Source organism: Phoenix dactylifera, unplaced genomic scaffold (assembly GCF_009389715.1).
Source record: "Phoenix dactylifera cultivar Barhee BC4 unplaced genomic scaffold, palm_55x_up_171113_PBpolish2nd_filt_p 000146F, whole genome shotgun sequence".
NCBI lineage: Eukaryota > Viridiplantae > Streptophyta > Magnoliopsida > Arecales > Arecaceae > Phoenix > Phoenix dactylifera.
Window position 1 is genome coordinate 518,180 of NW_024067700.1, and position 72,089 is coordinate 590,268.

The window sequence follows — 72,089 nt, forward strand, 5'->3', positions numbered from 1 at the left end:
GTCTGGGTCATCTCAAGATTTGGAGATGTCCGGCCCACGTCAAGAGACTACAGGCGGACAAGTTAGAGGCTAGGACCATAAGTGCTCGTTTTATAGGATATCCTAAAGAGTCATTAGGATACAATTTTTACGTCTCAGAGGATCACAATGTGTTTGTGAGCCGTCATGCCATCTTCTTGAAAAATCAGTTTATCCTTGATAGAGGCAGTGGGAGGAAAATTGAGCTTGAAGAGAAAGTCTCTGAAAAGCAACGAGTCATGGATCCTATTGAACCCATTCATACAGAGCCAGTACACGATGTCCCTCGACCACCTCGTAGATCTAGTAGGGTCTCCCATCCTCCCGATAGATACTTAAGTATACTAGAAGAGGATACCGAGGAAATATTCCTAGTGGGAGATAGGGATCACATACAGGATCCCAAAACCTACAACGAGGCGATATCTGATATCGATTCCGAGAAATGGCTGGAAGCTATGAAGTCAGAGTTAGACTCCATGCATTCCAACCAAGTCTGGACCTTAGTAGACCCACCAGAAGGTATTGTACCTATTGGATGCAAATGGATCTACAAAAGGAAGATAGGTCCGGATGGAGAGGTAGAGACCTATAAGGCAAGGCTTGTGGCGAAAGGGTATAGTCAGTGCGAAGGCATTGACTATCAGGAGACCTTTTCACCTGTAGCCATGCTAAAATCCATCCGAACATTGCTTGCCATTGCAGCATTTCATGATTATGAAATCTGGCAGATGGATGTGAAAACTGCTTTCCTGAATGGATATCTTGATGAAGATATCTATATGGAACAGCTTTTGGGTTTCACTTCCAGTGATGGAGATCACAAGGTCTGCAAGCTGCAAAGGTCCATCTATGGACTAAAGCAAGCATCTCGGAGTTTGAACACTCGTTTCGATGACGCAATCAAAACATTTGATTTCATCAAAAATGAAGAGGAACCGTATGTTTACAAAAAGGTTAGTGGGAGTGCTGTCGTTTTTCTCGTACTGTACGTAGATGACATTCTCCTGATTGGGAATGATATTCCCATGCTAACCTCGGTCAAGGTCTGGTTGTCAAAAGAATTCTCCATGAAAGACCTTGGGGAAGCATCCTATATTTTGGAAATAAAGGTCTATAGAGATAGATCTAAAAGAATGCTTGGCCTTTCACAGAAGATGTACATAGAGGAGGTGCTGAAGAGATTCAACACATGAGCAAGATTCCCTATGCATCGACAATGGGAAGCCTCATGTATGCCATGCTGTGTACACAACCTGATATAGCTCTTGCTGTGAGTGTCACAAGCAGATATCAATCGGATCCAGGCAAGAAGCACTGGATAGCTGTAAAAGAACAGTCTTAAGTACTTGAGAAGAACTAAGGACATGTTCTTGGTCTTTGGGAGAAGATCAGAGTTGAAGGTAGAAGGATGCACACATATTGATGATAGAAAGTCTACATCAGAATATGTGCAATTGTGGTTCAGTAAATTGGAAGAGTTCCAATCAACCGATCATTATAAATTCTACCTTAGAAGCTGAATGTTAAGCCGTATCTAAGGGTGCAGTGGAAACCTTCTGATTAAAAGTTAATTGCAGAGTTAGGTGTAATGTCATTAGATGCCATAACACTTTACTGCGATAACATTGGCACCATAGCACAAGCTATGGAGCCATGGTCTCATCAGAAATCCAAGCACATAGAGCGGCGCTTCCATTTCATACGCGACTATGATGTAGAGGTGCAGAGAGTAGACTCCGCGGATAACGTGGCAGACCCGTTCACTAAGCAGCTGAGTCAGCAAAAGACTGAAGCCCACCTTGAGAAGATGGGCCTAAGATATATGACCAATTGGTTTTAGTGCAAGTGGGAGATTGTTAGATGTATGCCCTAGAAGCCAATTTGGCTGACACATTGTTGATTCTAGGGACATAATTTTGTACTTGACTATTTATTATTGAATAAATAAAAGGCATCTTTTCATTCATATTGTTTATGTGTCTATGAATCGTCCAAGAAATTAATAAGATGATGATACATATTCTCAAGAGTTGAGAATTTGAGCCATGTATCATTGGTGATTAATTTCTAAATGCTCCTGATCAATGGATCATCACGAGGACGGTGATCGATCCGATCAGTGCACAGATCACTTTCCTTCTGGATGGACGAGACTTGAGTCCACAGTGTAGGGACACTGAAGTGATAGTGCAGGTGCTTGTTAGAGAACAAGGGTACTGAGCGTGACCAAGACAAGAAGTCACTTGGATGTCTATCCACTCGTCAGTGACTTGCTTGATGTTGCAGTAGTGTGACTGGTCCTTTGACTTGCGGTGTTTCGGCTACTCACAGTGAGGTTATTGTAGTTTGACTGCACACATACATGGTCTCTAGCCATATGGGTCCATGCAGTGTAGATTGGCTGCAGTAGGTTCACTGTAGGAGTAGGGTATGCACCTATAAGGAATCTATCGACCTTGATAGAAGAGGAGTGATCCTATGTGATTTGTTAGACTGAGTTCTAAGACCTTGGCCAGGGCAGTAATATAAAGTGAAAAAGAGTTTTCCACTATCGAACTCAAGTCGAATAAATCTTGACATATGACAGACGATGGGGTTTGACGAGTTGTCCATGACCTCCGTCCTGTAGGGATCCACGATAGTAGGACTGTATCACATGTTAACTGCACCTAGAGGTTCATCATTCCATTCTGCTGGGTAGCCACTACATGCTGCTAGGTGTCACTGGTGGATGGTGGGACTCATAGGGATTATCTTGATGATCGATAAACCCTAATGAGTTGAGTTGGAATCGTTCCAACCCATTGAAAGGAGTTTTCAATGATATAGTGATAGAGATCACAATATATCTCACTACCAGTCAGAATAGAACCTATGGGGTCACACACACTAGAAGTATTGACCGATCCGATGGTTGAAAAGTGATTATGAATCACGAGTAATCAATTTGATTGATAAGAAGTTGAAGAAGGAACAAAGGGAATTAATTAATTGGACTTAAACACAAATCCTACTTCGGGTAGGATTCCTAGAGTCCCAATTGGATTAGGACTGGGAATCCTAGTTGGAGTAGGACTAGAATTCCTACTTGGAATAGGATTCCTACAATCCTAATGAGATTAGGAATTTTGAATTAAAATTGGATTCCTACTTGGAGTAGGATTCCTAAAAATCCTAATTGGATTAGGACTTCGGATTCAAATAGAGTCCTAATTGGATTAGGACTAAAATTAAACAAATCCTAATTGGATTAGGATTCCTTAAGTCTAAATTAATTATTAATCTAATGAATCAACATGACTCCTAATTGGATTAGGATTGAAGAGTTCAATTGAGTCATGGTTCATTCAAGTCCTAATTGGATTAGGACTAGCATAGATTGAACCCAAATTTGGCCAATCCTAATTAGATTAGGATTAAACCATGAAAGAGGGACCTAATCCTCTTTGGAAGAGGATTAGGCTAACCAAGTAAGAGGGGCATCAGCCCCTCTCCACTTGATTAGGTGCGACATGAAGAGAGAGGGGGCCGGCGCCCCCTCTTGGAAAGTTGTCAAGGGCTCCTAACTTGTAGGAGCCCTTCATCCTTATTAAAGGAGGACTAGGGCCGGCGCCCTAGTTGAGTCTTCTCCTCCTCTTCAAGCCGTGGAAGCCCCCTCTCCTCCTCTTTAGTTGCAGCCGCAAGCAAGGGAGAAGAAACTCCAAGTGTTGGCGGCCTCCTTCCCTTCCCTTCCTTCATCCAACGCAAGGAACCAGAGAAGGCTGCGTAGGGGATAATCTTCTTCCTATTCTTCATCCTTCTTCTTCCTCCTTCTAAGCACAATCAAGAGTTGATTGAGAGGAAGGACATCAGCCATCAAAGCTATCTCTGCAAGGGAGCTAGCACCCCGGTGAGATAGAGAGCTTGGATCGAATCCTGCTTCGTGTGGATACCCGTAGAGGCCGGACGTTTGAACGGCTTCAAGCGAACCCTCTTCCAAAACCACGAATTCAGATTTGCGGTGATCATCTACCCGCGCAAGGTGAAGATTTGATCTTCCTAATAGTTTTAAAGTTTTAATTCTTACCTAATTACGAAAGGTCTCGAAACAACGTTCATGCGATGAACGTCGATCCCGCACATGCCTCTTCCGCTGCCATCTGATTTAATTTTTGAAATATCAGCGGCATGGGCGGGTTCCCAACAGTAACAACCCAGGACCTCACCTAAAATGGCTAGCCAGAAGATTATTATTTGGGTTCCTTGATCCTGTATAAGTACCCAAGATCTATCCAGCGAATAACCGATGTGGGACTAAACACATGCCCGCACGGGTCCTCACATACTCCCTCCGTTTAAGCCCTGACGTCCTCGTCAGGCTAAGGGTTCAAATCTATTCAAATTTAATCACAAACACCACGATTGACCCATGGTCAGCCCCAATAGATCCATGCTGCATTGTCCCCTAGTCCACATAGGTTATGGGCCGGGTCCGCTCTGATACCATTTGTAACAACCCAGGATCTCATCCAAAATGGCTAGCCGGAAGTTACTATTTGGGTTCCTTGATCCTGTATAAATACCCAAGATCTACCCAGCGAATAACCGATGTGGGACTAAACACACGCCCGTACGGATCCTCACATACTTTCTCCGTTCAAGCCCTGACGTCCTCGTCAGACTAAGGGTTCAAATCTAATCACAAACACCATGATTGGCCCATGGTCAGCCCCAATGGATCCGTGTTGCAGTGTCCCCTAGTCCACATAGGTTATGGGCTGGATCCGCTCTGATACCATTTGTAACAACCCAGGACCTCACCCAAAATGGCTAGCTGGAAGTTATTATTTGGGTTCCTTGATTCTGTATAAGTACCCAAGATCTACCCAGCGAATAACCGATGTGGGACTAAACACACGCCCGCACGGGTCCTCACATACTCCCCCGTTCAAGCCCTGACGTCCTCGTCAGGCTAAGGGTTCATATCTATTCAAATCTAATCACAAACACCACGATTGGCCCGTGGTCAGCCCCAATAGATCGTGCTGCAGTGTCCCCTAGTCCACATAGGTTATGGGCCGGGTCCGCTCTGATACCATTTGTAACAACCCAGGACCTCACCCAAAATGGCTAGCCGGAAGTTATTATTTGGGTTCCTTGATCCTGTATAAGTACCCAAGATCTACCCAGCGAATAACCGATGTGGGACTAAACACACGCCCGCACGGATCCTCACAGATATCAACATATGTCTATGAATCATTGTTGAAAATGAAAAGGCAATTTTTGGTACTGTGCTAAACATCAGTCAAACAATACTGGCATCGTAACAAAGATTTGAAAAATTAATCTAGGAGGATTTTCAAACTCGATGGGGACCATTTTGCCACTATAAGTAGAGCAGAAGAAGATCCAAGACAAGATCTGCCGCATCAAAAAGTCAAGTCATAAGTCAAACTTTCGAAATTCATAACTTAGTCATTCGGTGCTCGTTGAGGTGATCATTTTTTTTAAAAAATGAATAAACTGTAGAGATCTACGACGTGACACCTCACTCTTTAGGAAGTAACACCTTCGGGTAAAACTTTGACCGGGTGAGCTCTCCATTCGAGAAAATCAAGCAGAACAATAGAACACAGAATTGATGTAAAAATCAAGATCTATCTTCTGGATAATTATAACTTTTTCGAGTTTTTTTGGGAGATTCGAGTTGAACAAGTTGAGATTTTTTTTTCATCCTGATTGGAACAGCTGCAAATGTTTGAATATTTATAATGAGTATGCTGCAAATGGGTTGGGTTGACCCGTGACCCGACACGACCCGATTAGACCCGACCCGACTCGAATTGGAGGGCCCGCGGGGCCAGGTCGGATCCTAAAATTGGACCTATTTTATTTTTCGGGTCGGATTTGGGTTTACTGAATCTCGACTTGATCCGGATAGGACCCAACCCGACCCGTTGTCTTTTGATTACCCAACAACCCGATCCGACCTAACCCGAGCCCATATTACCTGTTTGGGCCCGCAGGCCCATTGGCCGTAACCACAGTAGAGGAGGAGTTTTTTAACCAAACAAAAAATGGAGTTCATAGTGCTTGGAGATTTGTGCGGACTAAGATCTAACGGTCCATATCGCAAAATGAGATCAATCATTCTTTCGGGGGCTCCAGACCCGAACCGGGCCCAACCTAAACCTGAACCGAAACCGACCTGGACTCGAATCGGACCCGAATTTTTTGGATCGAATCCGGATTATACATGGACCCGACCTGAATGATCCGTTGGATCAAAAATTATACCCATGGATCCGATTCGACTCGACCTAATCTTTAATCGGATCGGATCTAGATCCAAAATTAGAATCCGAAGAAGAAATCGCTCGAGACCCAGCCAGACCCCACCCTACCCATTTGCGCCCCTTCCTTCCGTGTCCCCTGATCTTTACAAACCCAATCACCTCTCCCCTCCTCCCCCTCCCCCAACAATGGCTTCTGTTCCTTCATCCACTTGGGCTTTCTCTCCCAATTGCATCAACTCCTCCCCCTCTTTCCCCAAATCCCTCCTCTTCCCAGCGAGAAGACGCGAATTCTTGAGACCCATCCACTCTTCTCCCAGCGAGGAGGCTCCCGAAGGACAGTCTTCCGAACCCCCCGACCCGATGAAGCTCGCCTTTGCCAAGGCCGAGGCCTACAAGAAGGAGAAGAAGAAATCGACCCCAATCCCGGAGCAAAACCCTGTCCCGAAGTCCACTTGTGGTGCTAGTGGGAGTGGCGATCCGGACTCGGAGGTCCCAGAAGCCGTTAAGCTCGCTTTTGAGAAGGTCAAGGAGTATAGGAAGAAGAAAGGAGCTGTGGGCGGGGACGGGAATGCTGCGGTAGAGAAGCCGAGGGATTCTGGTATGCTTCGAAAACTGCTCGCAGTATTCTAGTCTGAGTTGATATAGGAATGAGAATTCACGGTGGGTCGTTAATTGGAATATAATGAAAGACTGTGATTTCCGACGTTTCGATTCTCGATGACGGTTTTGTGAGTTTTGAAGAAAGTCAAAAATTTGTTTTTGATCAGCATTTATTTTTGTTCCACTGTTCTGTCTAAAGTTTTGTAGCATTAGGAGGTATGATATTTTGTAATGCAGGTTTGTTGTTTTGCGGACTGCTTTCAATATGCTAATCAATATAAATCCTTGAACTTTTTGAACCACAAAATATTGGATAAGAATATTCGAACATGCTTGATCTAGGAGTTAGGATCATTTGCTACCATGCACATATACTTGCATATAGCAGGAGAATATACACTAGCATATTCCCCCTGGGTGTTCTTGATGTTGTGGTTTTTCTTTCATTTTATTAGATGTGTCTAGTCTGCAGAAATTGATGTGGGATTTTGGAGGGCCTAGGGCCATGCATGAGCTAATTGTCAGGGGCGATTCCAATGTTGAGGTTAAAAAAAAAAAAAGCTTCAGCGTATAGCAATATATGATCCATTTATCGAATAATACCTGCATAAAGCTTTTCAAAGACTGCAGGAAACTAGCTATGAATAAGATTACTTAGGACCTTTTGTTAGTCGATGTTTATGTGGGGACGAAGTACTAAGTAGAATCATTGATTATAATTTTCTTGCATAATCATGTAAAAAGATAAAATGCCTCTATATTATTGAAATTTTCAAGAATCTGTTATTTATAAAGATCAACAAATTGATTACCCTCCCATGAGAAAAGGTACAACTATCAAAAAATTTCACCATGCTTAAAGTACAAATCTTCAAAGAAGGATCTGTTCTTATGCTGTATCAGAATCTTACTGGAACTAAGACATAGATATTGGGAGAGGCTTAGGATGTGAATTTTAGGATTCCTGAAAATCTTGGATTCAAGCCCTGAAGAAATTTGCTTGGCAACCTAGAACGTATCGGCGAGGAGTTATACTACATGTTGTTGGAGTTATGTGGATGCCATGGTCATTGATCTGGATGATCATCATGGCAATGACACTTTTTAATTAGTAGCGACAGCGAAAATTTGTCTAGTGTCTAGCTGTGTATGGTGGTAGTCAAGTGCACTTTTGGTATGTTGCTAATGTGGATTGAGCAAGAGTGTTTTTCCCCCGCATTTTGTTGATGATTGTGACTGGCCCATTTTTTAGTTTACATTCTCTTCCTTTGCGTCACAAAGTTTTTGCTCCACATGACAAAAAATAGGGAGATTTATACTGTTTACATGTCCCATCTGCCTGTTTCACAAGTAAAATGAAAAACCAACAAACATGTCAATGGACATCCTAGCATTGCTTTCCTAGTTAGACAAACTGTTCCCTAATCAAAGCAAATAATAAAGCCTGTAAATGTGAACTAGTTTGGACTGGAAGTTCCATGTTTTACTTCATTTAGATGTTGTAAGCATGCTGCATCATCTCCCCTTTGAGCTATGCCTTGTTGTTGATAAGATTGGTGACTGTAACTTGTGGTGGACCTTGATTGATTATTTCATCTTTGAAGAAAAGGGGAGTTAAATTATCTAGTCTCAAAAAAGGTAAAAAAGCTAAAGGACAACAAGCTAGCAGAGGTATCAAAATACTTAGGTAACAATAAAGAGAAGTTCATATTTTCCTAACTTGGAGGTCCTTCTGACAATTTTTGAAGCTCCAATTGCTGGACTTCGATGAAGTCTAGCTAGGGTGCTGCTACAAGTGATTTGTTGATGTAGCGACATTGAATAATGGAGATTATGAACTAAGGAAGATATCATGCATCCAATGTCATGGTTTCTTGATGAGTCTGTAAAAATGACTTCGGAGCTCGAGTTCTATGGAACTGTGAAACAAGTTTGGTTGCTTTTTGTGGCATAAACCATGATGGAGGTAATAGTGTTACCTTTACAATTAGAAAGTTAACCCTTTCATGTAGTATGTGAACATTGATAATTTGATGAGAAGTTGGGTGAATGTTGAGAGGTTAGAATGTATTACTTCTTTTGTTTTTTGGGACTTTTCTAATCTGATAGTTTATACTCCCAATATACCTCTGCTTTAGACTAGAATAGCTAAATACTAACCTGAAAGTGATATTTGTCTAAAAAATTGGCAAAATAATATTAACAGATCCATGTAAAGTTGTTTCTTTGGAAGGTACATCTTAAGCGTAAGATAAAAGGTACTAATGTAAGAGCTAGACTTTTATATTCTATTTCTGATCCTTTTACCAAGATTTTCATTGGGCGTAAGTAAATTCTTTTTCATTTGAAAATTGTGGAAAAAAGACAAGAAATAATATGTTAGTCATATAAAGATCAATTTTTTACCCATTTGTCTGTCTGTTAAGCCATCATGCACAATTGAAAGTTTGATCATTTTGTATATTAGGCCAAGAGATGATGAATTCAAGGAACTTGAAGGAGTTTGAACAGAATAAGGTAAGTAAGAAAGAAGAGATTAAAGTTTCCGGCATTGACTTTTTGGGGCTTGATTTTTCTGAGAAAAAAAGGTACAGAGGAGTGCCACCTGGGTTAGCTCCAGTTGTGGAACCTCTTTTGGAAGGGGATTTGCCTGAAGTGGAAATTATTGTTGGGGATCCCAGCAAGTTTGAAAATACAACACCATCAACATCTGTGGGTTCAACAGAAGCTGATGATAGCACAGGACGATACAAGCCCAAGGTTTCTACATCGAGTGCATCAACTACTATGAATTCAAAAGAAGATGATGATAGTATGGGATTATACAAGCCCAAGGTTTCTACATGGGGTGTCTTCCCAAGGCCCAGCAACATTTCAAAGACGGTATATGCTATATATGTGCTTTTTCAGACAATGTAATGAACATTGTTTTGCTACTTCTAGTTCCTTTTTTGTCTTTATCCTTAAGTTTTTTAATGAATTTATATAATTAGCATTTTACTAGACATTTTGATTAGAACCCTTTGTGGGAGGTGGGGGATTAAAGGCTACATGACCTTTTTGTTATGATTTATATAGTTTTGGCATAGTTGGGATTTTCTTATTGGTTTTGCAGAAGTAATTTCTGGTCACAACTGAAGTTTTTTTGAAATGAACTAGGTTATAGAAAAGTTATCTTTTGTAAACGATGTTTTACTCTAGATAAGAAGAAGGTTTTTCCAAAGGGGGCAAATAACATTATTATTCTTTTGTCTTAGGTGATTCTAATACTTATAACCAAATTGTTAAAAACTTGCCAATAAGTGTTGAAATATGTTTCATAAGTTTAAGGTTTCAATTTATTTTGACATTAATCATTTACAAAAATAATAATTATTTAATCTACCTAGACCTGTTAGTGAGCACCCTAATGCATCACAACCATGCGGAATTGTCTTTTTTGAATCAAGTGTTAACTTATTTACTATTTTTGTTAGACTATGATTATGATGTTGGCGACACATGATAGAAAGATGAATTTGCAATAATGGCATTTCTGCTTAAATATGAGGATTAATATATTAAACAATTGACTAATCCTACTTCAATCCTTATATCATGGAAAGGGGTCATGGAAAAACCCTTATCTTTCCCTCTTTCCCTTGTACTCTCTACGATCCCTCCCTTCCCCATACAATGTAAATTGCCCTCCTCTCTCTCTCAGCTGTCCTTAACTAACAACCTCTCCATCCCTCTCTCTCCCCCTCTCCCTTCCTTAACCCAAACCCTAGGAGGTGTTCTCTTGGTTACATAAAGCGCAAGCTTTGGAAGGGGGGGGGGGGGGGGGGGGGGCGAGAGAGAGAATGTGAAGCTCTTGCAACCCCTCCCCTCCCCGCATGACGGTGGCTACCGCTCTCTCTTGCCATCCCATCTCCCACCCAATGGTGAGTGGCAATGATTTCGCCTCCTTCTCACCTTTCTTTTGTTCTTGGGCTAATGGTAATCAGGTGATGGGTGTTGACTGGCAATGATAGTTGCAGGTCCAACAAGGGTGCACAAGGGGAAAGCCGTTCCTTCAGTCAGTTGCTTTCCCTAGTGAGCTGATCTTAATGGTTGGTTGTGTCAGATTGGTCAGGTTAGGCTTGGGCCCCACAATTTGCTATCTAGTCGAGCTCAGGTTTCAATTTCTAGGGCTGAGGTCGGGCTAGGCTCTAGCTTGCCCTTTTTTGGTGTTGCTATAATACCTAGGTCCAATATGAACCTGACCCAGCTCAATGAATGCCCAGGTCTAGGCTAAATGGTGGATGCCTCTATGGCCTAGGCATGCACCTAGGCACTTAGGTTGCCTCCTATGGAGGAATGGCCTCCAAGCTTTTAGTATGCATGCCTTTAACTATATGTATAAATAAGCATGTGTATGTATTATATACACACTCTTTTTACCATATATGGCATTATAATCTATTTTTCATTGTTATAAGTCCAATGAACATAATCCACAAGGAGAGCAACAACTATGGTTTTAAGTCTTAGAACTGAACGTCATACTGGTAGCTTGCCCATATGATTTTGATTATAAAGATCTCAATGTCTATGACTTGTTTGATGTGTATGTTGCCCTAGAGAACTAGCTTCCCAATTTTAAGCCGAGGCCAAATGCCATGCAGCATGTCACCATCCGGGTCTGGCTTTCTGACTTGCTAGTGCAATATTGGGATTGGCAAAAGATTTTCAGATAGCCTTAAAGTTTGGTACTTTGTTTTATTTGGATAACTGGTTGGGGAGTTTGATTTAGCTTTGCATAGTAAAGGTCTATGTTAAAGTATATATCTCCCAGCCTTTGTGCTCCAGTACCCTGTCCATGCGAAAGGGAGGAAGATTTGGCAGCCATTTTCTTATGACAACTTGGTGGGGGTTTGTTACAATTGTGGCTGAAGTGGACATTTGCAGGAAGGTTGCTTATTTCAGCCAGCCTATGAGGTGATTGGTGTGATGGAGAATGGGGAGCAGGAGAAAGTCTCAAAATCATTGTGTACATGCTGGATTATAGCTACTAGGATTTTGTTGATGGATGATATTTGGGGAAGGCGAGTCCAATCCAAGGCCGGTTCAATCATCTAGTTCATGATACTAGTAATGGTCCAATTGCTAGGATAGGTTCATCTACTCCATTTGTTTAACTTTGATAATGATATGCGGGCACATGTGGACAAATCTCTTGCAAGGAGAGGTTAAAGGAGCACATCCAATTGTCGAGATTCTCCATGGTAACTGGTAGCTCCAAGTATTCGATTCTTTGGGTGTAGGCGAGTGACCAACAAGCTCTGGAATCTACAGGTGGTGATCCGATGGAAATGATTGAAGGGAGCAGCTTGAAGAATAGAGAAGGTTCTGGACTAGGTCAAAAAGAGAAGGATAAGCACTCCCCCTAAGGAATAATACCAGGATATCTAATGGTCAGTGGATTCTATCATAGGGTTCAAAGGTTTTAATTGCTAAGATATATCCAAAACTAAGGTGGCTTGCCCAATCTCGATGGCGTAATGGGTTCGGCCTGGATGAAGGATATGTTGGTGGACCAGCCTATAGCCTTTGCTTTGTTGTCCGTACTACCCATTCTCAGTGCTTCCAAAAGCTTCAATTGGCCATATCCTCCGAAGCGGACTTGGTCCAAGGTGTTGGCTTTGTTATGAAAGGGTTGATTTGATCCTTAGTGAAGGAGCTAGTGTGTGGTGGTGGCTAGGACCTCTAGCCAAGCTGATCTCTCTCCTACCAATTCCGATCTAATGGCGAGTCATGGTGATTGTTCTGTTGGGTACGATGTAGACCCTAATCCTACCTCCCACCTTTCTTAAATAAAATTCTTTGTTGGAATTGCTGAGGGGCTACCAAACCCTCATTTTATAATGTTATTAAATGCATTGTAAGATGCTATAGTCTAGATATTTGTTGTTCTCATGAAACAAGAATATCTGGCGAGTCAATTCCTAGAGCTCATAAAGCCCTAGGGGCTTCTTGGAAAATGTATGTTATCACTGCAGAAGGTCTTTTTGGAGGTATAATAATAATTTGGAGGAATAATTTGTGTGATACTGACTCTTGCTAGGTGAGCAAGAAAGCTATTTTTGGAGTTGTTTCTTTACCCAATTCTCCATCTTGGATCCTAGGGATATCTATGCTAGCACAAAGGAAGTTATTGGAGGATGTTGTGGCAAATGACTTCTAAAGTAATTGATATCGGCATGCCTACTATGCTAATAGGAGATTTCAACTGTATAGTGTTTGCCTCATAAAAGCATGGTGGGGAGGAGCTTGTTGTTGATCATGATGTTAGGGAGTTTCAATCCTTCCCATACGACAATAGACTTGTTGATGCTGGGTTTAGTGAGCCCTCCTTTACTTGGTGTTACAGTCTCCATGGACAAGCTACAATGTGGTTGGCCTTGGATAGAGTAGTGGCAATGGGCAATTGGTTTGATAATTTTTCTCATGTCAAGGTAAGCCACTTGCCTTAGAATTGCCTCTGAACATTGTCCTTTGCTTCTTGATACTTCTAACATTTCAGCAAGATCCTCGTATCCCTTTCACTTCAAAAATTTTGTCTGTCATATAATGGTGTGCATGTGCAGTGCTTGGCGAGGCAAGGCTATCACTCGTCAGCAATCAAGGTGTCCCTTATGCTGACATCGGCTGAAACAGAGCTTGGGCATTGGAACAAAGAGTTTATTGGTAATATCTTTTGCAAGACTGAGGTGCTGGAAGCCGAAATCATTTGTCTTCAATCTTTGGAGGCTAGTAATGAGTGTTTGTCTCTTGTTGATGACCAGAATCTAATGAAGGCTCTTAGAGAGGCTATAATCTAATTCTATGCTAGCAGGAGATTCTTTGAATCACGGTCAAATCATTGAGGGAGGGTGATTCCAATACGGCATACTTTCATCGAGCTAGTGTGCTGCAGAGGCATAGAAATAGAATTAATCAGGTTAAATCTGCAGATTGTTTTAGGTGGATTCAATGGTCAAAATTAAGTCTACATTCTATCAATTTTATTGAGATCAATGGAATTTGGTGTTACCTCATGCTGTATTTGAGCTTCCTTCAATTCCTAGGGGTATGTTATGTTGATTCATCAAATTTCTGATATTGAGATTGAAGATACTTTGAGGAGCATGGCCTTTGATAGGACATTAGGTCTAGGTGTGTTTCTACCATTGTTCTTCAAGTCTTTTCGGCTTAGTCAAGGATAATGTTTATAAGACTGTGAAGGCTGTGTTAATGATTTTGTGCCATACTCTTGGAAGGCTACATTTATTAATCCTAGTCCCCAAAAAAAAATCCCAAGGAGCCAAAGGACTACCACCCTATTAGCTCTTCTAGCACTCTTTATAAGCTAATTCCGAAGCTTTTGGCTGGTAGGTTGAGATTGGTGATCCTGGAGCTTATATTTGAGGAGCAGGGAGCTTTTGCTTTTTATCGAGATATTTCTGATAATATTCTCTTGGCTCAAAGTGATTCATTAGTTGGCAGATGCTCCAAAATCTAGTGTCTCATGGCTATCAAAGGGGATATGGAGAGGGCCTATGATAGAGTAAGACGGGAGTATCTTTGGGCTGCCCTAGCGCACTTTGGATTCCTCACCAATGCATCTCTTGGATTACGTCATAATACAGCACAAGGTGCAGCCAATAGGTACTATGACCAACTAGACCATGCCAAGCATCGAAGGAGCCAGCTGATTCAAGGAGAAAAATTGTAGTATGTAAAAATTCAATTTATTTCCATTCCATGAGCAAGCGTGTAAGCAAACGGGATTCAGAGATTTTTGGCAGATTTTCTTATAAATTGTTTATTAGGGACTGTATCAAATTTTAGTCAAATCTTCATATTTGTAATAGAATAATTCTAGTATATTTTCTTGTAGTCGAGTTCTATTTCAAGTATGATTTTGCATCGGATTTAATGCTCGAATTAGGGTTAGGATATCATGTGCTATAAATATGCATAAAATAAACTGTAAGGGACAACCTTTGAGATATTAATAAAATTCTTTTTGAGAAAATTCTTTGAGATTCTTTGTGTAGACATGCTTTCCTGCTCTCTGTGTGAAGTTGTTACTGTTGGCAATCTAAGAGTCTATCACTACCTTGTAATGGTCTCTAGATCTCTCTTATTTTCTTTGCTGATGATTGCTTCCTTTTTGCTTGAGACGCAAGCATATTGTAGTCCTACTACTCCAATTAGGCATACATGCAATGAAGTCCTAGTACACCATCTAATGTCAAGCAAAAGATTGTAAGGAAACTAGGCATTCAAGTGTAGCTCCTGGTCCTATCTTGATATCTCCCTCTCTCTTTCCAAATTACACATCATTAACTTAAATGAGTTGTTAGATGAGGTCCATTCGAGGTTGGAGGGGTGGAAATGATGGGCATTATCCTTTGTTGGTTGTGCCACTTCAATCTGTTTTGGATTCCCTTCTGGTTTATCTAATGGCAAATTGTCTTGGAGAGATGTCTCAAAGCCTTCCATTGGGGACATTCAACTGAATAGAGGAAAATGCATGGTATTGCCTGGAGCTTTCTTTGTCAGCCTAAAGAATATGACGGTTTTTCAGACTCCTAGAGATAGGAGGTTAGTTCTATTGGGCAAGGCTACTGCTAAGTTAATTTTACATCCCTCTATCTTGTGGAGTAGCAACGTTATCGCCAAATACAAATTCAATGGATCGTGGGTGGATTGCAAGCCAGGTAGGAAATGCTTAGCAATTTGGAAGGCTACAAGTGATGGTGGAAAAAATAGTTTAAGGTGACTTCATATGGCTTATTGGAAATGGCTTGTCTATTAATCTTCTCATCTCGCCAAATACTATTCCTCTACATAATCTTCCTGTTCCTCTAAATTTGGATAATTGTATTGAAGGCATGAAGGTTGTTGATATAATTACCAAGAGTCATTATTAGGATATTTTGAATATGGTTTCTGTGTTTCTTCTAGAATTGGTTAATAGAATCTCTTTAATGGCTGTCCCTAGCGGTAGGTAGCTAGGAGGACAAGCTCTATTGGGAAAGTAGTAATGTTGTGAAGTTTCAACCTAATAGATGTCACATCTATAAGCTGACTCAACTCCTCTTGACTTGTCATTCCCATATGATTTCTCAGGTGTGGAAACTTCCTGTGGCTCCTAGAGTTCCCTACTTCTGGTGGTGACTCCAACTCAATCTCCATCCACTCCAACTTCAACTGGACCCCTAACTCCGATTTTAGAACTGTCTCAAAATTTGTATGAAAGAGGTTGTTGTAGGCGAGAATTTAAATCTCGTGAGATGAGGTTATCCCAGTTTTTCCACGGAATGGGAAGTGCAGTTGTCCCTCCCTGTCCCTACACTTGGGACAGGAGATGTCCAAAACGTGCCGATCGGGAAGCTAGGACGATGGTGGGATAGTCCTATCCCAACACATGGGATGCTATCCCGTCCTTGTGTCCTATGAGACATGATGTTGGGACTTGAATCCTTGGTTCAAGGGGATGCTCTATCTGAGAGGTCTTCTTGGGAAGAATTCTCTGGTTGTGACCTATGCTCTAACATCCCTGAGGATATGGACATGTTTATGCCACTACTCCTTTGCCTGTGTTATCTGGGATCATGCCTTCAACCTGCTGGTTATTTAGGTTGTACTAGACCTCTTGATGATCTACTTTCTTTTATTGCTAATTCCTCTACTAATGAGGATCAACAGAGTAAATTATGTTTTATTGGCTGGTCAATTGGCGCATCCAGTAATGATAGTATATTTCAGGCTGAACATGTTTCTGTTGGTAATGCATCTTAGAAAGTTATTTTCCTAGCCTGAGCTTTGGCTTGCTATTAATGTTGAATCTGGGCTTCATCGGGCCACTAGGGTTGCTAACTTGCTATAGCCTTTCTGGCCATCCTACCTCTCCATTGTTGGTGTCTCGACAATCCCCTCCCCCTGGTGTGGTTCAACTAAATTTTGATGGCTATGCTGGATTTATCCTTTGTGACTTTTAGGTGCTATCATTCTCGTCAGACGTTATAGGCTTCAACTGTGCTCGGAGCCCGAGGCTGAGCTAAGGGCAGCATGAGAGGGATTTAAAGCAGTGTCGGAACAACTAGGTATATCCAATCTATGGGTTGAGGGTGACTCTTTGATGGTGATCAAGTGACTTTCTAGTTCGATGTTTGACAGCATAGTCCTTAACCAACTTCTGTATGACATTTAGGCTGTTTCGAATTCATTCTCTTCCTTTAAAATCTCTCATACATAGAAGGGAACCAAGCAATTGACTGGTTATTGAATGTTGGAATTATGGATAGCTTGACTATTACTGCAGACATTGTTCCCCCTGAACTCTCTTCTCTGCTCACTGCAGGTGCCTATGGATGTTATTTCCTGCAACATTGAGATTTCACTCTTTTCTTGTTTAGCTCTTCTTTAGTTGTACTGGTCCTTGGCCCCCTACCTTACCAAAAAAGGGTGTAGCATCAGAATATTGGTCATACTAATATAGACTTTTAAATGTGGCACAAATACAAAGTTATAAACCATCATATATGAGATATTCTTTTTCTATATTTAACAAAAGTTGAAGGGTTTAGGCATCATGAATGATGAAGAAAAGCAATAGTAAGGTATATAGCATTATATCTTGCAAGTTCTTTAGAATAATTAAGTGGCATGTCATAGAAGTGCTTTGTTATGATATATGGTCTTCATCCAAAACTCCAATAGAGATACTAGAAACATGAATTTTTGAAGATTTTTTTTATAATAATTATCTTTATCCTTAAACAAGCTCCAAAGCAACAAAATCCCATTTCCAAGTCATTATGGTAGGTTAGACTCATTGTTGTTGAGTTTTCCAAGGTTTGTCTTATCGGGTGTACCGTACTGTACCGGGTGTATCTTACCATACCGGTACTAAACCGATACGTAGTCTCATACTGTGCCGACACTCAGTACGCCTCGTCATCTCGTATCGTATCATGTACCGATACTGTAATAGGATGGTACTGGTATGGAGTTCGGTACCAAGATGGTGAACGTTGCTCCAACCAATCTTTAAAATTTGCAGCCGGAGAATTTGAAAAATATCGAAAGTGTCTGACATATAACTGTCTCGCTAATACAACTTGAGTCTGGGTAATACTGCCATAGGAAACTATTATAAGATTCTGCTCCCATCAGATAAATAATGAATATAATCATTTCTGATCTGTTATGCCAACCATTGCCTGGACAAACATCTGACTAAAGAAATTTATGGTGCAACTTCAATGGCTAAATAATTTACAATTTTTCACGAAATACCATATCTATTTGCATGAAAATATATGGATTCTTGGGGTTTTAATTTCATATATAGTTAGTGTGTTATCTCAGCTTTTTAGTGATTGAGTTGCAATCGCTATATTCTTTGTGATTCTAACAATTATAGAAAGGAAAGAGGCAACTATCGGTATTGAAATTATAACCTTTCTATTGACACATAAGCTATAGCTTTGCACTAGTTCATTTATCTATAAGTCTCAGTCTGATTTTCCTTTCTATTATAATCTCATAACTTTTATTATGAAACCTTAATAAAATCTCTTAATCATCTCTACCTTTTGCTTGTCCTTTCCAATTTGCTTCTATTAAACATTTTGTTTTATCTCTTGTCTATTTTATTAAAATTAATTTAGCATCTCTTTTTTTCTTTGCATTTTAGTTTGGTGGTGGAAGGGTTATTCGGCCAGGAGAAGTGCTTGAAACTGCCGAAGACAAAATTGCCAAGGAAAAACGTAGTAGAGAATTACTTGCAGCTTACAAGAATAGGATGGGCTTGACACTTGATGCAAAAACAAATTTTGAGTGCAAGGAGGTATATGTGAAACAAAACCATTTGTAATCTTCATGTTCATAAATCACTTTATCTGATGCATAATATTGCTCTTTCTATATGCTTAGGTTCTACTATGGTTATAGTTTTTGATGTCCTTAATCCACACATTCTACCATCATAACCACTATCATGTAGGATAATTTAATGCTTTAATCTGTTCTTAGATGTAGACAAATGATATCAGAGGGATTTTCTCGACTTATTATAAGCCAAATAGGCGGCTGTTAGTTCAAGAAAATTTGCTAAAGATTTGTTTTACGGAACATGAAATGTGATCTCAATAGTAGTAGTTTATATAATATGCCCTTTTCAAGAGATTGGAAAACTAACCTAATATTAGCTTAATTAACTAGATGATTGGTGAGGAAAACAACGAGCTCATTGATTTTATGAACACTTGTATACAACGATCGCCGAATCGATCTGAACTGGGCGGTTCGGCCTGTATCGAACTAAACCGACACCAAGTTGGGATAGTTCAGCAACATGGGTCGGTTCGGTTATATGTCCCCTTAACCTCCCGTCCCCTAAGGGTTTGATGATTCGAGTGCCTTCTAGGGCTCTCTCGCTCTTGCATTGACATTGCCACGCTGTTGGCCGGTAAGCCCCCCTCTCTCTCCCCTCTTCCCTCTTTCCATCAAACGGTCTCCCTCTCTTTTGCCCCTCATCTTTGATGCTACAATGCCATCGGTTAGTAAGCCTCCCCTTTCTCTCCCCCTTCCCTCTCTCTACCTTCCCTCTCTATACCCAACGCTCACTTTCTCTCTCCCTCCTGTCTTTGACACTGCAACACTGATAAGCCTCTCCCCACTCTCTCTTCCTCCCTCTCCCACCCTCCACTCCTCCCACCTCTTACCATTTATGATTTGATATTCCTCAGCTCGGAACAATATGTATTGGTGCCATATGAACCGGTTGCCAACCGATACAAGCCTCAATACTGGTCCAACAGACCTTGGTTGCCTAATTGACTTTTGCAACTTATTCAAAGGAAAACAACAAAGTTCTAGCTTGATATGTCTTCAAATAATTGATTGTTAATGTTGTGTTGTATTTTTTTTCCTTAAATATGATATGCAGGGTGCTGAAGATGCATTTTATCATTCTATTACATGTTTGTGTCTAATCCTTGGTTTGTGCCCATGATTTATTCTAGGGTGGTGGTGGAAAATTGGATCTATGGTTTTCATTATGGTGTTTTAAGTCTGTGGAGAACATCTATGATCGTATATATGGAGAAAATTTGGTATTAGGATTCATATGTGAATTGAAATTTTGGTACGAATACATGAAATTAATTAGACAATTTTTGGTGATATTGAATCTGTGAATTCTAGTTTGAACCCTAGTAAATTAAATTCAAATTTTCTAGGATGCTAGCTCAATTTTATATAGAGAAATTGAAGGTTTAATCCTGTAATTGGAAAACTGATAGTGGAATATTTAGATTAAAATTTTACACTATCAAATATGATCTGCAACACCTCTATTGCCTTGAAACTGAAAAATCCAATGATTTGAGATTTCCTACCTATTAATCAAGCAATCACAAAATGGACTATTCCATTGGCCTAATATAGTGCTTTGATTTGATTATGCTTTATAAGCATCCAATGTAGTTCAATTTTGTTTTGTGTTTTAACTTCTCGTATTTTTAGATAATGACTAAATGGTTTGGATTCTAAATTTTTATGGCCTACCGCATTTTTTTGAAAACTAAATCTATTGTTATTATGCTTGACACAGATAAGGGACCTCCAAAACATTATTTTTCAAATTATCAAAGTTATATCAAACTATTCTCAATATTTATCTTTTATTAGTGAATAATACCCAAGCATTTGATGGTTTGAGAGTGTTCTTGGGCTCTCTCACTCGCTCTCTTTTTGACTCTCCAATGGCGTTGGCCAGTAAGGTCCCCTCCTCCCCCTTCCCTATCTCCATCGAATCTCTCCCTCTCTCTCTCTCGTCTCTACTCTTCAATGTTGCGATGTTGTTGGCTAGTAAGCCTTCCCTCTCTCTCCTCTCTCTGCCAGATGCTTGCTCTCTCTCTCTCTCCCCCCTCTTCAACTACGACCCCAATAAGCCTCCCTCCACTCTCTTTTTTCCTCCCTCTCCTCCCTCCAATTCCTCTCCATGATTTGATACACCTTGGCTCGAAATAGTTTGTACCGTACTGAACTGCTTTCTGATATGAGCCTCGTATTCGTTCGGCAGACCTTGGTTGCCTAATTGACTTTTGCAAATTATTCAAAGGAAAACAACAATGTTCTGGCTTGATACATCTTCAAATAATTGATTGTTAATGTGCTGTATTTTTTTTCCTTATCACTGTTTATTTAATTGTTTTTCAACGAGCTAACCAAATACAAGTCTTTATCACAAACTTCCTAGTTTGAGATAGTACAATCTGTACATGAACCTTTTTTTTCTTTGAGGGATGGAGGGGGGGAATATCTGTTAGCAGTTAATTCTGAGCGCAATTGTACTCATAACTATTATTTTTTTGTTATTTGTATTGGTGAAGTCGTTTTCATCCCCTGCCTTCCCAAGGGAAAAATTCTTGGCTCTGCCCTTAAAGACATCAAAATTGATAATTGTGATAGATAACGATATAAAATGGTATAATCCTTGTTTACAATCAGACATAAAAGGAATTTGGAAAGATGAGATTCAGATAGCTGATTATGATATTACTACAAACAACTGTAGGATGCCAATATTTGATCTGGACCTCTGCCCTCTTCTTATTGAAACATTTTTTTAATTTTTAAGGAGAGTAGAAATAAGAAAAATATTGTCCAATTGGCCATGGCGGTTATTTAATTGGATTTCGTATACGTGCTCATCTTTCAAATTTACAGCACAATTCCGATTCTTTTGAGCGTTAATGGTCTTTTCCAAGGTGATAGAGGATATATATGTTAATCCAACCAGTTATCTGTTTGTAAGACTTTCTCAAACCAAAATTTGTTTTCTGAAACCTAACATCTGCTTATTCCATTGCCACCATAATAGTTTGCCATTCTGCAAAGCAGTTTTTAATCTTAATTCCGTACTCTGGAAGTTGAACCTTTGTCTCCTAAGATCTGTGTATGTGACTACATGTGTTTCCTCAATATTCCTCTCACTTTTACAGTTCAGTTGGCCTTTGGAATGCAGCCCCACTAGACAAACAATGGTCAGATCTGAAAATCTTTGGATACCCCACAATCATAACAGATAATTTTTTCACTATTAAATTCCTCTGTAAAACCTCTGTTTCTGTGCAGCTACCTTTTTGATAACATGCTGATCTCTCTAAATCTAGATGAGCCACATCATTACCAAATATCATAGTTTCCCACTGCATAAACAAACGGTTCTCATTATCATCTCACTTTAGTGTCCTGTGACTCCTGTCTGTTAAAGATCTTGCAGGACCATTGTCAACTGCTTTCACAAGCAAGAAGTATTACCGCATGAATTGATGTCTCTATGAAGTTAAGATTTCCTCCATTTATTATTATTATTATTATCATTATTATTATGTGCTTTTTGTAACATTTAACTATTTATTCACTGATATTATTTTACTGATGACTTGGTAAATTGCACAGGCTGACTCTTGGATGGATGCCTCTGTCATCGCTAGCCATGTTCATGTATTTTGGACATTAGGGAGCACAAATCTGATTTATATCATAGTTTAATTATGTGGCCGAATGGGAAATTTTACACTTGTTTACTTGAAGTAATGGATATGATACTAATAAATTTCTTATCACGCATTTTGTATTTGTTGAAAATTGAAATCTAATCAAAGAATTTAAATACATACCTGAATAACTTATAATTGTGCATTTGTAGGCACTGAAGGAAGGTGATAACTTAATGAATCTTGGAAAACTAGAAGAAGCGTTGCCTTATTATGAAAAAATAATGAAGAAATTGGTCTTTCAGGTATTCCATGCTGCAATTATGGAAGGTGCTTTGAGAAAGTTGAACTTGCTAGGTCAATTTACAATAAAAATGATGACAAAAAATGCCAACTTTCATGTTTCATTGATAAATTACTACTTAATAAGCAATTGGGTGCAGATAGATTACTATCTCTTGTATTTAAGATAATTTTTTGCTAAATATCTTGGATTTGCAATAAAAGTACTGATCTGCAATAAAACGGTCTTTAAGTTTCAAAGTTGGATGCAGATAGATAGTCCTAGTGTGTAGATTCAATGATATATCTTCAGGTCTAAACATGCCATGCAATTTGGTTACTGAAAAACAATAATAGTTTTTTTTTTGGTACATAATAGTAGCATTTTTCAATTTTTGTTTGTTAGGCAGAAGACTGTTGAACAAGTTATATTGCATGCTCTATCCTTTTTCTTGTCCTTTTTTTGGTTAGATCACTGCATACGTTGTTACTTCCACTTTCATTTGTCCTGTCATCTAACAGAAATCATTAATTGGTTGTTTTAAATTATTTGAAACTGTTTCTTCCACTTGTGCGCATCTTTTCACTTGGTGTCCTGTCAGGCTATCGAGTGGTATATGGATGCAAACTATGCTCGTTGCTGCAGATTTGCATCTACTTGGAGGCATTCTCTTTTACAACTGGAATCATATTCCGCTGTTCTAATTTCACTTGAAGATCAAGAGTGCCAATTTACAGAATTAATAAAGTCTCTTCTATCAGTAAAAGAGACCTGGGTTCTATCCCGCCATCATCCGAATATTTGGCCGGGCTTCCACCTATCCTAGATCAGGAAAAAAAAATCCTTTGAAGATTATTTATTGAATTATTGTCCATCAATTGTTGAGATCTCACAGATTTTAGATGCCATATTAAATATAGTAAATATGGGTACTGAATTTTGAGTTCCGCAATTGTACATAAGGAGCTATTACGCACCATTAGTGGATTTTATATTTTTACAAACTATCAACTTTTGCTTTTCAAGTTAAATGAAGAGGGAGCTCCGCAAATTTTATTCTATTTTGTGCTGGTGAACCTTTTCTGCCCCATTTTGAATTTCTGAGTGATTTGCCTTTTGTGGATGGTCCAGATTGAGCTGAATGATCATTTGCAGAAAGAGAATTAAGAGTGGTGGATGCAGTTATTATAAAGGAAAATATAATGGTCACATATGATGCATGTTTTGTCAGGAGGCTTCACTCATAAGAAGGCTAGATAAAGAACACTTCCATATTAATAAGCTCATCTCTGTCTAATAAACAAACCTCTCTCTCTCTCTCAATTATATCTTAGAGAGACATAGACTAAATGGTATATTATAAATAGAAGTATCTTTGTTAAAGAGAGAGGTTTCGTTGCTTCAAACCTTTCTTTTCCTTGCTTTTCTTCATGGCTGGCTGGTGACAGAAGTTTTCTTGTTATAAACAAAATACACATGCTTATGCATGTACAGGAGCATATATGTACAAACATGCACCTTCACACAGAGATATGTGTGCGTGTCTGTCTTTGTGTAGTTAATCCATGCATTTGTTATAATTTACTCATGCATAGATTCATACAGAGAGTGAAGGAATGCATGTTTGGACTACACATTGAACACACCTGTGTTGTAGCGCATCTACTACAAAGAAGACTGTATGCTGCAGAGTACATGTAACACATGTTTCAACACTAGCTCCTCAAATTCAGAAAATATACATACATGTGTGTACTAACTGTTATTACTAAAAGGCTTATCATGTTCAATAACTAATGTACTTAATTCTGTGTTGTTTCATAGAATATTATCTTAGTGCGTAAGCTTCTAAATATGTTTATGAAGAATTTCTCATATGGCGTTCTCTAATTCATTTTCTCTCTTTCCAACTCTGTTTTGTTCATAGAATCTAGAATTATTGTTATGCAGAGTGAACTTCATGGAATGGCTGCTTTGCAGTGGTCTATTTGTCAAGATTCACTAAGAAGGTATTCTCATTCTTCTCATGTTGTATGCATTTGATATTTGTCAAAGAATTTTTTTCCATATCAATCATCTGAGTTAAATGACAAGTATATAAAAACTTAAAGTTATATCAGTAAGAAAGCCTTCTAGTCCAATCATATGTGTTTAAGGAGAGGGGGACGGAGACACACACACACACACACACACAGAGAGAGAGAGAGAGAGAGAGAGAGTTGCAGACAGCTGTCATATGTGATGGTCATAATCCAGCATTGTAGTGCTAAATGATTTAGTTTTTAAAAGATTCTACATTGTTGATTTCATTTCATTTTACTTTGTCTTTTTTCCTGAAATTTTGTCCCCAAATGTATGGGCTCATTCTTTCTTGTACTATCATTCCTCCTTTCATGTATGACAAACTTGGTAATATTTGGTATGCCATATTACATACAGATGGAGGGTCATTATTTTTTAAATTTAAAAGCTCATCTTATGGATTGTGCAGTACTAGTGCTAGATTTCTTCCTTCTATTTTAGTGGAAGCATTAACAGAATGGTAGTGGTGAATTATTATAGTGAAAGTTGTTTTATATTAGATGATAATTAACAGGCCTTGTGGTTATACTTAGAAACTGATGAACAAGTGTTAGAGTGAATTAATATTCTTATAATAATGAACCTATAAATAAAGTTAGCAAAAGGACTGCATTCATGTAGATCCTCATCATGAGTACAGAGTGACATGCCAGGTAGCTAAACATCTATCTAATATTAAAAGGAAATTCCCCCATGACTCAGTTTGTGAGGCTCCACTTGCTTCATCTCCGGTTCTTTTGATTCCAAAATACGCACATCTTACCTCCAGAAGCCTTGGACTTGCAAATCTGCCATGTGCATATTTGCTTGAGGGTTGGACTCATTCCTCCGCTGTGTGGTCCTTCGCTCGAGGGGTTGTTCTGTCTCCATAGCTCATCCATTGCATGTCCCAAACTCTAGAGAATATATACTTCAACTAGAAGACAGCTTCCCTGACAAAATTATAGGGCTAATACAGTTGGCAGCAAGCTTAGCCAGCTCATCCACATTTTGCACCATGAGTCTAGGAGAATATGTAGAAACAAAGCTTACTGCTGCTGAATCAGTCATTGAAGGGAACTCTATACTAGATGGAGAACCTTCATGACAGAAAAGCTGCACATGTTTTTGACAGTTGAGTAGAAAACATGCTAAATCAATTCGTCTTCAAATGATTTTAAAAATTGCAGTCAGTTGGGCCTTTGCTTCCACTTTAAAAGGATCGCTACCATGAATGGAAAATGCTCCCATAGTATTCACGATAGGCAATTTGTTATGCACCATGGAGGCACCTCCTCCTTTGCTGCACAAGTTTATCTTTTGAGATAACAGATCTCTAGAAAATATCTAATTTGAAAACTAATGTCTTCAAAACCAAAACACCAGCATAAGGCAAACAAAATTGATGTGGATATTGGGGTGACAAAATTTTCAATGGGTGATCAAGTTTACGCTCAGTTGCTTTGAAAAATAAAAGAAAAAAGTTGCAGGCAAACAAAAATGATCTATCTTGCTCATTGTTTTAACGGACCAGTTCATAGGTTTCTATTGGTTGAATTGTTCTTGGTGCATGATATTGCCTATGTTTAAAATATTGACAGGCCAGATAAGGCAAGAATCATGTACGAGAAGCTCCAATCTCATCCAAATGTCCAAGTAAGCAAGAAAGCAAGGCAGTTCATGTTTAGTTTTCAGGTAATTGATATGATGGTTACCTTATGAAAGGAAAAACTATTGTGTCAGAATTTCTTGATTATTGGCCTCATGTTTCCAAACCATTAAAGTTGATTCGCATGTTGCCAATAGCTTGAATCCATGCAGGATTATGATTAGTGTTCAACAATAAAACAAGAATTAAAGAAAATTCGCATATTCATATAATCTATGGAACTTACTTTTCTACATCAGGCTATGGAAATGATGAAAGTCACAAGCTCACCCTTCTCACGGAGAACTGGCTATGAGACATATTTTGAAGCATTTGTAGAAAATAAGGATAACTACACTTCTGCTGATGAGGAACCAAATGGAGGTGCACTAAGAGAAGGCCTCCCATACATCATATTTCTTATGTCTCCCATATTTTTTGTGCTTTTTATTGCTGTAAGAAAATCCTTTCGGCTTTAATTCGTACAAGCATTGATGTTATGTTCAGAAAAAAAAATCTGCTATTTTGTGTTCATATATATGATTGCTCATTCATTTCTGTCACATGTTATTAAAACACCTTTTGATTGATCGCTCCTTTAGATCACTCCTTTAGATAAAGAGGAATAGTAAATATAGAATTTAATTAAGTCTATATGTGAAAATCAGTCTAGCAGCTTTGTATGTGAAAGATTACTTTCCCCAAGTCCTTTACTCAATTCCGGTTCCTTCTGATCAGCAATATATAACAACATCCTGTGTTTCTGAAGATTGCCCGTGGCAACTTAAACAAAACATTCTCACTTTTCTCTATGAACTTAGACTAGCACTTTTATTTTCAATTATCTGGAGTGAAGTTCTCTTCTAGAAAGGATTGTTTGGAAGTCTTCTCATTATTCTAGAAATTTGTTGGACGTAGATGACTTGTAGAAGCTCTCATTCAAGAAAGACTGTTTCATCCATCATGCTTATAGAGTAAAACAGACTTTGGAGGTTATCTAAAGGGTCATAATCATTCTGGGAGCATCAATTTGATCAGCATTATTGTTTAGCACTAGAAACTAAGCAGGTTATAATTAAATATTTAGATGATCTAGATCACAATTTGTCGATGACTCTGATAAACATGGAAATCAATTCAGAGCCTGTTGTTGAAATCAATTCAGTGGATGTTGCTTATAGTAATTTCAAAATCAATTCTGAATCGGCATAATCATTTTTCCTTATTCTTTAAATGCGATGAGTCTGACCAGGTTTTTCTTGGTCCTCTGCTGTTACATAGCCTTATTTTCGTGATAAATGCCAAGATAGAGCACATTTCCTGCTCCATTCCCTGATAGGACATGATGCTTCTTGGATGGCTCAACTCCCACTTGATGAATCCCTATCATCTCCGGAGCACTGCACCAATCCTTGACTGCCACATAAGATGGCAAACTGAGTGGGGAATGGAGTGGGGATTGGTAGCAGCACCAGAAGGTTAGCCTCCTTGTCGTTCGAACTTATTCCACTACAGTTTCATTAACATTCTAAAGCAGGAAAATATTTGGACACTGCAAATGAAGCCATATTGCATTATGGTGCATGCCTGTGATAGCGACTTAAGCACAATAATTGTGTTGGTGGATCCCATCAAATAACCCCCAAGTAAAAGATGACCTTCTTCCATAATGGGAGGGAGAGGACCTTCCATTCCAGCTATTACATGTTCTTTCTTGTTTTTGGGTAGGCAGGCAGTGTCATCATTCACACAGGGACTGTTGGAAGTTGTAATTCTGGAATCTTCTGCAGGCCGTGGTCCTTGGACTTCTTTGGTCTTATTATTGGAGGCTAAAATGTCTTTCACAATTTCTGTCGGTGCTCTTGTTAGGTGAATTTTCAGCTAACTTTTATTATCTGGCATGAGAAGCTTACCAATCCAACTTTTGTTGCAAGGGGAAGCTAGAATGTACCAATTGTCCAGTTTATATTGTCGATTAGATCTGTTTGACATATTGATCCTTAATCATCATTACTTGAAGGGGAAAAAATGGCGACAAACAAAATTCGAGTTTATCTTGGGTATAATATCTTGTAAATGAGTATAGGAATGGTTATTTTCGGATGGTTATCATCCAACAACGCAACCTTGTAACGCTGCTCGGTAAATGTTCTTCTTGGCTTTGTCTCATGCTATTGATTTTATCATGATTGTAGATGGTGAAAATTGCAGCTGATGTCTTGATAGTTTCCAGCTGTTTTTGGCAGTAGGCATGCATGTAAATCATAGAGGCAGCAGAAGAGTGTATGTTAGCTATTTTAATCATTTAGGGTACATTTGATTTGTAGAAAGAATTTTTTTTATTAGAATATTTTTTAAAGGAATCTGATTTTTGGAAATATAGTGCCTGAAAAAATGACTTTGACATATTGGGTTAACCAAGGGAAAGTGACTATTTCAGAATGGCTTATACTTGGTTAAGCATCTATTTTTTAAGAATAATTGTATAAAATATTTATTATACTCTTAATAAAAGGAAAGAACTTATCTATGGATTTTGATAGCTTAATAGTAGTTTTGGAAAAAAAAAAGTATCCCAATTTTTAACTGGTGGAAAAATAGTTTTTTCATGTCTGTCCTGTATTTTTTTAATTATAAAATATGAAAATTTTATTTCTATGGGAATGCGACTTTTTTACCTCTCTATTTTGAAAACTCCAATCAAATGTGAGATATTTGTTCGTTTTTCTATTGATCCTCTTATTTTTCTACAAACCAAGCGAGACCTTTGTGGATGAGTACTCCATAGATACCACATAGAGATATCCATCGGCCTAGCAGATTTTTACACAAAATAATTTTTATTTTGGTAGAAAATTCCTGTATGCAGTAGTCCACAGTAAGGGCAGCCCTCTACAAATACTGTTAACCCTCTCTAGAGCTTCTTAAAGGAAGGAGAGACTGGAACTTAGATCTCTGTTACAGTCATCAACAGGCTTGATCAGAGAAAACGAAAACTTCTTGTATTAAATAATAAAGAATTTGCTTAACAAGGACAAATTTAGAGTAGAACATCATTGTTAAATAATTTGCAATAAAAATTAATTTATCAACTACAAAAACAGATGTATATCTTTTAGCCAAAAATGTCTTTTACGTGCAATTTTAATAATTAATGTTTACCTAATAATGACAAACAAATATTTTCTTTTCTTTTTGATGCCCAGCTAAAGAAATATACACACACACACTTAATTCTATGCATTTGAATATTTAAAAAAGTATTATTTCAAAACAAGAAAATATCGATAGATTTTATATATTCTTCCATATTATATACAACTTTACTTTTATTTTTCAAAAATTAAAAGAATCATCATTTTTTATTTATGCAACAACAATAGTGTAGAATGTAGATCAATGTGTTTAAGAGTAACATTTTGTATAAAAATTATAAATAGTTACATATTTTAGCAGGCGAGCTGTACCCTGCCCGCATTTCTTTTGAAGGGGGCCGAAGAAATGTCTCCGATATCCGGTGACCCCAATCCTTCGCTGGTTTGGCCACCGATCTGGTTTTTATAACTATGTCATGATTATTTGATTGATCCGCATTTCTAACTTTCTTTTCCAAAAATGAAGAAAAGACCAGTCGACCCCTGAAACTTTTCTGAATTTCAAGTACTCAAAATTCAATCTAAAATATATCCTTATATCATTGCTTCCAAAATTCAGTTATATTCAGACATAAGCAAAGCAAGATCGAGTTATACTCGAGGATCATCAGCCCATCTAATGGTCTGATGCTGCACTAACCATTAATCATGTTTTAAGATGGCGCAGATTTTGATGGTCATGTGCTATATTCAGGACCCATAATCATACTCTTTGTCACATTCTTTATATATATATATATAATAATAACGAGCAAACATACTAATAATATGAAACATAAAAAAAAGCATAAAATAATAGATTTAACTGTGTTACGGTTTAATCTGGACTAACTGAGGGTTACACTTTAATTCGGCTGCAATACAATTAAGAATAGTTTGCTACAGTATTTACTTCATTACTGCTACAATACTGCTGCTGTGTTTTACAACAGTACTTAGTACCAGATCTGTTTTCCTCTTAATTTAGGAGAAAGATAATAACACAGAAAAATGCAGTAACGAAAATATTCTTCATTAGGATAAAAAGGATGCTTACAAGAGTTCTGTAGGCCTTTCTTACTTTTTTTTATCCACCAGAGGAGGAGAAGATTACATAAAACACTCTCTAAGCATACTTTTAACTAATCCTAAAAAACTTACAGAGAGGGATAGTTCAGGAGAGAATAGGTTAGAGGATAGAAAGAGAGGGAGAGTGTCAGATAGTGGAGATGAGAGTGGAGAGTGGATATGAGTGGTTCAAGAAAATGGAGCTATATGTGACCTAACCTGATTCAACAAGGGGTTTTGTTTAGTTATCATACACCACAAACCAAATAGTAGGTTATTTAATCTAGCCCCAACCCCCAACCCCCCACCCATGCATCTAATTCTGAACCGTGGGCCGGTAAACAATTAAAAGGAAAAAGGAAGCCGAAAGTGTCATCCTGATGTCTGCATTTTGACAAGGATTCAATGAGAGTTGGGAGCCTCCAATAGAAAAGATGAGGCAAGCGATCAGACCAGACCGAAAGCAAGGAAAAGGTGGGCAGTTTGAGATTTTTTTTTTTTTTTTTTGCTTCAATCTTTTCTATGAGAAGATAAGGGAGAGAGAAAAAGAGATTTGGTGGTCGGCGAGATGGGACCCAGCAGCCCAAATAAGATCCTCCGTGCCGACCAAAGCTAGGGTTGGGTCCCACCACACGGTTTGTCTTACTCCGCCCACCGCTCTCCCACCCACCTTTTCCTCCGTAGGTGGCAGCCGGTTCCGGATATTTGTCAATTGGTGGCATGCGATTATAATCGTGAGGAGTCTTCTTTTGTTTCGATTCCACCATCTTTGACTATCTTAGAATCCTTAAAAACATCAAAAAAAAAAAAAAAAAAATTCTAAAATCATTTTAGCAATCACATATTTCTTTTCTATTTAAGTCCTAACATCCTCATTAAGCTAAGAATCCAAATTTGTTACACATGAGCTATAAGTCAGATTTCCTCTAATACCATTTATAACGATCTAAAATCTCATCTAAAAAAATAAATAAAACTAGTTAGAAGATATTTTTTTAAATTTCTTATTAAGTATCTAAAAATTTTATCTACAAAAGCTAATCAAAAGATATTTTTGGTTTTTTAGTTCCGTATAAATATTTAAAATTTTTTCAATGAATAATCGATGTGGGACGAAATATATGCTTGCATAAGTGTCTTCACATCCATTCAACAAGAAAAACAAAAGAAAAATTTTAGTTGATGATAGGGAGACGTTTCGATGGTTTTTATAAGATATATAGCTCCATTTAGAAAGCAGCATGGGCCATTGTAACTAGTTGGTATCCTCACCTGTTTTTCCTACACTGTAGGGTAATAGACAAGCGTATTGGGTTTCTCCAATCCCAATATGAATTAGAGAGTTTATCCATTAGAGAGGAACTCATAAATGACTAGGGTTAGGCGCACACAAAGTAAGAGGGGTAGTTGGCTAAACATTCAATGGGAGATTAGAACCCTATTTCCATCACCATTACCTATCTCAATGGAAGGGCAGTATGAGTTAGCTATCATCATTATCTATCTCATCAATCACATCTTGTTACTTTGAGAAGGTGAAGGAGTTCATCGGTGATATGCGAGGCTGGGTTTGGTTGTTTTGGTTCCCTCATTTTTTATTTCCTCCAAAAAAGAGAGAAGCTCGTCAATAACCTTTTGTTTTTCACTTGCAACAGCAAGCTTCCATTAATTCCAAAGTTTGCAGTCGCCCAAGATGATAAACCAACAATAACTAAAATAACTATCATCTGCATGTGCAGCCATGCGTATTTGTATCCATAACAGAGATATTATTTGACAGTTTTTTTGAAAAAATTAAGTGTTATTGTCATCAATATATGTTAAAAAATATGGTCCTAATCTTGAATCAATAATGACTAATGAAGTTTAAATGGTAGCCGCGATACACAATGCCATTACAATGTTTAGTGCATCTTATTCTTGTTGATTGCCGTATCTTTCTGCTAAGAAATTATATTTTATGCAGCATACAAGCATGTATAAAAAAATATAAAATATATAAATAAATATATCTTATTTTTTAAGCTTAAGTTTTTCGGACAAGAAATAAATTAGGGTATAATTTCTCCTGCCGCAATGCTGTGGATAATAAAACAAAATATTAGGAATGCCAAAGTTTTTTTAAAAATATGCCCGTTAAAATTTAAAAGGAAAGGGTCCCACCTTACGCACGCCGTCCAAACAAATGTCCACAGGAGGCCAAATGTTGGAACTCCCAGGCCGCAACCAACAGGCAACAGTTAAGAAATGGAGGATCCAAAGCAGCAGTTTTAAAAGCCAACATTGGAATTCCATCGCCACAATCCAAGTGCGTGTCAACGTCATCTACTTAGCCAAATTCAAATTTGGCCAGCCCTATCGGATGCACCAACTAAAAAATCAGAGAAAATAGCCCTCATCAACCTCTGGAAGAATCCTTGGGACTCAGCTTTCCCTTTCGCCACCTTCATTCCCCACGACAAGAGTTCCTTGCTTGCAGTCCTTCCATTCAAGGAAGTCCTGACTCCCCAATCCCATCTAAGCTTCCTCTTCCTTCCACCATGGTCCAAAGAAAAGCACCTTACAGGCTTGGTTCTCAAACCAAATCAAAGAAGGTGCCTGTTAAACATGAGAGGAATCCATCTTGTTATCAGCTGCAAGATTCAAGAAACAAGGGAGGAGGTGATACCAAGAAGAAGGTGAAATCCACCAAGATCTCAGACTTAGAAAGTGAGCAGGTCCAGTTCGACCAGCCTACCATGCACAAGTGGTCATCTGCCATCAAGATATCAGATCAGCTGCCAAATTATATGAAGCCCACAAGCAGTTCAGATGCAAGGAAGGAGCAAGTCAAGGTAACTAGCCATTCCCCAGGCACCAGTGATAGGATTAGAAGCCCAAGAAATTTGAGTAATTTGAATTACTCAAAGCTCTCCACTTCTTCTTCTTCTCCTGATGGCTCTGGCCTTAAACATGTGAAAGTATTGAAAAGGAAACCTAGTGTGAGACAAGTAAGGCCTTGGATGAAGAAGAGCCTAGGAATTGCTCTTTGTCCCAAGCTAAACGCGAACAGGGCCACCTGCTCATCAACTCTTAAGGATTCGAAGTTTCCGAAGGCTTTGGACCTCAATCCGGGAGGGACCGAAGCCGAAGGGACTTCGGTCATGAAGGTTTGTCCTTACAAATATTGCTCTCTGAATGGTCATAGACATGAGTCTCTGCCTCCTCTGAAATGCTTCTTGTTATCAAGGAGGAAGCTGATCAAAACCCAAAAGAGTATGAAGCTAAAAGGGGTGTCTCCATTCAGAAAGAAAGATCCAGGGAAGGATGAAAAGGAGGCAGGCACAGGACAAGCAGTAAATAGTAGGGCCCCATCTGCTTTGGAGATTCTTATGGAAGAAGTAGCCAATGATTTCTTTGTGAAGATCTATGCCAAACCACAAAAACAGATTTTAGAATCAGTTAATTGTAATGAAACATGCCTCCAAGTGAAGGATGACACCGAAAATCCAGAAGTTCTGGATAACTTAGAACTCTCTAAAAATGATGGGGAGGGTGCCGAGAGCAAAGAGGACGATGGACGGAATGTTGCAGATGAGATCCATGAAAATAATTCAGTTATTTGCTTGGAAGATGATATTGACCAGAAGACTGACCTTTCAATTGAAGACATGGATGTCATGACGATTTTTCTTGAGTATGTAAATTGTGATCAGCAAGATGAAGATGACGAAGGGAACTCCACTAGCTTGGTTCAAAAAGATGATGCAGAATTGAGTTTAGAATGCCAAGTTGCGGATGGATTGGTCGAAGACAGTGAAGATCTTGCAGATGGTGTAATCAAGGTACCTGCTGAGGCCAGTGAAATGGATTTGGAAGAGGATGCAGACCAATTCCCTGACAATAAGACCGATTACTCTGAGTACACTGATGGTCTAGGTCCACAATTTGGACATTTGTTCGAAGATAATGATATCGGTAATGGGCTCTCTCTTGGTGCAGAGATTACTTCAGTCGCATGTGAAATAGCTGAAGCTGATGTAGGGTCACCTTGTGTAGCATATGAACAATTTGCTGAGTGTGGTCATACCACAGCTTCTGAAGGCATTAGTTCTGACAGAGATGATGTCTACTCTGATGAGGGAAAAGAAAGTTCTGCAATTAATTCTGCGAGCTGTGATGACAATATTCAAGATCAGAGTACTGGATCTCTAATTTCCAAACCAGTTGAAGCTAAATTGTTGAAGGAAAATGATCTAGGTGACCCTCCTCATAGCAAAGAGAACAACTCCAGCATGAGCTTTCTGGGTTATTTAGAGGACTCCAAGGGACCAGAAGAAGGCAGAGAAACGAAACCCAACTTTCCCGGACAGGATGGTGAAGGTGAAGGATCTGAACCAATAAATCTGGAAGCAAGAACTATCTTAGACGATGGAAGTGCAGAACAAACAATGCTCAGTGATGGCACTAATGAAGAGGAAACCATGAATGGAGAAGTTGAAGATGCCAGTTCCTTGTCCAAAGTCCACCTTTCTGATTCTAATGATGGATCCACTGGAAGGGAAAATGATGCTGCAGAGGTTGATCACAACCAAGCAGAAATCGAGACCAAAGTCTGCGAATATGATGATACATCTGAAGAAACAAGCATTCTTGTAAAAATCCATATTTCTTTTAACGATCTACCAGATGAGGTTGACACAGGCAACAAGAGGGAGAAGTCAGAAAAAGATCATCAGGAGGAAGTCAATGAAACAGATGATGTAGTGCAAATTAAGGATAATTTGGAGATTTGTTTAACATCTAGCAAAGAAGGCCCAGAAGAAGATAAGATCATCAATACTGTAGCAGCATTCTCCAGCCAAGATCCTACTGAGGCTTGTGGTAGGCAAAAGCCAAAAATAAGCATAGTGAGAAAGAGAAGAACTGACGAAGAAGAACAAATGAAAGAATTTAACCCACGAGCGCCAAACTTCCTCCCAGTTGAACCTGATCCAGAAGCAGAACAGGTTGATCTCAGGCATCAGGAGATGGATGAAAGAAAGAATGCAGAGGAATGGATGATAGACCATGCACTCCAGCAGACAGTAACAAAATTGTCTTCAGCTCGGAAGAGGAAAGTAGCACTACTTGTGGAAGCTTTCGAGACTGTAATTCCAACGCCTATGTGCGAACAAGCAGTGCAACATGATGGTCAAGGCTTCGATCATACGAGGCCTATACAAGCATGCAGTTAATGACTTTAGAGGTAAATATGTTTAAAATACTATTGATGGTTTCATTAATTTTATCAGGAGGTTTGGCAGAACTTTTGTATTCTAATTTTGTTTTTTCTTTTAACTTGGTTTATTGTAGGTACTGCCTGAAGCTGAACTGAAGTCTTAAAATGTAACAAAGGGTCACTGCAATCTTAGCCCAAGGGAACAGGTACAGTGACAGGGAGGGTTCTGTAGCAATTATAGTTTCCTGTCATGCAGGTGTGATGAAGATAACAGAAGCACATTATGCCTGAGCAAAAGAAATGTAAATATCCGTAACCTAAGCAATGGGATCCTAACTCATTTGAACTTAATTATTATGTTGTCTGATATTGTAATCAAGTAGAATATTTCTTCAAGCAGATTATATCCTCAGGTCTTGTAGAGACCACAATTAACCACTAAATGAAGATAATTAGAATTATATGTATGAATGCTTTCCAATTATTTTAGAAAAGCTAATATCTATATGATTCCATTCTCCTCTATGCTATTTGTGAAGTACATGCTAACTATGCTCCTTGTCAGAATTATATGCAAGTGAAGGGAGGAAATCTTGCTACCTGTTGTGACAACCAATAGATATAAGGTCCTTATCAGTTCTCTGAAGGCTCCAAAGCTAAATTTATCAGATTACTCATTTACCCTTCTTAATATTCTAACTGCATGCAAGACAGAGAGTATATTTGGTTATAGAAGTTTCAACAAAAATTTTGAGGGTGTAGTATATTTAACAGAAACTTAAACATAACATGTTATGCACATAAAATATCTAAAAATTTGGCGGCATAAAAGGTTTCCTGGTGCATCCCTAATGAGTTTTTAGCATCATAAAACAGGTTTGTAGAATAGCATATAAACTTACAGAAAAAATGCCTATTGGGCACCGGTATAGTGCGCGCACAAAAGTTTATCGCGCTTGCAATTAAGTAACCCACATATTTGGCAACAAATTTGCGAGTTGCACCGATCCTCCCTTGCCATCTGGTAAGAGGATTGTTTTTATGCACTTTACAGCAGCCCTGTTAGTGTTACTGAAACTTATGTCATTCTTATGCTCAGCTTATATTGTATATTATGAGTGACCAGATACATCTGTAAAGTATGCAACATGACTTTCATGCAAAACTAATTTTTGGACACCATCAACAAAAATATCAGACGGGCATTTTCATAGTACACCAGTTAATATTTCTCCACCAATACTCCACAAACATAACAAAGTCATAGGCTCCAAATCTAGATCCTTAAGAGGCATTGGGCAGGACAATATGACCCATATGGTACAAAAGAAGCTTCACTAAGGATGCACATGGCCCGGTCTATGAGCCAAGTCTTCCACAGTCTGGGTGGGGTCATCAGGCTAATCCTAGAGTTTCAGCATAAAGACAGACTCTGGAAAGATAGATGATAGATGTGTATGAGAGCAACAATGATCCTAAGAGTAACGATTTGCTCTAGCTAGGAAAGGGAACGTAGACAGCGTCCGAATAATGCAGCCAGGAGACATCCTAGCAGAATTCAACAAACACAAGATGCTAGGATTTGAAAAAGAATGATACATCTCTCAGAACTTCCAAATGGCATGGCCCCTCCAAGGTTTTCAATCAGAAGCATCCTATGAAAAGAAGTACCTTAGTTTTGTCTAAGATGGAGGTGAAAAGTGGTTTCCAGAAGATTATAGCAGACAGGGTCAATAGCCCAAAAGACTGTAAGATCAGATGAACTAATAGCTTGCACAGGAAGTTGAACTGAAAATTTTCTTTCGCAACTTTGATCATAATAAGGGGTTCTAAATCATCCATTATCATGATGGTTTACATCAATTGCAGCCTCAGCTAAGTCGGAGAAAGTTTCAGAGGGATGTTCCAAGAGTTATGAACAAAAGATAACTATGGCTCTATCATGAAAAGTGAAGAACTTTTCTGATGGCTTTGGATTTCGTCGAGATTTGGGAGTGAGGTTAAATGGTCCAGTCTAGAGTCTGAAAAAAACATTGTGCCTTAGTAGATGTAGGGACCAGGTCTTTATTTAGCTGACAAATGCATGCCAGCTACTACCATCTTGATTTGATAGACAGATATAATCTTGTTGTAAGTTGTTTTTGTGGGGCAAGAAATCTGGAGACAATTGTAAACCTATAGGTGTTCAAAAAAGTACTTTTTTTACAGATAATATCACATCATAACATTATACTACGGATTATGGAAGGTAACATAGCTGAAAAACATTATAACAATCCATTCTAAGGTTTTAACAAGATAGGAAAAAATTTAGAGATTTTTAAAAAATATTTTCTTTTTTCCAAGTATGGTATTGGAAATTCTTGAATCAAAGAACCAACCCACAAGAACTTATGAGAAATAAGCGAAATAAGAGAGTGATCCAATTGCAAAAAAAAGATTCCTTCAACATGCTCAATTGAATATCTCAAAAGAAAACTAAAAGAAGATGGAAGAATCGCGAAAGTAAGGTTTAAGTCCATTTTCTTTCATTGACTCTCCACCCTTCCTAAACTGAGATACATATCTCCTATTTATAATACTAGCGAGGTCTCTCCTTTCACAATTTGAGTTGGATACCTCTCCTAATTCGAATGGGATAGGTATCCTAAAATAAATATAATTAATAGAAATATTTCTAAAAAATAAATTTTATAATTATTCTAAAAAAAGATAAAATTTTGAGAAGGTAAATTTCAACTTCTACATCAACTCTGTCTTCTGTCGCTCCGCCTGATTCTTCTCAGATAGAAAACTATATTCGGTCAAAATCGTACCGAAAAAGAAAACTTTCGGATTTGACCAATCCATTTCGGAGCCTAAATGGTGGAATTTCGTCCCAATTCAACCTCCTAGAAGGTTGGCCCAAAATTGTAGATCTCGAAAAACTATCTAATTTTTTTTTAAAAAAAAAAATCATCTCAATCAGACATTGTATGACCAAATTATAGCTTCCAAAAGTTTGGCCTACGACTCGACTTCTAGATGTGTCGGAAGTTGCTCCTAGATTTTGTCCAGCCATACTAATAGTGGCCAAAGTGGTCTACATTGTGGCTGATCTCGCTTTTAGACCCTGTTTTAATCCTTTCCGTAGTGACCAAAATGTTCCACATCGAATTTGGTGATCTCCTTAAATACCTATAGTAGCCAAAAAGTGATTCACATCGAATTTGATGATCTTTCTAGACATCTGTAGTGGCCAATATGGTCCACATCAAGTTTGATAATCCTTCTGGATTGAGTTTCTCTTTGTTTAGGGGATTAGCTCCTGCTAAATTAGAACTGAAGATGAGGAAACATCTGCTTCCTTGCCTTGCGGCTGAACCACTTGATTTTGCTCGGACATAGAGTTGCTGGAGCTTGTGTTGAAAGTGTTGCCAATCGAGACACGATCTCAGTGAGTTAGGCTATCTTCTCCTCTAGTTGTCCAAGACGTTCGATGATACAGTCGAGGTGGAAAGGTTGCTAGATTTTTGGTGGATGATGGCTGAAGTTGGTTGGACCCAAAGTTAATTTGGGTTAGGACGTGGGAGGAAGGGATTAGGCCTACGATTTAGATCTGAAATCTAAAGAACTTTGTGGTGATTAGGGTGTCAAAGGATTAGGGCTATTATGTGAAGAAGATGGGCGGATGCAAAAAGGATCAATGGAAGGTGCTACAGTTTGGGTAGTACATATAACTATGGGCTGAATAGAAGAGTCTCACCTCTATCCTAAACTTAATGATTTTCTAGCATCTCATCGAGGAAGAAAGAAATTTTTGAAGTCTCACCAAAGGAGGAAGAAGAAGCCTCACGTCTCTCAATCTCAAGAGCAATTGAAAACCAAAATTATTTCTGCTTTTATTCTTCAACGTCCACCCTTTAAATAAATGGGATGTTAGAACAAAATAGAAAACTCATTACATGACTCAAACGCAAATTTAGGCTCATGACTAAATTCAAATACTAGGGATTTAATAGGACTCCTAACCAAAGTAGGATTTGATCAAGTCAAAAGACTCCACATGCCAAGAAAAATCTTCAAGGAATCTTCACGCCTAAAGAAGTAATCTCCAAGGGCTTCATGCCAAGAAAATATGCCCTCTAAGACTCCCAACTGTTGGATGATCTTCATGCGTTGGATGATTCACGTCTTCAAGGAATTTCATGTCAAGGCTTTATGCTGAATTTTCTTCACGTGATAAAAGTCCTTCAAGTAAAACTCCTCAAAGGGGTGCCAAATCATGGAGATGAGGATCCCTAAAAATCAGCAAGATGAGGATCCATAAAAACCAGCAAGGGTTGATCATCACACAAACAGATTTTCTAGTGAAAGAAGGAGTCCTTTTTGTGCCAAGGCTTCTCTTCAAAAATTCTTCACGCCATCTGATTTCCTTCCTTCACATGGAGAAGTCCTTCTCTTCATGGACTCTTGACACCTCCTAATCTCTTGACATTAGAGAGAATTGACTCCTAGGACACCTCAACTTTGACCAAGTCAAAATCTCCACATCTAGGCCTGTTAACGAGTCGAGCTACTCGGGCTCGGCCTGGTAAAAGCTCGGCTCGAGCTCGGCTCGTTAGTCAAACGAGTCCGAGCCCGAACCCAAAATGAGGCCCGTTTAAACCTGAACTCGAGCCTGAGCAGCTCACGAGTTCGTTTGGGCTCATGACTTAACACTGCCTGGACCCTTTTTGAGTCTCCCCCTCTTCTCTCCCGGCCCCCTAATATTCTCTCTCTCTCTCTCTCTCTCTATTATGTTATGTGCAGAGAGCCGCTCTGAGCCCTAATCGGTGTAATATTTTGTTATGTGTGGCGCTCTCCCACTATTCTCGGTGAGCGGCTCTCAAAACCCTAGCCCTAATCATGTAATATCGGGGAATAGAGAGGGGAAGAAGAGGGAAAGCGGCGGAACACGAAGCGGTGCGGCTACCAACAGCCATCCGACGTCGAAGAAGAAGCGAAGGCAGCTTGGACTGTGGCAGCTCCGAAGGCGACATTTTTTTGATTGAAAAACTGGGACTTTCTAGTTCTTGCCCCATCTTTTGACTGTTGTCAACTAATCTTTTTAATGTTCGATTCTACTCTATGTTAGAGGCAGCCAACCCAATTGTGAGCTCGGCATAAAGGATGGGGGAATAGTGGGGGAATAGCCCTTGCTCGGCCTTTTGTTTGGGGCGATCAGAGGTGGGATCATCTTCCAGGACATGGAGGGTGCCGTGGCGAAAGCGGTGATGGCGGGAGCAGCGCTGCAGGGGAAATCGTGGAAGAAGAAGAAGAAGAACATGTATTTTTCTTTTTTTTTCCTCTTTCTTTGCAATGTTCTGTCTCTAAGACTTTTCCGCGCCTACACAAAAAAAAAAATGTTTGGTGAATTTTGTCAATAATTTATACTGGTTGTGGTGTTTAATGTATATTGGATCCTTGTTATCGAGCTCGAACCCGGGCTCGGGCTTGGGCTTGAGCTTGTAATTGAAACAAGCTTTACGAGCTCAAGCCCGAGCCTTTGCTTTACCAAGTAAGTCAGAGCTCGAGCCCAATACAGAGCTCGGTACTAAGCCCGAGCCCAATACAGAGCTCGATACTAAGCCCGAGCTCGAGTTCGAGCTTCTATGAAACGAGCCGAGCCCAAGCCTCCCAGGCTCGGGCTCGGCTCGGCTCGTTAACAGGCCTATCCATATCTTCTTTGATCTTTATGTCATCTAATTGCCATTTGGCACTTAATTACATGAACCCAATCATCAAACACAAATTAGCAAATTACAAGTCTAAAACAAGAACTCAAATAAACCCAAAATAAAATAATTCAATGTGACCTAATAGACTCAAATAAAATAGACTCAATCCAATATAATTAAATGCTGGAAATCATGAACCCAATATATTTTCAGGCACACCTAGACAAGGATCCAAACTTGACGTACGTCAATCTTGACTCGAGCTCGTGCTCCTGCATCATTCTATCGTATCATCATCCATCAAGATAGAACTAGCAGTTATACTCATCTTTCTCCTTCAATGTACTTTAAGCACAAATAGCTTTTCTCCTAACTACTTGTACTACTCACGCATTTGGGCCATGCACTAAGGCTATAATAGATATAGCAGACCGAATCTCTAATACCAACTTGATTTGATTAGATCAAGTTGAAATTCCACCAGGTAAGAGCATGCTCTATACTAACCTGATCTGATTGGAGAGAAGAAGATTTTCTTCAAGCTGCTCAACTCAAATATCTCAAAAGAAAACTAGAAGAAAATGGAAGAATCACGAAAGTAGAGCTTAAGTTCTCTTTTCTTTCATTGATTCTCAACCTCTCCTAAACTGAGGTATATAGCTCCTATTTATAACACTAGTAAGGTTCTTCCTTTCATAATTTGAATTGAATTCTTCTCCTAGTTTGAATAGGACTAGATATTCTAAAACAAATATGACTAATAGTAATATTTAAAAAAAACTAAAATTTAGAATATTTTAGAAAAAGCTAAAATTCTTGAGGAAGTAGATCTTGACTTATATATTAATTTTGCCTTCTATCACTCCACTTGATTCTTCTTGGATAGAGAGCTACATCCAATCAAAGTCTTACCTGAAAAGGAAACTTTTAGTTTGACTAGCCTATTTTAAGGCCCAAACGGTGGAATTTTGGCCTAATTTAATCCTTGGGGGATTGTCCCAAAGTTATAGATCCCAAAAAACTACTTAATTTTTTTTAAAAAAAATTATCTCAATCGGACGTCGTATGACTGAGTTATGGCCTTTGGAAATTTGGCCTACAACTTGGTTTTCCAATGTGATGGATCTTGCTCTTGGACCCCGTCCACCCATATTCGTAGTGGCCAAAATGGTCCACATCATGGCTGATCTCGCTCCTAGACCCTGCCCAGCCCTGCTTGTAGTGGTCAAAGTGTCCTATATCAAGTTTGGTGATCCCTTTGAATACTCGCAGTGGCCAAAATGATCCATATCAAATCTGATGATTCTTCTGGATATCCATAGTGGCTAATATAGTCTACATCAAGTTTGATGATTCTCATAGATTAGAGAAAGTATTAAAAAGAATATATTTCTTTTATTATATTCATAGGAAACTACATTCTCAGGTTACCACTGCTACTGTAAAAATCTTGGGAGACCTCAGCAGATTTCCAATGATGATTGCAGATAAACTTTACTATGGCAAAGAACATTATGGCAAAGAGCATTAGGAGAATCTAAGTACTAATAAGATTTTGCCCATTATAAGATTATAAGAGGAGTAATGCAGTCATTCTACTAGAAAATCATAGGAGTTGAAATGAGAACCAATCCCATGATAGAAAAAAAAATCTATTGGGAAGCTAGAAATTAATTATTCAGATACTCATCTGCCAACTAGTACTTTACATAATTGGCACTCGAGCTATCTTAAATAAAATGCTTTGTGAATTAACATGAATTTACATGATTCTCATGACAATATGTCATCTGTAAACTTTTATTTGCATATGCCCATATGATATATCCATTTATTTCTTACTTGTGGCAGAAAGTTTCAGTTATGCATGTGAAAATAAATATTTGATTCCATCAAGTATTGGAACCATTTAGGTACTCTTATACAATGAAGCTACTCTTTTCCTAGCCATTTGCGAATCTAGACATGCGAAGTTTAACGGTCCTGATCTAAAATGATATTGGGTAGACACATTCTCTTTAGCCCATACAGTGGCAGCGAAATTTACTTCAGACAAATTGCAGTAAAATGATGAGAAAGAAAAGTAGTTGCTGAAAGGAAAAAGTAAAGCATAAAGAAACCAGAGTTACAAGAACAAAGACAAGTATTATCTTCTCCAGGAATTAAACTACCAGAGCAAAGATGACATCCAAATTATAGAAGACAAGAAAAATCCCAGCATAAAGAAATATCCACAGAAGCTTCCAAGGCATGGATGTTAAACAGTACATTTCACAACCCAACATACCCCAAATGTTTCATGCTTTCTCAAGGACTTCAGTTGAGAAGCATCCTATCAGAGGGAAGTATGGGAGGCCTGATGTGAAGGTGAACCAAGACACATAAAAGGTGGCAGTCTTACAAATTTTATTGGCAAATAAGGATCAGAAACTGCAAATTCCCTTTACAAGAAAATAAAAGAATGTTTATAGATCTTATTACAAACGTGCAAATATTTATATCCATAAATGAAAAAAACCTCCTTATAAACACATCATTACAGGTTACACTCAGCCTACAAGGTTCTATCGTATGATAACATAAACATGACATACATGTTAACCTTATAAGAAATTTTCATAAGTGTTCCAGAAAATTATCATAGCTGACGTTTGCCAGCTTAAAAACTTCATCTACAATCTCGGTTGATTGCTAACCATCCAACAGACAAGATAAGATTTTCCAAATAAACAAGAAATATTTTTACAGGTTACAAATCTCCAATAAATAGCTAACATGCAGACTATCTCCCTTTTATTAAGGGACAGAAGGAGGGATACAAAGGAAATCCCTCTCATAGGCGCCAAAATGCTCCCATTATTGTTCTCTTCTTATCACAACAAATCCTATCAAAGGAGGTCCTACACCGTTTTAGTTCGAGAATTTTTGGCGATCCTATAGTGTGTCATGGAGGTGGTGAGGAATGCTTGGGGTACTCCTGTCAGTGGGTTTCTGATATCCAAAATAACCAAGAAACTCAGAAATACTAAGGCAGCTTTGAGTCATTGGAACAGGAACTGCATTGGGAACCTTTTTCAGAGAGCTAATACTCCAGAAAAGGAGATTGGCCTGATGCAGGAGAAGGAATCAGAAGTAGGGAGGCTAGCATTAAAGAAGACTTCAAATCTTGAGATCAAAAAATGCGGAGTATTACAAACTTCTAAAATAGCAGAAACCTTTTGGTATCAAAAATCAAGTTTTCAGTGGCTTAGTGGAGGTTATAAGAACTCTAGCTTCTTCCACGAAGCTACAATAAACAGAAGAATATTCAATCGGTAAGCAAGATGGTGGACCTTGGCAGCACCTGTCACCAATTCAGAGGTTTTGGAAACACTGTGGACCTTGGCAACTGACAAATCTCCTGACCTGGATGGCTTCCTTCCAAGTTTTCTTTAAGGTGTATTGGAATGTAATTGGAGATGACATTACCAAGTCAGTGAAACAATTCTTTGATAGCAAGCATATGCTAGGTGCCTGGAAAGCAACATTTGTTGTTTTGATTCTTAAAATCAGCAATCCTACTCCCCTTTGTCCCTATAGACCAATCAATCTGTGCAATATAATATACAAGCTAGTAGCTAAAAGTATAACACTGAGAATTCGAAGAGATTCCTAAGCTGATATCAAAGGAGCAAGCTACTTACATCTCAGGTCGAAGCATCTCAGATGATGTCATCTTGGCTCAGGAGGCAGTTCATTCTATGTAAAAGGCAAGTGCTTCCAATTCTTTGATGGCAATTAAACTAGGGATTTTTATTTGCATCCCTTTGTCACTTTGGTTCCCCGGACAAGATGATCTAGTGGACAGAAGGCTTCGTTGTGAATCCAACTTTGACAGTTCTAGTCAATGATTCCCCTCCTATCTTCTTTAAGTCTAACATGGGCCTACATCAAGGCTGCTCTGTCTCCCTATTTATTCACCCTGTGTGCCGAGATGTTAACCATAGCAATCTTTATGGCTGGATAAAGTGGAATTGTTCATGGATAGAAACAAAATATGAGCAACAATCAAGTAAGTCACTTTTTGCAGATGATTGCTTGCTGCTATACTTTTCTTGAAGGAAATGGAGGAAGCAAAGTGCTTCCCCAGCTATTTTTAAAAGGAACAGAACTTACAAAGCAAGAAGAACAAGATTGCAGAGTAGCAGAACAACCAGCAGAGGTGAACACTTGAAAGCAACAGGTTACAACCAAGAACAATAAGAGTTGCCTAGGAAATATCTCATCAGAAGGGAGCAAAGAAGGCCCCGCAGAGTTTGGTAGCTGTCTTTGGTTTTCTCAGCACGCAAGCTTTCCCACTGAGTAAAAGAGAGCAGGGCTTTTTGCAGGGTCACATTGATGAAAGATTGTTTCTGAAGAAAGACTCTCGAATTCCTTTCCGGCCAGAGGTGCCAGCCAACTGGTCCCAACCTTTTCTTAAGCTGCGTTTGACTCGTCTTTTCCTCCATGCTGCCCATAAATCCTTGATATCCTTTGGCCAACCTCTAATATTAAGCTGAGTTTTGAGGGCAACCATAAGCTCTTAGCGAAAGAACATTTGATCAGCAAGTGGGATATAGTCTCCGGCATGGCTCCAGAGAGCGGACATCACAAGCTTCTTCTCCAACCTTTCTTCTACGACGCATCACCCGTATGAAGCCTACTTTTAAGGGCCAACCACAAGAATACTTTCACCTTTTCAGGTGCAGCTATTCTCCAAATAACTCCATGAAATGGCCAAAGTTAGCCTCCACAGTTCAGAAACTTATAGAGAAGGAATTAACGAAATAAGAACCATTAGAGGTGAGCTTCCAAACCGGCTCGTCCGCTGATCTAGCAGGTGAGAAAGGATGCAAAAGCTGGATGAGAGATTCATATTGATTAAATTCCTGCAGTGTTAGCGGACCACCTACACTTATAGACCATCCTTGATTCCTCCAACTCCAATGGGAAGCAACAGAGGCAATACACTTCACAGTTCTTCCATAGACCTCAACAAACATAGCTGCCAGTGGGGAGCGGCCAACCCAAGAATCCTCCCAGAATCTAATTCTCTCCCCATTTCCAAGATTGAAGGAAGTACGAGTCCAGAATGCCTTCAGGTTTTTGCCGGTGTCCCTCCAAATAGGTGAGATCCTCGTAAATGTTCTCCTCACTCTAATCCCAAATCTTCTTTTTGCATAATAAGCATTTTTTCTTTGGTCGCTCCATGGCCCTTTCAAACCTTTAACAAGCTTCAAAGCCCATTTGGCCAACAATTCAGAGTTGAGATCACTAATGTTCTTTATGCCTAGGCCACTTTCCTTTTTGCCCCTGCACACGCCATCCCAATTCACAAGGCAGTTGAAGCTGGATACAGTATCGTTCCCTTTCCACAAGAAAGCCCTCCTTGGTCAATTCTGTTCGCCAGCCACCATGGTACTATTCCTTTGCATCTTCTAAGTTTATACCTCTTTGAAATGTATATCTGAACAATTGAATCAGCCTTAATGTGTTGCCATCTCTCTTAAGAAAGTTATTCTTATAGATGTTTTGTTTAAGAATTTTATCATGAGAAAGTTAGGGTTAATACAAATCGGTCTAGAGTTTTGAGCTTTAGAAGAATTGATTTTGTTAAGAGTCGTGCAGCGAAAGTATGGTGGAGTAGAAGTGGACTAAGTATCCTTATTTGTTAAAGAATGAAGGTAGGTTAAGTTTTGAGGACGAAATTCTTTTAAGGAGGATACTTAGTCCACTTCTACTCCACCCAGTTGGGGCCCAATCCACTCGATCGGCCTAAGCTGAGACCTGGCCTATAGAGTGGCCAAGCGTAGAAGACTCCCAGAGGAAGTCTTCTTCTCCTTCGGTGCCAATTAGGAGTCGGAGTCTTAGGGTCGCCAGGACCCTAGGGATCCTCTATAAAGGAAGAGCTCTCTCCCTCCAAAACTATCCATCCTGAGCAATCCTTCTCTTTTCCTCTCCTTCTTCCTCCTTTTTCCCATTAAGTTTGCAGCTGTCCATTATTGTGCTCATTGAAAATCGGGGCCGCTAGATGCCACCAGAGCCGAGGTAACACCTGTCCTTCCTCTCCTTCCCTTTTTGTTCTTCCTACAACCCAAAATCATGGTTGTCAGCCCAAAAATCAATCGAAAATTGACCGACAAAAGGGGCACTATTTTTTCCTTTTTTTTACTGGTCATTTTTGCTTCTTTTCCGACCACCGCCACCGTCAACACTCATCGCTGAAGCTCTCGGCCTCTCCCCTGTGTCGGCCTCTAACCAATGCTGGAGCTCCAGCCGCCAAGGAGCAAACAGAGACATGAATCCACCGATCCAAGACCGCATCTATTCTACCCCTATTTTTGATCATCCTCTCTCTTTTTCGGTCGCCACCGCCAACTACCACCACTTGCAGTCGAACCTCTGATTGCATTGCCGACACTCCGACATTGAACCCCCACCATGATCACAGCCACTGGTCCGCTCTCTTTCTCACCATTCACCAAGAAAGAAAGAAAAAAAGAAGAAAAAAAAGGGGAGAGAGAGAGAGAGCCCATCCCTATCTTTTTCTCTCTTATTTTTTCTCTCTAGGAGACCTATGGATCTCAGTACAAGGTCCTGACGACCTGATCTATGAACTTGAGTTAATTCATGAAAAAATGCCCTACATTGTTCTAATGCCCAAGCCGCCTACTAGACTGATCACTCCAACCCTGATGAATGTCCCTGAAACACCCATTGATGAATCTTATTGACTGATCTTGTCTTGATTGAGTCCGATTTATGGAACGAATCATCTAGACTTGACCTATTGAAACCACCGTATGTCCGATCAAGTCTTCTCGTATTATTTTATTAAAGTCGTCAAGTAGAAATTAATTTTGTTGTTAATATGTTAAATAGGTCTAGCGGAGTCGTCTAGCGAAGTACGACAGTCTAAAACAAAAGAGGTAAGTAGATTTTACATTTTTTATTATTTTGTAAATGATCATGTTTTTCGTGCATAAACTTTGCTTGTGGAAATATCATATTTTTCTTAAAATTATGGATCAGCATATGTATTATAAAAATTATGCTTTATTATGAAAAAAAGTTTTATAAATGTTTTAATGAAAATAGCTTTGTTATAAAATATGCATCTAATCACATCATTTAGTGTCTTTCATCTATTTATATGTATGTTTTAGGAAAAAGATATAAGTTTTCTAAAAGCTCTCAGATAGCTATGTATGATTCCTATAATTAGAAAAAATCAACATCCGGAGCTAACATCCATATGAACACAAGCCTTGCCAGCAGATATAAAGTTGGCATACGAAATATGAATCTTTGTCGATTATGAACACAGGCCCTGTCACGGGTATAAAGTAACCGTAGCACGAATATCTGTGAGGAGTATTTGGAACTATGATATAGCTAGATGGCAGAAAAATGATTTATAAATTTATTTGCAAATTGAACTTGGAATCATATTTATGAAATATGAATGATTTATGCATGCATGATTGGCTTTATGACTTGTTTTAATATACCGTATTATGAAATACTTTATTTTGTAATATCTGTTATTTTTTTTTAAATAATGCATTGATATGAAAAACTTATGCTCGATCCAGTAAGGTAGAGTAAGATTTACTTACCGAGCTGTGTCACTTATATATCTCTATTTTTATTTTTTCTCTCCAGACGAATAGGGTTGATAAGAACGAAGGATGGTTCAAGTTTGGAGTTTGCGCTAACAAGCTTAGTGATTTTGTAGAAGAATTTTAGTATTTTAATTGACTATAAAATTGTAGTTAACAATTTTTTGAATATTGAGGATTATGGATTTGGTATTTATGTTTGGATTTAGATGCTCTGAACCAATATTAGTTTTATTTAATGAATGATGAAATTAGACTTTTAATTATTATATTTTGTCAATGATAGATTTGGAAGCTGAGATGTAATAGTTGGTTGCATTTTATCGTGAGTTGTACTCTTTGGTAGAATGGCCGTGTTATGTCCTAAAATTCAAGGCACGATATTTTATGGGCTATGTCAATTTTCAGATCCAGGGTGTGACATCACTTAAGTGACGCCGGAAAGCTGAACAGGTTTGTGGTCCCTAAGAAGCATGCCCTGGACTACTTCCCTGATGTAGAGAATACTGATAAAATGGCGTCACTTCAAGTTTTAGATAATCAGAAGAAGAGGTGGAAAGTTTCGGTACTCTTATTGGACAAGTAGCCAATGCTTGGTGCTGCAGTCAATTTGTGAAGGAGAAAGGGCTTGATGAAAAGGATGTTGTTGTATTTTATCGGTTCGAGGAAGAACAAGATGGACACAAAAATCAATCTTATATGATTGACATTATACCTTGGGACAATGGCAGTGACAAAGCAGTTTTAAGAGAGCATGCTGATGAGATGATCGAGAACCAAAGATCTGACGTGAGGGGTGGAAGAAGCGGCGAGAAGAGTTCGGCTGGAGAGCCGGAGGTAAGGAAGGTGGAAAACAAAGATAGAGATAAGATGAGTTTGATGAGAGATGAACTTGGAGGAGAATTCTTTACAAGGAAAAGAGCAAGAGAGAGATTCAAGCAGGGAGTTTGGTTGTTCGGGGTTCAGACTTCTCCATGATGATAGAGACAAGATGGTGGATGGTGATTCTCTGTTACATCAAAATTGACAAAGGTTGGGACAGATGTTTATGATTGAAAAATGTGCAGCGAACTTAGAAACATGTTAACTAGGATGATTTTATCCGACAGAGCTTTCTCCTATTGTCTGCTGCTCTTGTAATACAAATATATCTATCATTAACTTTCTCGCTAATTAGTGGATTTTGATTATAGATTTTTTTACCAATAATTATGAATTTTATTTATAACATTATTGAGACCTTTTCTAGCCCACGAATGTAAAATGGAGTGGAATTATTTTGCTAGAAAGCTTGTGTAGGACTCATGCAATAGCAGTTGTGAATATCTACTTATTCTCAATAATACAGATTTTCATGAGGTTAATAGAAAAAAGAGGAGGTTGAGATTTGATTAGTTTCTCAGCCATATGAGTATTGTGAGATTTACGTAGCAAGCATTCTTAAAAACACCTGCTAGACTTCCATATCAGGACTTTAAGAAGATGATTGGTTGAAAGAGATAAAAAAAAAAAAAAAAAAAAGAGATTAACTAGCACTGAAATTTTAACGTTAGTACTCTAAAGAGGAAACTCTTCTATTTTCTCACCTACTTATCATATAAGAAGCCATGGAACTTCCTACGATGAGGCTTGGAAGTTCAAGAGCTTTCATCATGATGTACATGTAATGAATAATATTAGATTGGAATTTTTGTTTTAACCTTACTCTTTGCACTTGTTTAACACAATGCTAGCTTGTTTATGACGCAGAGACAAGATATATAGATCAGGCCCTTTCCCTCTTAGAGTCAGGATCCTCTCTAATTCAAGCCTAAAGCATAGAGATTTAGTTCTATAGCCACGGTTATCCATGTATTGCATGATGATCATGATGCATAGGTCTTGCCATAGTACATGAGACAACTTTTCTCGTGAATCGCAGATGATCATGCAATTATAGTAGTCGGGTTTGGACCACTTCATTTCAGGCCCAAAATTACAGAATCTATTCCCTCATCAAGTCTAATCTCTAATCCCGGCCTTATGCATAATAAGAGGATTTAATTGTGGAGGAAGTCTGGGCTTTTTTCATTTAACTTAAACTGACATCTATTTTTGTTCAGTTAAACATTCAAAGCAGGGAAATATAGAGAATGGGTTGAGGCTTGCAGCCAATGATCCTTGATTGATTGCTCTTAGAGTGAGACTCTTGCTTTGCTAATGACTGTCTCAATTTCTAAGATGGATCCCCAAGTAATACTTCAACATGTTTGGACAACAGGTTAATTTTGTTGGGGAGCAATGAAGAGTCATAATCCAACTAAGAGACGGCCTTGAACATAAAACTTTAAGCCATTAACTTTTGGGCCCAATTATCTATATCAATCCATCTACCTCTTACTAGTTATTCTATGTGGTACTAAATGAAAAGTTGGCCAAGTGCTCAGGTTTGATCTGACAAGAACAGCATCGAGGCTACTAACTATATTGAAGTGTTAGATAGGACTTCTTGCATCATGCTCGCACCAAGGCTAAGATGAAGCGATGTGGTCAGTCTTGAGGAAGGCTGCAAGATAATTAAAAAATTGAATGAATTAGTACATGGTACCATATTAAACTAGCCGAGCAGCATCTAAACAAAGCTGATCAAACCAGGTTTGAGTAACTAATCTGGGCACAAGTTAGGAGTCCAATGAAGGCATGAATATAAGTTAAATGTGAGTATAACCTACCTAAAAGGCTACATATTGATTTAAAAGGCTGATCAAGTATAGTGCTAAGACGTCGGTCTCACACAGGGGAAGCTCAGGAGCAGGACATGCAGAGATGGTTGCTAAAAGGCTAAGATGTGCAAAGTGGAGAAATATTAGAATTGACTGGTGCAACCATCAAGAGAAAATGGATGAAGTGATAGTAACTAGGAATGACAGGTATCAATGTGGAAGATGGACAACTGTTTAATGATTAACGAGAGGATGTATAAATATTGAAGTTATAATTCTGAGAGAAGACCTTTACCAATCTAATGATCAACATTTCTATTTTATCTTCCAGCTATCTATTTTTATCTTTCTGTTATTTTTCTTTACTTTTTTTATCCTTTAGTTTGCACTCATAGTTCTTACTTCTTACATACCCTTTTAGTTATAGTGGTAGCGAATGACCTTAAAGGTCAACATAGCCCATGCATTAATCAGCCATCCTATCTCATGAGGATGGCAACATCAGTCATTTGTACAAATTTTGACATATTTTAGGGACTATTTTGCACTCATCCCCTAGCCTTAACCTTTGTTATTGAAACCAGCTCTTTTGATCTAGCTTAGAAAATACCTTAGCTCTAGACAACAAGTCTATCATGTAATCCAATCTCAAAACTAGCAAACAATGTTTCACCATTATTTTGTTTATGGTCTTGCTATCCACACATGTATGTCAGCTTCCATTGTTAGGTGTTAGGATGGTTGGAACTGCACAGGGCCTCATACAGTCTGAGCATACCCTCTCTTCAAAACCTCATTCACTTACCCATACAACTTTGCATGCTCTATAGGGCTCATCTAATAATGGGTTCAATTCAAAAGATTAGCTCCTGAAATCATCAATGCTCGTATTGGACATCTCAAAATGGAGGTAACCCAAATGGTAACTCCTCCGAGAGGATATTAGCAAACTCCTGAATAATGGATTGAGCCATCTCTGGAATATTACTATTTTCCATAGCCCAAAACAATAACCTAACTAGACTAGTAGACTCAATAAATTTTGTTTGCAAAATAAAGATACCATCTTACCCAGGTTATAGTTTGGATATCACTTCCTTAGATGGTGCTAACATAATTTTGATCCTATTCATGACAATGAGTAAGTGTTCTTCCTCTCGTAATGCATTGCACCTTTATCATATTGTCTAGGACAACCCAATAGAAGGTGACAGGCATCTATTGCCACAAGATCATACCATACTCCATGTTTATGCTTGCGGCTAATAAAAAATAATACCAAACACTTATTAAACACCACAACCTCGCTACCTTTCTTCAACCATTAGGTTCACCTTCTTTCGTATTCTCTCCAGGAAGTCGGTTGAAGAGTTGTCTGTGTGGTCATAAATCTTTCTTTTCACAGGGTTACTTTTATGATATTTCAGCTCGAAAAGGGTTGTCCTTTCTATCAATTATAAAAATATCCAGTTAAGGCGCTCACTGAAGATCTAGATTGTTATACAACTTATATAGGGACTGGTACTAGGGGCCTTGCTTCCTTGACATGAGAATAGGCATAGCAGATGTATTCATAGATGAATACTTGGCTATTATATTGTTCATTCTTCGTTATAGCACATATTTTGCTTCCATAGTTTTTTACAACCATGTTTTCATGACCATCTGCTGTCAATATAGTTTCCTTAGTTTTTCACAACCATACCTTAGTTTCCTTGAGTCTCACCTCATTATTCAAACATAAAACTGCCTGATTTGTTTTATGAAACAATTTCTCTATGATGCGCTTTCTTGGTGTCATAACTAAAAAGAGTCATCTCGTAATGTTTTTGTATCTATCTATCCATCTATCCTCGAGTCTTCTGATTTGTCAGCTTTATAGATGCTTTTTTTTGCCCTCTTTAGCGCTTAATCTACCAAATAAATCATCATTTGCAGCAATCTTTTTCTTGCATTACTTGTTCAGCCTCTTATCACTGCTTTATATTTCCTATGTTATTCCTTTGTCATTGCTTGAAGCAAGCCTGAGTTTCCATGACAATCTTTCGAACCTCATCAATTCAGCTAAATATTTCCTTGGAAGTACTTTTTGCCAAAAAAAATCTCTCTACTTTTTTTTCGCGTGTTTCTGCTTGTTAGATATCTGGTCCAGCATCTAGTTGGCATGGCTACACTTTATTCCATCTTTTGAAATTTATCTCCAAATGATTTCTTGGTTCCCTTTAATGTCACACCAACTTCTTATAAACTCTTCGAGCATTCACCTATGTTTTTCCTTAGGACAAACTTTCATAAATCGCTAACATATGTTGCATAGTAACATCTTCTCTGGAAATTATTGACTTGTAACATCTTCTCTTGAAATTATCGACCCATGCAAGTCCCTTTATCTTTTCTTCTAAAAATATAACTAATTTGCTCTGTTAGCCCCACTTTAAAGAACCTTTAAATCCTCATCTCTTCTTTTAAAATGTATTGCTCTTGCATAAATTATATGCTAAAGCAAGGTGAAGTATTATTTCAGCCATCTCATTTCTATCACTAAACACCGAATCTCGGCGATTTAAGTCTCTGCTTGTATGTATTGTTTCAACCTGACGAAGTCCTTTCAGTAAGGCGGCCATTTTCCATCCAAATTTGCTTATGGAGATTTTCCTTGAAAATATTGGGACGTAGGCACTTTTAAGGTTGATCCTCGTCTTTATTTATCTCTTATCCACCTATTCTCTTAAATCTTTTTTCTCAGCAAAGCCCACTAGTGTATAGGTTTTAACTATTAAAGTCCCTGCATTTCAAGCAGCTAATTTATTTTTCCTAAACATTCTAAGAATTGATTTCCTAATTGACTATCCCATTTATTCAACTCAATGACATCCTATTAATACCATAATAGCACAGTAATATTTCATTATGTCGACATCATCATCATTATCTCTGTTTTTCATCAAATATGTGATTCAAAATAAAGCACAAGTTAAGAAAATTGTGGAAGGATTAATAAATTTTATGATCAGCTATCAATCTGATGCTAGCTCTCTAGAAATTGGTGTTATATTCCTAGTCAAGGAAGATTTAGGTTGATATGGACCTGCCATGAAACTCATGAGATCAATTGGTAGATAGAGAGATCTAAGTTATTGGTCGGCATAAGCTCATGCAACAGAAAACCATATCCAAAATTCATCTCGAAGGTTTGGCAAAGAAGTGATGATAACGTAGACAGCGGAGGAAATCTTGGAGAAACAATTTTACCACAGAGAAAAGAAGATGACGGTATTTGTGATCACTTTTATAGCAGCTGACTACATGAAAATTGAGCCTTGTATTTATTGAATTACCTTCATATGACTGTTCATAGAATGATAGAACAACAACATTTAAACCCCCTTGGACCCCTATTATTCCTAGGATAATGGACCCAACAAGATCTTGCAACAAACTTGAGAAAAAAAAGAAAGATGCATTAAATTGTTGTTCCCAATCTTGTGCCCTATAACCTCAGGAAAAGAAATGTTTTAATGCAAACTATTTTAATGGCATGATGTTAAATGCTTTAAGCCAACTTAGTCTTCCAACTTCGGTTCATTTCTAATGAAAATTAGGAAAATTCAGTATATATCCATTATCAAACAAACAAAACAATGACCAACAATAACTATCCAACTACCCATGCATTTATGGTTGGGCAAGTTCTCTTTTAACAAACTTTCTGATTACCACACAACGAAAGAAGCAAACAAACAAACTTCCATCTATTTATACAATTGTTAACCTGTATTTTCAGTTCAAATCTTCTCCCCTTCTCAGAATCCTCTCGGATATATCCAAAAATCCAAAATGTTTCTCGCAAAGATATTTTTGCAGCCCGTAGAGCACATGCACATTAGTTTAGAACTTCTACCTACCTCATCTAGTACTGTGCCTAATAGGCTGATGATTTCATGTCCATTATATTTGACTGCTCTGTTCTACTTCAACATAAACCAACCTGTCAATCTGGACACCACCAGTTTTAGAAGCACAAAATCCCATATTGTTGAAATCATATCCATCTAAATCCCATTAAGCAAAAGGATAAGTTCTCCTGGAAGCTCAGATACTTCGAAATAACCTAAGTGATGATACATGAAAGAGCTTCCAGAAACATGGAGGGCTATTGACATTACTCTTATTAAGCTATTAAGCTAATAAAGACTGACTCTCACCTAAAGATTGAAACTCTCAAGCAGAAGTGTATCAAAGGTAACATAACTTGGAAAGGGAAGGGTCTTCACCAAGAAAGCCACAGGCAGAAGATCAACATATTTTTCTCACATGCAAAATATGTTCAAGTGGAGCAGAAGAAGATCAGAAACACTTTTCATTTTGTCATTTGCTTGCATAGAACGAAGAACACATAGAAACAGCAACCCAGTTGTCCATGAAACTGGTACCAAATGCATAATTTAAGATTGATACATGATGACAGAATACAAATTATGAAAGGACAAAACACAAACAAACAAACTAAGAATAGACCTTTCAAAACTTTCCAATTAGAGCCGCTGACTTGCATGCAACTGAGACCCACAGGAAAGGAAGAGCAAAGAAAAATAACATGTAAATTTAAACAAGAACTTTTAAGACATATATGAAACATTTTTAAATTTACAAGTCCGATGATGAGTGAAAGGGTGAACAATTTTCAAAGTAAAAGGACAACCAAGAAGACATCAAAGCCCTTTACTTATAGAATTATAAGCATTAATTCCAACATAATGTCACATCCTCCATTGTTCAACAAACAACAAAAAAAATATCAGATAGTAAATATGAGAGAAGGGTGTTGCCAATATGACATAACTAGTTCATGTTAGTGGTGCCTTCTTTTACTTTCTTCGATAATTACATGTCTGATATATTAGATTGCTTTATCCAGGCTTCCACTTAAACAATCTATTTTCCATGAAATTCTTATACATGCAGACCCATTAGCGGTCCTGTAAAGTAAGCATTCTCTCTAGTCTTATTTATAGGCAATTTAATTGATGGTACCACATCTCAACTGCTCCACGTCTTCTAAATGGACCTATCAGTTTCAAAGTGAACTTATTAATCTGGGCAATCGCCAGTCTTAAATTTTTTTTCCAAAAAAAAAGTTCTATTTGTTTGTTTACATCAGAAGCACTTGGATTCTTTTAAATAGGTAGATGAGTACCCCTATAGGTTTAGATAAGTTTAAACATCTGCATTGATCATACGAAAGCATTGCCCCAATATTTTGGGTATTATAAGCATTTTTATTCCCCATTAATTATAGTTGAAATTTAAATCAACAAATTCTGAAATTTGTCATTTATCTGTAACTTCAGAAACCAATAAAGACGAAGTCTTTGCGACTATGTCATCACTTGTGCGGACAAAATTCTAGGAATGCAATAAGCAGAAACAGAAGTGCACTTGCAAACCTCAAAGCAAAAATAGGTCATGACACATAAAAGCCACAAGGCACAAGCTCAAGAATAGTTTTCTCGGATGCAACTAAACCAAGTATGTTAGGAGACCATTATGTAGACATTCAAATTCACCAACTGCTGGAAGAGAACCAAAAACCACATAGAAACAATCAAGCAGCTTCAATAGATGCTGACAGAACACCAAACAAGCAAGGAAAAAACAGAAGCAAACAAAAATGAAGAGTGGACCAATCAAGACTTTCCAAACAAGTTGCCATCTCACAAGAAACCAAGATCCCATGCCAAAAACCAAGAAAAACTTACTCATTGGATTCAAAACAAGGCTCATGGGAATCAGAACAAGAATTTGAGTACAAAGATGGCAGATTGCAATTTCCAAAAATCTAATGAAAGGCATAAGAAGGAACAAAATTCATGTTAGAAGTATGAGCTGCAAGAGTCCCAATAAGAACACATATTACCATTCCATCAAAGTATCAATCCAAACAGCACTGATCAAGTTCACATTCTCCATACTTCCAAGAAGAAAAAAAACAAAGTATCAACTTCAGATAGGACATAACAAGACTATCTTGTCAATATACAAACAACACTCTTCTTGAAATGGTGTGAATTTAAAAGGGCGGAAATTTTCTATACATAGGCAAAAGATGGTAGGAAAGATCGACCAAACCAAAATATTCATGGAAACAAGGTGGTAGAAAGAAAAAAGGAAAAAAAAATCAATTTTACCTCCTGCAACCCCAAGCTGAAACCGAGAAAAGGGGCTGACTTTGCCAGTAGATCATGATGCAGCCATTGTGAATGTTCACCATGTAGCCCTCACAGCCGAAGTTCCTTAGCAACATCCTCGCCTGCAGGAGCACCTCGAAGCTCAACGAGACCCTGCTGAACCCCGCCAGCTCCAGCCTCTGCGCCCACCTCTCCAGCTTCTCGTGCCGCTCCGTCCTCTCCAACCCCTCGCAGGCTATAATGTTCTTGATCTCCTCTCCAAACAGCTTCTCCACCCTCATCCGCTCCACCGAGTGTCTCGGCAGCGTCGACTCCAGGCAATCAAACAGTGTTGCATAGAAATATTGTGCCTTGGTGAACCTCTCATTCATCATGGGTGAATTGTGGTTGGACTCCTGCTCTGTGATCACCATGACCTTCGGCGGCAACCGGGCCTGGAGTGCTGCAAAGAACCTCTCCATCCTCGGCGCTGGCGCCAGAGCAAATGGCGGCGACAACGAGTCCGGGCTCGGTGTATACCCATTGATAACTTCCTTTTCGAGCAATTCTCGCAACGTCGCCTGGCTCACACCATGAAGCTGAGCCATGTTTGAATTTATCGCCGGCATTGGCATTATCCGACAGCTCCGGCCTTCATCATTGGTGGTAAGCAAGGAGTGCAACTGAAGGACTGAGTTTATCGCCAGCGCCTCGCCAGTCTTCAAACGGAGGCTCTCGATGTCCAGATTGTCCAACCGGCTGACGACTGGATTGAACTGGAAGGGAATGTCGAGCCTCTCGGCCTCCTTGTTCAGGCAGGTGGCGGTGTAGCTGAGCAGCTCCTTGTGCTCATTGACGCCGGTGATTCGGAGGTGCGGCGGGCCGCCGCGGCGGTTGCTGAGGGCCTGGAGGAGGGAGATCCACTGGGTGGGGTCGAAAACATGGAGGTCGATGATATGTATCATCTTCTCCTCCTCCATGGCGTCCATGATGGCCCAGTTGGAGACGGCGAAGGCGATGTGGAGGAAGGGGCAGAGGTCGAAGAAGTGGCGGCGGGCGGTGACGGCCTCGGCGAGGGGGAAGGCGGCGGCGCGAGCGGGGAGGAGGGTGCGGTAGACGCCAGGCAGCGAGCGGAGGATGCGGCGGCTGAGGGCCTCGGCTAGATGGGAGGCGATGCGCTGCATGGAGTCGCCGTCGGGGGAGGCGTAGATGGAGATGTGCTCGAGGAAGGCGTCGGCCTGCGCAAGCTTGCCGGCGGCGACGAGGTCGGCGCAGTTCCCGAGCAACCGGATGAGGTACATGCCGCGGTCCTCGGACTTGAGCTCGCGGAGCAACGGCAAGTAAGGGGAGCCGGTTGTGGGCGGCGAGAGCGACATTGAGGAGAAGTACTGCGCCGACGGCGAGGCCTCGTCTTGCGCCATGCCGGCCATCCACGGCGGCGACAGCAATTAAACAAAAAGATTCAAAACCCAACTTCTATTTGGCGTAGAGTTGAAAAACACGGAGAAAAAAACAGAGCTAGCAGAGCAGCAGCGGCATAATTTGAGAATAAGTAATCAAGAAAGGGAGGCTGCGTTTGGATATGAAGACAGAAAGGAAGGAAGGAAGTAGGAAGAGGCAACCTTGAGAGAAGATAGGAGTTACAAACCCAAAAGCAACAACTTGGAGAGATAAAGAAGGAAAAAAAAAAGAAAAGTGAGCAAAAGAAAGTAAAGAAAAAGAAACAGTTAAAGTTCAGAAAAGGTTTCTGCCATGGTTGCAAGTTTTCAGCAATGGTAAAAGAGCCAAAACCCCAAGAAAGGCAATCATCAATTTTCTCAAAAACAGCAGAAACGAACAGAGGGATCTCTCCCAATCAAAGGAATTGGAGGACTTCTCAAATCTCCAAATAGGGGCATCTCATCAACCTTCCATATGGAAGTAAAAGAGCAAGAGAGAGAGAGGTCACGCTCCTCCTGTCTCTCTCCGTTGAAGATATGCTAAGATCCCTCGCTTTTCTCCGCTTTCCCAACCACACAATTTTTGGGCTACACCGCTTCGGAGGCAACGATCCAATGTGGAGTTACAGCGACAGGCAAAGTGCGGGGCTTTTGAAACGGGGGGAAGGGCTCCGTTTTGGGTGCGGCCGGCGACAAAAGCGAAGCCCGTTTGTCCTCATCACTTTGTAGCGCAAGAGGAATACGGAATTTGCGAGAGGGAGAGAGCCCCTCTCCTTCCTCCCCCTCTTCCACTTCCTCTCTTTTTGTTTTAATTTTTCTTTCCTTCTTTAGGCGTTACTGACTCAAGTTTATAGCTATTATCGTTAGTTCGAGGTTTTGTCTTGGCGTGGAAAGGGGAGGAATAAGGGTGGCCTCCTTATTCGTTATCCCCACCAGAGGCCAAGCAGTCCCTAACAAAACAAAATGCCACTCGTCTGGGTTTTGGCTTCTTCTAAGGAGAGAGAGGGGGGTGGGGGGTGTTTGCAAGGAGCCTCCTTGAATGCTTCCAAGCAAACCGGTTTGTCGCGTTGCGCGCAGGATGGATACGCCAGGTGTCCCTATCCTCTTAGGTTAAAGGCGATGGGACAAAGGAGGTTGGGGTTGGGGGGTGGGGTGGCCCCCATGGCCATGGCCTCCCCTAACATCCTCTGATGGCAACCTTGGGGAGAGGGCTCTTCGTTTCACCACCACCTATGACCACTTTTTTTTATCGCTCTGTGACAACACGGAGGGCAAAGGAATGACTGGTAAATTAATGAGGCAAGCAACCCCTGACTTTTTTACTTGAACGTACACTCGTAAATAGCTGACAGCCATTTTGCAGGCTTTGTATCCACATCTTAACAGCTGACTTGTAAATAGAGTGGTTTTGTTATGTAATTGACTTCGGCATCAATCCAGTTACAGCACAAGCAGAACATGGTTTCGAATTGAACACACTGCCATTGCATTGCCATGAACAACTTTTACAAGAAGTCAATGCATTGGCATGGTAAGTAGGGTTGACAAATAGATGCATTGAGCCTCTGTTGCATCTTTCTCTCTCTTCTCTTAACACAAATTGGCTTTTTAGCTCAACATGATGACTTTTAAGTAGAGATTTATCTCATTCTATACTTTTTCTTCTCAATTTGGACCATTCGCTTCGCGGCCTCCAACTTATCATTTTTTTTTTTCTGCAGCTTGCTGATTATCTTAAATGCACGTCTAGTCCGCTCAGGATCTAACCACTGGTAGTAGTTGCAAACTCCATCAACTTGTAATGAAAATTAAAAATGGTCGTCATTATCCTTCCCAGTGCAACAGCAAATCAAATAAAATCAAACTCCTTACATCATAATTACAACATGCCCAAAACCTCCTTCCCGGATTAATAGTGGTCTGCAAGACAACAATGGCATGTATTCGAATCTCCATTGTGAAGGCCAGATGCTTCCCCTTTCCAAACTCTCGAACTTAAAGAACCCTTTTCCGTCTAACAGAGAGATAGACAGAGAGAAAGAGAGCCAGAGAGAACAATATAGAGAGCTTGAGAGAGTAAAAGACCAGTACTCTACTGATTTTTGGCAAGAAATTTGGTGCCAGCTAGGTATTTTGGTGTCTGGACTCTTTTGAGTCCACATCAAATTGCATCCCGTTTTAAAATAACCTAATAAATCCACATCGAGATAAAATGAAGGGGGATATTTTTCATTCACTGGCTTAGAGCTTTCACTCTACTACATGTCGAGTGAAGAAATGATGAATGAATTGGAGGGCTGCAACTACTCGACTATAACATTGCTTCTAGATTAAAATATCATATTAGAGTGCTAAAAATATTTATTTTAAAACAATTTTATTTATACATAGGTTTTTGTAAATATATAATTTTTAATTTATGGGAATGATATTGATCTTCGCCCTAAATGTCCATTAAATTTGACATGATCACGTTTGATGTAGTCGCTAGGTCCACCTCTATATGTATATGCTCATGCAAATATATTTTGATTAAACTTCTCGATAAACCATCGAATGAATGCAATTCACAAGAACATTTCCAATAACTTCCATTATTAAACTTGCAATTATTTGGTCAAATGTAAATGGTGTCTGCCGATTTTTATTTATATCCCTTGTTCACAATGATAGGCTAATCATCTTAATTGACACAAATTAATGATCTAATTAAATTATCTTCATATCATTCATACAGTGTTTTTTATACATAACAAGTAATTGTCATACTAGAAAGGATATACTTGACTTCCATAGAATTTGGATAAGAAGAGTACTTTTTCTAATAGTTTACCATGACAACCTAAATTTCCATTGTCTCTTTTTCTGGCACATATTTGATCAGTATTTTTAATATTTCATTGATGTGGCATCTCAATTACATGCTTTGGAATCAATATATATGATCTACAACATACAAAATATACCAACTATATAACTATGTTGTGCACGTTCGTTAGTTATAAGATATTTGCATGATTTTGGTCAAGCTAAGCATCTACATCCTTCTTGTTTTGTACCTTGGTCATAATGCCAAGTTGATTATCTTAATTGATACAAATTAATTTTCTAGATACATCAATTTCATATCATTCATAAAATGCTTTATTCAGATGTAACAAGTTATCATCGTACTACGAGGGATATTTTTTACTTTCATAGCATTTGAAGCAGCATACCTAAATATGTTACTGACTCAAGAAATTACACTCATGTTTTCTAATATTTTACCACGACAACATAGTTCATCATTGTTTTCCTTTGGAAAGGTATATACGTCCAATATTTTGTACATTTCATGAATTTGGAATCTTAAAGATGCTTTGGAATTAACATATTTAAAGATTGCAAAAATTCCAATGATATGAATATGTTATGCAAGAACATTTACAAGCACTTCATTGTCAAAGAGCTATACTCATTTGGCCAAGTATAGTTTCTGTGTCATTTTCTTCTCATGTATCTTGTACATAATGATAAGTTGATTGTCTTACTTAAACAAATTGGCTTTTTAGGTATGTCCAAATTTATATCATTGATATGTCACTATTTTATCACAAAGGATAGACTTGACTTCCATAACATACAGAAAAATATGCTTATGTATTAAAGACTTTTCTATATGTTAGCTTGAGCGCGTAGTTAGCTAATATTTTCCTTTTAAATTTTTTTCCTTCATTGTTTCTAACTAAACATTTTGGCATCCTAGTGATGCTTTGAAATCAACATTTGGATCTATGACATAGAAAATCCCATTTAGCCTGCAACATTACAAAAATAATATTAGTTATTTAATATAGTGTTATGTTGCTTTTGAATGTGTTTCTAGCCTTTAATAACTTTCCAAGACTTCACAACCGAGTATATGAATAAGCTTCTACTTTCAATCCTAAACCATTTCTTTGATACAACAAATTTATTATATAAAATTTTTGTTATAGATTATCATAAAGAATGAGACCACGATGTCTTAGTTATCGTTCTAATTCATTTATAACATATACATTGATACATCTACTTAAAACTATAGCAAGATTCCAACACTTTCCTTATTCCATCAAATTTATAAACTATCATGTCATACTAAATTGTCCTATAGCGTGGTGATACCTAAATGTATTGGGCTGCTTTATTTTAGTATTGTATGATTGGACTTCTATCCCATATTGTATGCTTTACTAGATGATCTATAGACACTGTCTTTATCTTTTTACAGGTACACCTTTTGTATATATCTATCTTCATATGGTATATTTCAGAGATACAAAAAGAAAGGTGCAATACTTTCATAGTATGTTTATTAGATCTCACTATCATTCTAGTTGATTAAAAATAACTGCTTAGATGACTATTGATATGAACTTAGCTTTGGAATTGTAATATGATATAAAATAATATGATAACAATGCTAAATTAACAAATGACTCCCACCGTTACAAAATAGGATCAATCCACTTAAAAAAGGGGTACTTACCACCCAAATGTTTGCTATTATCACATCACAAAAAAGTGTTATCCACCACTTCAAATACAACATTGGACTAACTTTAGGTTGAGGATCTTTGTGTACATTGAAAGGAAGAAGAAGAAGGGATAAAACATAAGAACATGTCAGGAATAAACTATCCTGGCCTTACTTAAAGTAATTCTGAGTTCTGCTTTCATGAATTTTTTGTAGAGCAACTGTTTTATAGATTTGTTCTCAACCTTTAAAACAAAGAAAGATAAAATAGACTTATGAGATTTTAACTAATCCACCTCTTTGGCAATTAAGAAGGGAAAAAATGGAAATATATGGAATGCTTTCTCTCTGGCTCTAATTGGCTCTCTTTCTTATCCCTCTGAGAATCTTGCAAAGTAGGTATGAGAGTTCTCTCTCTGACTCTGCTTCAACAGGACTCTTGAATCTCTTTCGTTTTTTTTCTAGAGATAAGTGCATTTGATCAAAATAACCATCCCTTTTCTATCATTTTCTAAATATAGTCAATTTAACCCAAAAAAAAGAATCAGTCTGAATATTTCTATAGAACTGAGCTGAAAATTCTGTAGAAATCAGATATGTTAGTCCACACATGTTGTACTTTTTAAGAGTTTGTCCAAATTCAGTCCAAATTCTAACTTTTATGCTGCATCATTTGAATTGGATACTATTTATTTTATACAGAACCATGCTTAAACGGATGGTGTCTAATTTTATAGAAATATTCAAGCAAAATCTTTTTTAAATTTGCTTCTTCTTTTTTTTCCGAGAACGGCAAATTTGATCAAAATAACTTATTTTTCCGGATGGTTTTTCAGTTTCCACCCGTCTTCGCCTGCCATAAAATAAAACTCAATCATCTTCACCCTAATCAAACTATTCACCTCTCCATCCAATACACAGTTTACATTAATTAATGAGCTTGGCTTGTCAAATTAAAATATATAATTAGCCAAAGAGACTTTTTTTCCCTTTGTCTGAATGGAAGCTTGTAAAAAAGCCACTGTTTTGCTGCCCACATCGCTAAATAAAAAACGCATCGGACCGTACAAAGCTTAGTGGGGGGCGTTCACGAGGGCGAGAGTTTTCCAAGCTTGTGCCCGTTCGGGTCTCGGTGCCTCGGAGCGGAGAATATTTCCTTGTCCCATCTTTGTGTCTTTATTCCGTTCTCTTGGCTTTTAGTGGACGATGCTAAGAACAAGAGGCCGAGGACGAAAAGACCCCAATATCAAAAGGAATAGGATTAGATTACCTCAAGATTTGAAAGGTTTCACCCCGGAAACGGACCACTTTTTCTGGGGATTTGGATGCTTTTTAGAACGAGGAAGATCAAATCAAATCAATCGAGGTGGACATAAAAGAGGAGATTGATAGGAGTTTTTGGCTTGTACGTTTATACCGCCGGAAAGATTACTGTGGTTGGTCACGGGCGCATGTTGTCGTCAAGGTGTTGCTATACCAATACCGTTCAAAAACAAGGGAGCACGCGTCTTGCAGGGGCGGTAGAAGGAGAGGTGCGGCTTCATCGTCAGTGGCTTGGACCCTAAAGTAATTATAGCAGGGTTGCCGCTTATTTGATACATCGTACTAGAGGTACTATATTCGGCATGTCTTGCAGGAAAGAGACGTAGTAGATTTGATAGCTTCTTTTGTTGTTAACCACTAGGAGGACCATCTACAAAAGAAGCGGAGTTGCCTACTGCTCTCCGTGATGTATTACTTTTTATTTTTCTTATTTGTATTAAAAAAAAAAAAAAGGACAGCCCAAGGGAGCATGGAGTTTAGGCTTGAGGTGTGAACCCCTTGGGTTCAGCATGGGAGATGGGAGATGGTGGTGGTATGTGGAGCGGGCAAGACAAAGTCTCATTTGGAGCACTATCCTTTACCCAACTTGTCTTTGGACATATGCCCTTGTTGCGTGCCTAGTAGAGTGAACGATTAACAAGTGTACTCAACTAGGGGGGAGATGTTCCAAGTGTTGGCATCATCTTGTGCAAAGGATATTCCGAAGTGGACTGGAAAAGCTAGGTGTTTCTTTGTTTAATTTTGTAGCCTCACTGGTTGGTGGTCAAAATTGATGTGGTAGAGGTACTGTTTCTAGGTAAGAAAGGTACAAGTAGAGGGTTGGCATTACATGGAATCCAAGTCTGACATTTAGAACGAAAAAAAAGAACAAATGTTGATCTAAAGACCAACATGACAACCATGCATGACTATGGACCAACACAGTTGTAATTACTCTTGTGTTGTTGTGAAAATATTGAACACCATATTGGGAAGGTGTGTATGATTAATTTAGAACAGATACATTGGACAGAACTAAGTTCAGCAGCATGATATTGTTACTCTCTCTCTCTCTCTCTCTCTCTCTCTCTCTCTCTCTCTCCACTCTAAATTTTATCAACCTATAAAATTTGTCCTCTATGCAGGTAAAGATTAATAAACAGTTCTGCATTTTTAGATGTTCAATTATATATATATATATATATATATATATATATATATATGGGGGTTGATAACCTACTCTCTGTTATGGTAGGTTATCAATCTACCCATTTTTTATTGGACAAAAAATACCCTTATTTTTTGTAACTTTTAAGGGTGCTTTATGTCTTTTTACAATCTCACATTACTCACCCTCTCAACCCCCAATTAATGCTCTCTCCCTCTCTCTCTCTCCGGTGTGTGTGTGTATGCATGTATATATATGTATGTATGTATGTCTATGTATGTATGTATATGTGTGTGTGTATGTATGTATGTATGTATGTATGTATGTATGTATGCGTGTATGTATGGGTGTGTATGTATGTATGTGTATGTATGTGTGTGTATGTATGTATGTGTGTGTATGTATGTATGCATATGTATATGTACATGTATGAGAGAGAGAGAGAGGGAGGGAGGGAGAGAGCATTAATTGGAGGGGTTAAGAGAGTGAGTAAATGTGAGATTGTAAAAAGACATAAAGTACCCTTAAAAGTTATAAAAAGTAAGGATATTTTTTGTCTAATGAAAAACGGATAGATTGATAACCTACCATAACAGAGAGTAGGTTACCAATCCCCTATATATATATATGCATAATACTCCCGTTATTGGTATTTTTTATGAATTTTATGTGGCACCTTATTGCTGATTTCAATCCCAGCACGGACGATTTGGCATTTATTTTTGAAAAACGTTTGTGGGGCTCTATAATCTGATCTATGATGCAACATAGCACTATTCTCTTCATCTGGGCCAGGTATTGATCAGTAAAAGAGCACCATATATCCTAGAAATGAATTTGGTGTCCATTTAGCATTCCATATATGATATAAGAAAAAAAAAACATGTATCCATGTATATATAACCACATTACTTCTCCTCTAAAAAAGATCATCTCACAAAAAACATTAGACGTGTTTGGTAGGGAGAGTTAGGTTCTGAAATGGAAATGGAAAAGAATGGCTCTAACTCCAACTATTTGGTTAGGACGAGTCCCATACTTCCATTCCTATTCTCATTCCAAGGAAGAATGGAAATGCCTTAATCCCCCAAAATCTACTCATGAATCTATCCCTTGTATTTAAATCCCAATCCACTAGGTTTATTTAAAAAAAAAATCCAAAAATACTCCTCTACTTAATTGATTGTCTAAAAATTACTTAAAAATATTCTAATTTTGATTTCAATCATGAACCATACATGTCTAAGAATACAGCCATTCTAATTCTCATTCCAATCTATTTTGATTCCGATTCCGGTCCCAAATCCAAACACAGCTATTACATGAACTTTATGCTTTTACAAAAAACTTCAAGCTAGCTACAATAATACACAACCTTGTGATGTTCCTCATACCAACAAAGACGACAACGAATATTGGCCATCATAGCAAGATCAAAAAGGAGCTGGTCCAACAAGTTACAATTTAAAACTGAGAGATAGTAATGATGCTATGAAGACACAAATATATTGTTTTTTTGTTAACAGACATATTCATAAAAAGGGAATGGATATCTAGAATATTTCTACCCTAGGACCAAAAATTTTGTGTTGCAAAGCTGTAATACCTATCATTCTAATGTTTAGCCATGGTTTCAAGCTCTAAGATGGTGAACAAGATCCAGGCAACAGATGTGCTTTGATCATTAATCAACTGCAATTCTTGCAGCCTTGAGAAGGTCCAAGATGATCAGTCCCAGATTTGCACAGCTTTAGTTCCACTGTGAAATTGTTGTCAAGTGTCTAAAGAGCCAAAGCATTATCCACTGCAAGGTCCAGATATGTTTGGCCACCATGGCTAGAATTCATTACGTCTAGACTATGCATAGCTCTAGGATCCATGATGTTGTTTTAACTGATGCTTTACCAAGAGAGCGGCCTACCAGGATATTGGAAGGAGATAACAATAAAAAAGTAATCAAGGGCTATGTTGGACATCATGAGGCTTCTAATATTGTTCCCGATGATGATAGGCTATGTGCTCGCCTTTTTTTTTAAACAATAAAGAGGTAAAAAATATATAAAAAAAAGAGTCAGCAAGATGGTGGTAATAGTCGTGCACTAGGTTTAGTAAGGTGATCGATATCTTGAATTTGAGTTTAAGGACATGTAGCTTAAGATGTACAATATTCCATATCTACAAATCCGTATTAGCGACCTACTTATGCAAATCCCTTTGACTAGGAAGCACATACCGTCTATGCATCCTTGGAGCCGGATCCTTTATCTTACATGTTTTGAACCATAGTAGATAGTACATATAATAGAGATGGATAGCTGTCATTCAATTTTCAACCTACTAAGTTTGGCATGCCAACATAATAGCCGATAGCCATCCATCTCCACGATAGGTGAGTGTCGCTCATCCAAATATGCACCGGCTTTTATGATGCAAAACATGGACCACTGAGGATTTAAACTCGCCTCCTTAAATATGGAGACAAACTAGTCATCTGAATCTAGATCCCAAGATAGGTTACATTAGATTGAGGTAAGCTTAAACCCAAACCAAACTCAACCCTAACTAGTTTAACTTAGCCCAGTCCAACTCCAACCACTAGATAAACAAACTTATATTTATGTTTCGCATGAAAGAAGTTCATATGTTTTATTTAATTACATTTCTAATCCTATTGAGTTATAGCATTGCATATTTGCATCCAAATGAGATGTCAACTAACTAATATAAAGTTTAACAAAACTGTTAGAAACCATTTTCTCAATCTAAAATGGAATTAACTATTACAGTGCGATTTAACTTGATTAATTTGGCCTAACCTAACCTAATTCCACTCAATCCAATTTTTGTTTAAGACAAGATTAGGTTGGCATGGTGTCAGCCCTCAACTTGACTCGATCGCCTGAACTGTTGCCTGTTGTCTAAGAAACACATCAAGTCTTGCAAACTTCCTAGGACAAACGAGGTTGTTAGTTCAACAGCCAATTTCATCATTTATTCCAAATGATGCGATGTATGAACCACCAAGTATATATACGTACGTACGTACGTATGTATGTATGTATGTGTATGTATTCGCATGCGTATTTGCTTGAAACAAATTAAAATTAACTATTTTGTCTAGCAAAAGGCTAAATCTCCCAGCTTCACTTTCTCATTTAGTGATGATGCTCGTGGAAGGGTAGAGCTGCATTCAAGGTAGAGTAGGTAAATAAACAATGAGATATGGCAATAATCTTGTACTTCTACCAATTGAATCCAGAATCTACTGTTCAATCATGACACGTTGCCACCGCTACTTTCACCCAATACAACCGGGACCCACCTCAAAAATGCCACTGAATTATCCAGTTTCAACATGAAGTCGATAACCGTTGTAAGGCACCCAACCCAACCCAACCCTTCAGATTCTGGAGATCTCTCTTTCTTCTCCCTCTGCAATGGCTCTCAGCTTCTCCTCCCACTCTATCCATCACCTTCTTCCCTTCTCCCTTGAGAACGCCCAGAAGAGCGTTCTAAGATGGCCTCCTTCTATTCCAATCCCACCACCAAATCTCGTGGGCTTTGCTCGTTCCTTAGTTGCAAGCAAGAGCTGTGGCAGGGAAGGAAGGCTTGCGACACATGCAGTGAAGGAGGAGCAGACCCCGTCCTCAGGCTTGGCCGGAACACGAGTCTCTGAAGCTGTTCCTTCTTCTAACAAGCTTGTTCTCGTCGTCGGCGGGACCGGCGGCGTGGGTAAGCATTCCCATGACTTTCTCTTCATGATTAATCTCATGAACAACACAAAGAATTCTGGGTTTTTAATGCTGATCTTTTTTTAGGGAATGATATTCAGGTTGACTATTTCTTGCGCTATGAAATTTAATTATTGAAAGCAAATCACTGATGGAAGTGATTGAGTGTCGATTTTTTCATGTAAACATAAGCATTAGTTTCACTGATGATAAATGTAATGATGGTTGGGCAAGCAAGCAAATTTTTGGTAGGAAAATTGGGGGAAATTGATGACTACATTTGCTAGAGGACATGTCATTTAATTTGCTTCACAAAAAGCACAAATGATCTTTAATCAGGATTACAGATTATATTGTGGGTTTTATGACTCCATTTTTGCTTGGTCCAATGATGACATGGAATGGAAATAATGGTTTGTTTAAAGAGCGAGGAAGGTTCAATGGACAAAAAATTGAATCTCCTACTGTTGGCAATAAGTATTTTTTATTTTTGAAAGAATAATCTTCAGGGTCTCTCGAATTTGAGCATGATTATCCTGTCTACTTCTACAATTTACAGAGCTTAGGCCTAATTTGTTTTTTTAGTTCATTATCCCTCACCCCCCCCCCCCCCCCCCCCCCCCCACCAAAACGAAAATGCTATATTTTGGACCTCTGAACATCAAACTAATGTTGAGAGGTTCTCCGACAAAGCCTAAGTGTTGATAAACCAAAAGATTCCTACTAAATGACCATTGACATGTCACCCTTTTGCTTTTTACCATTGCAGAAATACTGAATGTAATCTTTACAAAGAAGCTTTACTCCATATATATAGAATTGGATTTATGGAAATGATATGATCCATCAATATCTGAGAACATTTCGCAACTGGCTATTAAAATGTTATTGACTCTTTGAGTCGATGTCGTATATTCTTGGACTAGGAGACTTTGAGCAAAAGAGGAGCCTACGGTGAAACCTAGAAGAGTAGTTGACAAGTAGGAGGCCTACTTCATGGTTATGCAATTTAACATCATGCAGCTAAGAATCCCTTCTCCAAGGATCCCCTCTTCCTAGAAAGAGTTTTAGACAGCGAGAAGACCACAAAGTTTGATGTAAGAATATCATTCATCTCAAGTCACAATTGTAAGCCAAAGAGCAAAATGAAAACATGATTCCTATTAGACCTGATGTTTTTGTTAATTCTTTCAATGATCTGGTCAAAGCAACAACTATCCATATAAGACTCCAAAGTTTGTCCAATTGCTAGTACATCTCATACTTCAGGTACGTCTCATGTTTGCAATACAGTTTGAATGAGGCTCTGTGTAGAATTTGGAAGTAATTTGAAGGTATAGTTGGCTAAAGTCATTTCCCTCCATCTCAACAGATTTCAACCAAATTTCCTATCATCATTACAAAAATTTCAACAAATTTTGTTCTATGTTTGATGTTTTAAATAGATTTAAAGCTCTTAACTTTAAATTTAATTTATCAAGAGCAATCATAAGGATTTTATGGATGCAGATCAATATCTATGCATCTTCATTGTAGAATGTTTGGCATTAGTAGTTTGACATATCAATTTATGCATTGGTTCCTAGAATACTTTACCTTCCTAAGGTGGAGAATTGTTTCCTTTTGAGTTTTGCATTTCTGCTCTGTTGCAATGATGGAATTTGTCTTGATATCCTTCTAATATTGTAATATCTGGGAGAAAGCACTTAGAATAATTTTCTTGTTATATATGCAAGACGAATTATCTTATCATGCCATGCTTCTGTCGACCTTTTGGTTGCTCATTATGGTTGATATATGTTTTCCAATTTGTACACCCAAACGGCTCAATAAAAAAAAATTCTATGCTCAAGCCTCTTGTTGCAACAATTAGAAAGTATCCAATTTTTTCTTATTAACTTCCAATTGAAGAGACACAACTAACAT

At 38.5% G+C, this 72,089-nt stretch overlaps 4 protein-coding genes and 1 long non-coding RNA gene across 8 annotated transcripts in view; 4 read left to right on the plus strand and 1 right to left on the minus strand.

Annotated features, from left to right (window-relative positions):
• The first annotated feature begins 6,416 nt into the window (after positions 1 to 6,416).
• On the plus strand, positions 6,417 to 28,581 carry LOC103705594. Of its 4 annotated transcripts, none has more exons than XM_026804080.2 (7): positions 6,417 to 6,897; positions 9,367 to 9,782; positions 18,610 to 18,762; positions 22,633 to 22,725; positions 24,654 to 24,712; positions 26,366 to 26,459; positions 27,694 to 28,581. In XM_026804080.2, the coding sequence occupies exons 1-7, from the start codon at positions 6,486 to 6,488 to the stop codon at positions 27,826 to 27,828; spliced, it is 1,362 nt and encodes a 453-aa protein (XP_026659881.1). In that variant the 5' UTR covers positions 6,417 to 6,485; the 3' UTR covers positions 27,829 to 28,581. The 4 variants fall into 4 exon arrangements, with proteins under 4 accessions (XP_026659881.1, XP_008787584.1, XP_026659882.1 ...); XM_008789362.3 differs by lacking the exon at positions 27,694 to 28,581 and adding an exon at positions 26,673 to 26,975; XM_026804081.2 differs by lacking the exon at positions 27,694 to 28,581 and adding an exon at positions 26,571 to 26,646.
• Positions 28,582 to 32,917: 4,336 nt separating this feature from the next.
• LOC103705596 (calmodulin binding protein PICBP) lies at positions 32,918 to 36,281 on the plus strand. Its single transcript, XM_008789366.4, has 2 exons — positions 32,918 to 35,841; positions 35,949 to 36,281. Exon 1 carries the CDS (start codon positions 33,155 to 33,157, stop codon positions 35,828 to 35,830), a length of 2,676 nt encoding a protein of 891 aa, XP_008787588.2. The 5' UTR covers positions 32,918 to 33,154; the 3' UTR covers positions 35,831 to 35,841; positions 35,949 to 36,281.
• Positions 36,282 to 43,906: 7,625 nt separating this feature from the next.
• Positions 43,907 to 50,345, plus strand: LOC113462618. The gene is made up of 3 exons (XR_003385379.2): positions 43,907 to 46,659; positions 46,826 to 46,949; positions 49,197 to 50,345. It is a non-coding gene; the product is annotated as an uncharacterized LOC113462618 (long non-coding RNA).
• Positions 50,346 to 57,737: 7,392 nt separating this feature from the next.
• On the minus strand, positions 57,738 to 60,253 carry LOC103705597 (scarecrow-like protein 3). Its single transcript, XM_008789368.4, has one exon. It carries the CDS (start codon positions 59,450 to 59,452, stop codon positions 58,040 to 58,042), a length of 1,413 nt encoding a protein of 470 aa, XP_008787590.1. The 5' UTR covers positions 59,453 to 60,253; the 3' UTR covers positions 57,738 to 58,039.
• Positions 60,254 to 69,806: 9,553 nt separating this feature from the next.
• The window catches only part of LOC103705598 (sanguinarine reductase), a 10,166-nt gene continuing 7,883 nt past the window's right edge, over positions 69,807 to 72,089 (plus strand). The window contains exon 1 of the mRNA XM_008789369.4: positions 69,807 to 70,164. Coding sequence (XP_008787591.2) covers positions 69,870 to 70,164 — 295 coding nt within the window. The 5' untranslated portion in view covers positions 69,807 to 69,869. The remainder of the gene's footprint in view (positions 70,165 to 72,089) is intronic.

Coding starts and splice junctions, on each gene's coding strand:
- LOC103705594 (XM_008789362.3), top strand. CDS start 6,486: ATGGCTTCTGTTCCTTCATCCACTTGGGCTTTCTCTCCCAATTGCATC. Junction 18,763..22,632: donor CAAATTTTGAGTGCAAGGAG/GTATATGTGAAA, acceptor GTGCATTTGTAG/GCACTGAAGGAAGGTGATAA. Junction 26,460..26,672: donor AGTTCATGTTTAGTTTTCAG/GTAATTGATATG, acceptor TTTCTACATCAG/GCTATGGAAATGATGAAAGT.
- LOC103705596 (XM_008789366.4), top strand. CDS start 33,155: ATGGTCCAAAGAAAAGCACCTTACAGGCTTGGTTCTCAAACCAAATCA.
- LOC103705597 (XM_008789368.4), bottom strand. CDS start 59,452: ATGGCCGGCATGGCGCAAGACGAGGCCTCGCCGTCGGCGCAGTACTTC.